This window comes from Spinacia oleracea, chromosome 2 (assembly GCF_020520425.1).
Source record: "Spinacia oleracea cultivar Varoflay chromosome 2, BTI_SOV_V1, whole genome shotgun sequence".
Lineage (NCBI taxonomy): Eukaryota > Viridiplantae > Streptophyta > Magnoliopsida > Caryophyllales > Amaranthaceae > Spinacia > Spinacia oleracea.
Genome location: NC_079488.1, coordinates 23671963 through 23744051, shown reverse-complemented (window position 1 = coordinate 23744051; position 72089 = coordinate 23671963). Strand labels below are relative to the sequence as shown.

General features: G+C 39.8%; 1 protein-coding gene and 1 long non-coding RNA gene across 4 annotated transcripts; both read right to left on the bottom strand.

Moving 5' to 3' along the window:
- Nucleotides 1-31634: 31634 nt before the first annotated feature.
- LOC130466828 (uncharacterized) lies at nt 31635-33612 on the bottom strand. 2 transcript variants are annotated; one of them, XM_056835405.1, is made up of 5 exons: nt 33218-33612; nt 32818-33147; nt 32578-32727; nt 32408-32506; nt 31635-32328 (listed from the first exon to the last, which is right to left on the bottom strand). In XM_056835405.1, exons 2-5 carry the CDS (start codon nt 33043-33045, stop codon nt 32263-32265), a joined length of 543 nt encoding a protein of 180 aa, XP_056691383.1. In that variant the 5' UTR covers nt 33046-33147; nt 33218-33612; the 3' UTR covers nt 31635-32262. The 2 variants fall into 2 exon arrangements, with proteins under 2 accessions (XP_056691383.1, XP_056691382.1); XM_056835404.1 differs by having other exon boundaries at nt 32818-33612.
- Nucleotides 33613-43537: 9925 nt separating this feature from the next.
- On the bottom strand, nt 43538-56848 carry LOC130467778 (uncharacterized). 2 transcript variants are annotated; one of them, XR_008927578.1, is made up of 3 exons: nt 56365-56843; nt 44222-55062; nt 43538-43951 (listed from the first exon to the last, which is right to left on the bottom strand). It is a non-coding gene; the product is annotated as an uncharacterized lncRNA (long non-coding RNA). The 2 variants fall into 2 exon arrangements; XR_008927577.1 differs by lacking the exon at nt 43538-43951 and having other exon boundaries at nt 52322-55062; nt 56365-56848.
- Between the last annotated feature and the right edge of the window lie 15241 nt (nt 56849-72089).

Below are 72089 nucleotides of genomic sequence, written 5' to 3'. Positions count from 1 at the left end.
TTCTTTTTTCTAACGCCTGTTTTATGCAGGTACCGGCGTAGAAAGAGTGGTCTCGATTGCAGAACATCTTGATCATTCTCCGTCCCTTTCGAAATACTTTGACTTGCGCTTTCCTAACCGAACGCTCAGTAAAAGTGGGGGCTTCTGTAGACACCTAATTTGTGTCTCCCCTCTGGGATGATGACGATACCATTATCCTTACTAGGCGGTTGGAATAACTCCAGGCGAAAATCCCAATTGCTAAGAACATTTCCAAAATTCAAGATCCAAAATCCAATCCCCGAGGCCAGTTCCCTCCCGGAACTCGGTACAAAACACAACTTTTAAAATCCAATTTCAAAATCCAAGTACAATCTCATCTAGTAGACCATCCCATTGGTTTTACTAGGCCTTTTCTACTCAAAATCATATAAGGCAAGTCAAGTTCGGGCGCCGACCCACAAAATCGAGCATGCCGGGCCCCGTCCCGTAAAACCGGAATTCAAAACCCGAGAAAGGCTTGTTTTTAGACGCAAAATAATGCCTTAACCTCCAAGCAAACACAAAACGCCAAGCCTAGTACTATTCGCACAAAGGTACAACACTACAAGACGAAACAAGGACGGAGCCCGCGTCCTTGCTTTGGCGGCATTCACGCCACGTCACCAGCGCCCAGCGCTGCCTCGGAGTGCTGCGCTGGCGTGTGTTGGCGTTTTGCACCCATTCCTCCTATAAATACCCCTCATTTTCAGAATCAAAAAAGAAAAAACACAATACAACATCGTAATAGTGACATTACTCCTCAAAATACAAATAAAAAACCCTTCAAAACACATACAAAATTTCTAATTCTAAGCAATTGGGAGCTCTTGCCTAAACCTAAATAGGTAAATCCGAATCCCACTCTAATCAATCATGTTGTTTTGATTTCAAAATGATTAGCAAGTTGGCATTTTTATTATTAAAAATGCCATTTGCAACAATCATACATGTTTTCAAAAATCAAAACTTTTCAAAATACAAAATACAAACTTTCAAGATTCAAGGATGTTCAAAGTTGCTTGCATTCATCTCTTTGAACTAGAATCACCTTCAAGCATGGAGTAATCAAAGATGACACCTTTTAGCATTTAAAGGTTTAATCTTTTGAGATTCAAAACTCCATTTTTCAATATACAAGTTCAAGTCTTCAAATTTCAACATACAAGTTCAAGTTTTCAAATTTCAATCATTTCAAGTTCAAAGTTTCAATCTTTTCAAACCTTTCAATATTCAAGCTTTCAATTTCAAGTTCAATATGCAAAATCTAGGACATTTGGGTTGAGCAACCTCTCCCAAGTTGAGATTTTTGGCTTTGAATTCGTGTCGGGCGCACTTATTTTTAAGGAGCCGCTTGGCGTTCGAATCTCATGTGCCCAAGTAAAAATTTCAATATCGCAATTTCAATATCGCACTTTCAATATCGCACTTTCAATATCGCAATTTCAATACCGCAATTTCAATACCGCAATTTCAATATCGCAATTTCAATTTCGCACTTTCAATTCCGCACCTTTACTTGCCTAGTCCATTTCTAGGCAATGTGGACCTACTCCCTAGTCCATCTCAAGGGGGTCTTGTATTTACTAATTCCGCACTTTATTTAGTATTGTGATGTTGCTTTATGTGCTTTATCGCTTTCATCACCAACATGCTAAATACAACAAAATACAAAGGTTACATCACGCTTAACAAAGATATTTTTGGACAAACCGGTCTTAGGTTCCTTAAATCAATCTTTAAAGCAAAATTGACCACCGTACAATTACAAATTCTATTTTGTTCTAATTTGCAAACCCACATAGTCTAATCTTAGGGTTTATTTTCGAAACAATGTTGTGCCAACGTACTTGAATATTTCTAAAGCTCGCCGAATAAGCATTTTCGTTCCCGAGCCCGGATCTCACCCATCCGTTTCAAGGATTCAGGGCCTTATCCAAAAATAGAGTCATTGTGCGGTCTTCCCAAACGAGACCTAAAATAAGTTTGGTGGCGACTCCTTCGAGGTGCAAAAACAATTCAACGGTTCTCTAAACGAACCGCCGCGTGCCAAACCCCCCACTTGTAGGGAACGGGATCAACAAAAAAAAACCCTACAGTAAATTGGCGACTCCACTGGGGAATCTTCTAATTTCAATTTCGAAAATGAGGGCAGATTTCGAGCAACCAACCACTGATCTGCCGAAGTACTGGATGCCAGCATTGGCGCCAGTCGCAGCCCCTGCGCCCAACGCCGCTGCCTACATCCAGGACAGTGGCTCACAGTGGCTTGTCGCCCACTTTTGCTCAACTTTTCGTGTTGGGAGTTAGTTTGTTTTTGCATCTGGAAGGACGCTCCCAAGCCTCGTGAACGAGTGCCGAAAAACGGGCTTTACAAATACAGATTCAAGTACGATTTCAATTTCAATTTCTAGGCATTTCTTGCATTTTTAGAAAACCATATTGTGCAAAATGAATTTCTACCTTTGCCCAAACAGATGTGTTCTACATTCGGGCTAGCCCCGGGGGCAACGAAATGGTGATTCTCCATACGGTTCCCGACCAAAGTGTGTAACCATTTCCGCGCCTACCGAAACTTGGCATTTGCTTTACATTCCCGATGTCAAGTATGGAGGCCGTCTTCCGACACACACTTCCCTTAGGCGGAACGTGAAAGCTTGTCGCCGGATCCGTCTCTTAGCCGAGTACCTTTTGACACCCAAAGCCGACCACTTGTATCATACAAAAACTTAGACCGGCCTTAGGTTGAGAACTTTGCATGTCGCATTCATATTCATGATTAGTGTGACAACGTGCTACTTGTGCATTGTGTGGGCGTCTTTGCACGCGTAAATGCCTAACCTCGAGTTCTAGCTTGCCAAAACCAATTAGCCTCCAACTAGGAAACCAAACCCCTAGGAGCATCATTCAAACCTCATGCATCTAAATCGCCGATTTTAGGGTCTTTAGGAGTGTCACTCCATTTGATTCAAAAGCCTTAAACTCGCCTCACGCACAAATGCCAAATTTAAATTCAATCCAACGACGTCATAATGCCGGATTTTCGAGTCCGAATTCCAAGCTACAAATTCAAAATCAATCCAACGGCGTCATAATGCCGGATTTTCGAGTCAAAATTCTAAGTTCCAAGTTCAAAAATGCAATCCAACGGCGTCATAATGCCGGATTTTCTATTTCCAAAACCTCAAATCTTCAAGTCAAGTCCAAATCCAACGGCGTCATAATGCCGGATTGTCTAGTCCAAATTCCAAGTTTCAAAGTTCAATTCAAATGTTCTAGTTCAAAACCTCAATTTTCAAGTCCAAATCCAAACGGCGTCATAATGCCGGATTTCCTAGTCTTCAAGCTTCAAGTTCAAATTCAAACTTTCTAGTCCAAAACGTCAAACACAACCCAACGACGCCATAATGCCGGATTTTCTAGTCCAAATTTCGAGTTTCAAGTTCCAAGTCAAGACTCAATCCAACGGCGCCTTAATGCCGGATTTTCTAGTCCAGATTTCAAACTTCAAACTTCAAAGTCAAAAACCACAAATCCAACGGCGTCATGCCGGGTTTTCTATTTCAAACATTCAAGTCTTCAAGCATCGAAGTCAAGTTGCCAATTCCAAACCTCAAAAGTTCAAATGCCAAAGTTCATGACCGGCGTAATGCCAACTTTTCAACTCCAATTTTCAAACCTCAAATTCCATGTCAATCTTTCGAATTTCAAGTCCTATGCTCAAAACTTCAAATTCCAAATACATGCCGTCGTAATGCCGATTTTCCATTCCGCATTTCTCAAGCTCGAAGTTCAAAAATTCCAAACCTTCAAATTTCAAATCCTACACTCCAAGTCCACGGCGACATAATGCCGGACTGTCAAGTGCCCAAATTCAATATCCACGGCAACATAATGCCGGATTTTCCTAATACGAAGCTTCATGTTCTACATACAAAATGCATCCCTTTCCATTTCAAAATTCAAACTTCGAGTCAAACTCAAAATTCAATCGGGTTGAAAATCCCCTGAAATAATACAAATTCCAATGGGTTGAAATTCCCTTCAAATACTCCAATTCCAATGGGTTGAGATCCCCCTAAAATATTGACGAGTTGAAAATCCCCTAAAATAATACAAACCCCATTCCAAATATTTCCAACGGGTTGATAATCCCCTGAAATAATACAAGTTCAAATCCACGGGTTGAAAATCCCCTGAAATAATACAAGTTCAAATCCATCGGGTTGAAAATCCCCTGAAATAATACAAATTCCAATGGGTTGAAATTCCCTTCAAATACTCCAATTCCAATGGGTTGAGATCCCCCAAAATATTGACGGGTTGAGATTCCTTTTAAATAATACAAAGTCAATCCCTTTCAATCGGGTTGAAATTCCCTTCAAATATTCCAAGTCCAATGGGTTGAAACTCCCCTAAAATAGTGACGGGTTGAAATTCCCTTTTAAACAATACAAAACCAGTTCTCTTTCAAGCGGGTTGAAATCCCCTTCAAATAAGTCCAATTTCCAATAGGTCGAAATATTCCTTTTCGATCTCCCAAGTTCTAGTACAAGAGCCAACTTTCACAAAAGAATGAACTCTCCTCTCAAACATTTCGAACGGGTTACAAATCCTAAATACAAGTACAAAATCCAAAATCCAAAATCCCGAATCTTCAGAGTGACACTTAAGTCAAGTCTAGGTCTCATTCATTGCATGCATATCATATCATGTGTCGGGAAGTCCAAGTTCTAAAATTATCTGGTGTGTCTTAACTAGGAGTCCAAATATCCTGTGGGTTCGCCGAAGAGGAGAAAGGCTGAAAAGAAATCCATCAGCCCTAGCTTCCCTCATAGCCGGCATCGAACGAGCAGTCAACTCACCTTCTACAAATCAAGCTTCAAGTCCCTTTCAAGAATCAATTCAAATGGCAAAATGTTCAAGATTACTGTGGGCGAAGGATCTATGATGAGCGAGTCCGAGTCTGAGGATGAGTCTGGATCTGAGTCTAGCAATGAGTCTAAGTGTCTAGAACTAGAGTCTTGCATCAATCAACAGCCTCCAAAGGCCGAGCTTCAAGTCAAAACAGTCGATGTAATGATTGCTCATTTCAATAACACTTCAATTTCTACTTACTCTTCGAGTCCTAATTCAAAATCAAATCCTAATCCACACAACTTTGCTTCACAAGAAACCGACTTTGAATTTCTAAAAGCTATCGAAAATCATGAAAACAGGACGCCCATAATTGAGGAAGTAGAAAAAATCAACCTTTCTAACAATAGTGATTCAAAACTAGTTCAGATTGGTTTAACTCTTTCTCAAGAAGAGCGGGACGATCTTATCAAGCTACTTTCAGAGTATGTGGACGTCTTCGCATGGTCCTATCATGATATGACAGGGGTTGATCCAAGCATCGGTCAGCATACAATTCCCCTTATTCCAGGGTCAAAGCCCATCAAGCAGAAGCTCCGTCGCATGAAACCGGATGTTTCCCTCAAAATTCAAGAAGAGGTCTCCAAGTAGTTAGAGGCCGGGTTTATTCGAGAAGCAAAATATCCAGAATGGATCGCAAATGTCGTCCCAGTTCCAAAGAAAGACGGCAAAGTACGAATGTGTGTGGACTACAGGGATCTTAACAGGGCCATCCCTAAAGACGGTTTTCCATTGCCTCACATCAATATCTTGGTCGACAACACCGCAAATCATGCCTTACTCTCTTTTATGGGCGGGTACGCTGGCTACAATCAGATTCCCATGGCAGAGGAAGACATGGAGAAAACAACCTTCATCACTCAGTGGGGTACATATTGCTATACAGTTATGCCGTTCGGACTAAAGAACGCAGGAGCAACTTATCAAAGAACAGCAACAACCATCATGAGCGATATGATTCACAGGGAAATTGAGGTATATGTCGACCACATGATTGTCAAATCCAAAGAACGGCACGAGCATACCTCAGTACTTCGAAAGTTTTTTAACAGGCTCAGACAATACAATATGAGGCTCAATCCTCAAAAGTGCGCATTCGGGGTAACGTCAGGCAAGCTGCTAGGATATGTCATCAGCTCTCGAGGCATAGAGGCTGACCCTTCAAAAATCAAAGCAATTCTCGACATGCAACCACCAACGAATGAAAAGGAAATTCGGAGTTTTCTCGGCAGACTACAATACATCAGCAGGTTCATTTCAAGACTCACAATGATCTGTGAACCAGTATTTCGAAAGCTCCGAAAAAGCGATCCCAAAGTGTGGGATGACGATTGTCAGCATGCATTCGAAACAATCAAAATCTACCTTTCCAACCCACCAGTACTAAAACCAGCAATGCCAGGGATTCCCCTCAGGCTTTACCTCACAACAACAGATTCAGCAGTGGGGGCTATGCTTGCTCAAGAAATTGAAGGCAAGGAGAACGCCGTATACTACATAAGCAAAAAGCTGATCGAGTACAAGACCAAATACACTCAGCTCGAGAAACTCAGCATCGCCTTGGTTTGGGCCACAAAGAAACTACGACACTACATGCTCTCCCATACAATTAATACATGTGATCAGCAAAGCCGATCCTCTCAAATATCTATTCGAGAAGCCAGCACTCAACGGACGTTTGTCCAGATGGTTGGTCATGCTAGCAGAATTCGACCTCAAATACATTCCACAGAAGTCTATCAAGGGTTCAGCAGTCTCATATTTCCTAGCCGACTGTCCTGTCGAGGCAGAAGAGGAAGATTACGACTTACCCGACGAGAAAATCTTAATGACCAGTGATGAAAGTTGGTCAATGCATTTTGATGGTGCCTCCAATCAGAACGGATGTGGTGTTGGAGTAATTCTCGTAGCCCCAGACGGCACCCACATTCCTATATCAGCAAAACTGCAATTCAACGTCACAAACAATGCGGCAGAATATGAAGCATGCATTATGGGCCTGGAAGCCACCTTAGCCCTAGGCGTCCAGAGACTTCGAGTGTACGGGGATTCCTCCCTAATCATCAATCAAATTTCCGGCAAATGGAAAGTAAGGAGCGAGAGCCTGGCTCCAAACCAGTCTTACCTTGAGCAGTTGTCTGAACAAATAGAAGAGCTTCGCTATACATACCTCCCGAGAGTGGAAAACCAATTTGCCGATGCACTCGCAAAACTGGCCTCAATGATCAACACTCCAAGCAGCATGGCTGAAATGCCACTTACAATTGAAACCCGTCAAGAAGCAGCATATGTCCATGCTATTGACCACGTCGAGCAAGACGAAGATGAATCTTGGTTTACAGACATCCAAAGGTATCTACAAAGTTCGGAGTATCCTCCACGCTTTTCAAGCAAGAATCGAAGTGCTCTACGACTACAATCAACAAATTTCGTCATAGAAGGTGGCATTCTATACAAAAGGTCCCTTAACGGTCCTAATCTCCGATGTGTTGACAAGCACGAAGCTCAAAAAGTCGTGGAAAACATACATGCAGGAGTCTGTGGCACCCACATGAATGGGAAAATGCTAGCTCTCAAGATCGTCAGGGCACGATACTATTGGACTGCCCTCGAACGGACTGCTACTTCTTTGTCAAGAAGTGTCCCACATGCCAAAAGTGTGCGAACCTGAAGCACATTCCTCCATCACTACTATACTCTCAATCATCACCGTGGCCATTCTCCACCTGGGGTATCGACGTCATCGGCAAAGTCACTCCAACAGGCATCGGGGGTCATGAGTTCATACTAGTCGCCATCGACTATTTCACCAAATGGGTCGAGGCCAGATCATTCAAAGTATTGGGTTCCAAGAAAGTGGCCCAAATCATACAAGAAAACATTATATGCAGATATGGCGTTCCTCACGAGTTCATCAGTGACCACGGAATCCATTTTCAAGGAGAGTGTGAAGATCTATTCACCGAGTACAAGATTCAACATCATCGCTCTTCACCTTATCGCCCACAAACCAATGGGGCAGTCGAAGCAGCCAACAAGAATGTCAAGACCATCATCATGAAAATGACTACCAATTACAAGGACTGGCCCCAAAAGCTGCATTTCGCATTGTGGGGACATCGAACTTGAAGGAAATAATGCCCTTGGTCCAAGTATGCATTCTATGTTAAGTCTAATAAATGCGGTTCAGTATTAATTAACAAGTTAATAATTCAGTGGGATCAAGTGAGCTGAATGCCTAGCTAGAGGCCGCTTCAGTTCAAGTGGAATTAATGATATTAATCCACAGCTTACTCTTGACTGAACCCGTAGGGTCACACAAATAGTACGTAAACGGATCAAGTATTTAATGGCATTAAATACTCCATCTATGAATATTCGGAACCGACGGATCTTGGTTTCAGTGGGAGCTAAGATCGTCACAGGCAAGAAATGAATACTCCGGAAACGATGATATTGCCGGAAACGGAAATATGGATCGTATCGGAAATATGAATATTATCCAAGTCGTAGATGTTGCCGGAAACGGAAACATGGTACGTATCGGAAAATATTATTGGAAATGGAAATATTACCAGAATCGGAAATATTACCGGAAACGGAAATATTGTCAGAATCGGAAATATTACCGGAATCGGAAAATAATTCCGGAAACGGAAATATTAAATATTTGTTCGAAACGGAAATTAATTCCGGAATCGGAAATATTAAATATTGTTCGTATCGGAAATAGATTCCGGAAATGGAAATTTAATCGGAAGCGTATCGTACGAATTAGCATCGGACGAGGCTTGCCGGACGAAGGCCCAGCACGAAGCCGGGGCCATCGCCCAGCAAGCATGCGCGCCACAAGCCCAGCCAAGGCAGCGCCCAGGCCTGCCGCAAGGCAGGCCCAGCGCGCGCCAGGGGCCACGGCTGCGTGGGCCGTGCTGCGCGGGCTGCTGCTCGCACGCGCATGGGCAGCCCTTGTGGCTGCCGTGTGTGTGTGAGTTTGTGCTCATGCGTGATTCCTGAATCTACAAGAGTCAGTGTATGATTAAGTTTCTATTCCTAATTGGATAAATTAATTAAATAGAATTCATGTAGGATTCTAATTCCAATTAATTCGCATCCTACTAGGATTACGATTCCTTTTCCATAACTCTATAAATAAAGGCCTAGGGGTCATAATTTATACACAAGTTTCAAAGTATTCAAAAGTGAGTTTTTTGAGAGAAAATCAAACACACATCTTGCTCAAAAGTGCCGAAATTTTCTAGTACCTTAAGGGCGATTCTAGTTGGTCAATCTTAAGGCGGATCCGGACGTGCTGTGGACTATCTACGGAGGGACGACACTTGGAGTCCTAAAAGACTTGTTCTTGTTCGGTTCGGGCGCAGCTAGGGAGGGCACGCAACAAAGAGTATGCATCTAAATTATGCTATATGATTATGTGTAAATAATATGTTGTCCTGGGTTAATGGTTGTTTCCGCATGATCTATGTAATGTCATATGTATCATAACCTAACAGTGGTATCACGAGCCCCTTATTATTTTCATAATCTAAATTGCATGAACATGGTTAAATATTACAAATTTGCAAGAATTAAAAGGGGTGATTAATTTTCGTAATTGTTAATTAATTGCAAATTGCGTTTATTTAATTATATGTACGCAGTTTTTCGGCAGTTTCTTCGTTACTCATCCGAATTGAGTGATTTTTGTGTCAATTCCGCATGTAAAAGGCATTCTAAAATTTTGACAAAAATAGTATTTTTCTGCCGAACCCAGAATTCTCAAGTTCGAAGCCTAACTATGACTTTTCGAAGGTTTTAGTTTTTCGAATGCAAAATTTCGTAAATTTAAGATGTTAAATTAAATATTTGCGATTCCTGTTGATAAATCTTGAATTTTTGATTGACCTACTGCATATGTTTAACAAGTTTGAATGCCTAGTCTTGTTAATTATGCAATCTAATTTGTAATTATGATTAATTTGTTGAAAATTAGAATAATTTAGAATTAATTTGATTTTCATAATTAATTGTAATTTAATTAGAAACCTATGATTAAAAACCACCATAAAAGTTGTAAATTTACGATAAATTTTAAATTTTTATGACCTAGACTTGAATCCATATCAATCGGAAATCAATTGGATAATAAATTTTCGATTTTTCGCCCTAAAATTATGAAATTAATAATATTTATTAATTTGTCATTAATTTTAAATATAAATTTTAAAATTTTATGCGATTCGTTCAATTAACTTGCACGCACGAAGCAATGGATGCTTCGTGTTACCCTTAAGGGGTGTTGTATAATGCGGGCATGCGACGACGAGCAAGGGAGCTCGTCGCCCGTGCGGCACGAATGCAATGAGCAAGGGCGTAGTGCACGAGCACAAGGCAGCAGCCCTGCCTTGTGTCGTGTGCCACGAGCAATGAACGAATGGGCATGGGCGAAGGGCGAGCCAAGGCAGTCGCGTGTGGGCAGCAAGCGAGCTGCGCCACAACGCGTGCTGCCTCGCACAAGTGCGCGCAGCCTCGCGCGCAGCGAGCGCAAGCTCGCGTGCCACGAGCGCTGCGCCCAGCACTGCTCGCGCGCGCAGCGCGCGATGTCGCTCGCCCAGCGAGCGATGTCGCGCACCAGCGAGCGATGGCTCGCGCCAGCGAGCGATGGCTCGCGCGCGCAGCGCGCGATGTCGCTCGCCCAGCGAGCGATGTCGCGCCCCAGCGAGCGATGGCTCGCGCGCACAGCGAGCGAGCCAGCGCGCCCAGCGAGCGATCTCGCGCGCGCACTGCGAGCGATAGCTCGCGTGCGATGGGGCGCTGTGCGGAGGCTTGCGATGAGACAGCAGCAGCTATGCGACGAGCGCATGGGCTGCGCGCACATGGCCAGCAATGGCTGTGTGCGTACGGCCCATGGGCGTGCAACGCGTAGGGTGTTTGCGTTACGATTAGATCGTTTTGAATGTTTAATTTGAAAATTTCAGTTCACGTAATTTTAATTAATTTTAAAATTAATAATTTGAATTAATTTCTTGGATTTTAATTTTGAATATTATAATTATAATAAATGGAATTTATTCTAATTATTTTACTAAAATTAAAATCATGAATTAATTTAAATGCGACTGAAATTAAATTAAATTTTTGGATTCAATTATAAATTTATATGAGCTTTAAATTTTAATTAAATTTGTATGTTTCCGGTTAGACTAGAAATACAATTTTATGTTTAAAATTAGTAAAGCATATGAATTTATTGGTTTGAGTGGGAGCGCTTTTTAGTCATAAACTCTTGATTAGGTCTACAAATCCTTAAGGTTAAAACAACTCGATTAGAATTAATAAGGACTGAATAATTGGTAGATTATTGGTGCCCTTGATTAATTGCTGCAAATGTTTACGTGATGCATAATGTGTTTTACTAACCAGCTATGTGGGCCATTCATGATAATGAATGGGTGAATGGTATATATTGTATATGTACTGTTTTGCAGGTTATGAAGTGACTAGTATGGCCCAAATAGGATAGAAAATATGGTCTGCGTACCATTAATTTGAATGTAATTGGTCTAAAGCACCAAAAGTTATTTTTCAATTCAAATATGGTCTGCGAACCATCAAATAGTTGTAATTAGTTATAGCTTATCCTATTTGAAGAAAATGGTGCCTCCCACGGAGATTTTCAAGACGGACTTTGAAGTCAAAGCTTCAAGATGAAGTCGGGCCATACTAGATCACAAATATCTTATGCATGTTTTAAGTTATTTATTGTTTTAAATATGTCTTAAAATGCATGAGATCATAAGCTTGATTATGTTGCATGATTAAGGATTTTAGTTCACTTAAAATCTAACCAACATAGTAAGAGCCTTAAGTTCCAAACTTAAAAATTGAGTTAAAAGGTGCCATGCCAAAATATACACTTGCTTGGATATCCTTTACATCAATCTAGTAATAGTTTTCGCTCAGCGAGGTGTTACTTATTGGTCCTAAAGGGGCAAGGTACACAAATAATTGTGAGTACATGTTAGTTTTGGTGAAACTCAACGATATAAGTAAGGAGTCCTTTTATGTCGTGGCAAATTCGATAGGTTTACCTAATAAGTTCTTAGACGTACCTATCAACCAAGAATAGTTTCTAGACTATTAGCAAAAGGCTTTTGCTTACCTAAGATGTTCTAGGATTAAGTCTGAAGGAAATAATGCCCTTGGTCCAAGTATGCATTCTATGTTAAGTCTAATAAATGCGGTTCAGTATTAATTAACAAGTTAATAATTCAGTGAGATCAAGTGAGCTGAATGCCTAGCTAGAGGCCGCTTCAGTTCAAGTGGAATTAATGATATTAATCCACAGCTTACTCTTGACTGAACCCGTAGGGTCACACAAATAGTACGTAAACGGATCAAGTATTTAATGGCATTAAATACTCCATCTATGAATATTCGGAACCGACGGATCTTGGTTTCAGTGGGAGCTAAGATCGTCACAGGCAAGAAATGAATACTCCGGAAACGATGATATTGCCGGAAACGGAAATATGGATCGTATCGGAAATATGAATATTATCCAAGTCGTAGATGTTGCCGGAAACGGAAACATGGTACGTATCGGAAAATATTATTGGAAATGGAAATATTACCAGAATCGAAAATATTGCCGGAAACGGAAATATTGTCAGAATCGGAAATATTGCCGGAATCGGAAAATAATTCCGAAAACGGAAATATTAAATATTTGTTCGAAACGGAAATTAATTCCGGAATCGGAAATATTAAATATTGTTCGTATCGGAAATAGATTCCGGAAATGGAAATTTAATCGGAAGCGTATCGTACGAATTAGCATCGGACGAGGCCTGCCGGACGAAGGCCCAGCACGAAGCCAGGCCATCGCCCAGCAAGCACGCACGCCACAGCCCAGCGCGCACAAGGCCGCGCATGCGTGGGCCGCGCTGCGTGGGCTGCTGCTCGCATGCGTGGGCAGCCCTTGTGGCTGCCGTGTGTGTGTGAGTTTGAGCTCATGCGAGATTCCTGAATCTGCAAGAGTCAGTGTATGATTAAATGTCTATTCCTATTGGATAAATTGATTAAGTAGAATTCATGTAGAATTCTAATTCCAATTAATTCGCATCCTACTAGGATTACGATTCCTTTTCCATAACTCTATAAATAAAGGCCTAGGGGTCATAATTTATACAGAAGTTTCAAAGTATTCAAAAGTGAGGTTTTTGAGAGAAAATTCAAACACCCATCTTGCCCCAAAAGTGCCGAATTTTCTGAGTACCTTAAGGGCGATTCTAGTTGGTCAATCTTAAGGCGGATCCGGACGTGCTGTGGACTATCTACGGAGGGACGACACTTGGAGTCCTAAAAGACTTGTTCTTGTTCGGTTCGGGCGCAGCTAGGGAAGGCACGCAACAAAGAGTATGCATCTAATTATGCTATATGATTATGTGTAAATAATATGTTTCCTGGGTTAATGGTTGTTTCCGCATGATCTATGTAAATGTCATATGTATCATAACCTAACAGTGGTATCACGAGCCCCTTATTATTTTCATAATCTAAATTGCATGAACATGGTTAAATATTACAAATTTGCAAGAATTAAAAGGGGTGATTAATTTTCGTAATTGTTAATTAATTGCAAATTGCGTTTATTTAAATATATGTACGCAGTTTTTCGGCAGTTTCTTCATTACTCATCCGAATTGAGTGATTTTTGTGTCAATTCCGCATGTAAAAGGCATTCTAAAATTTTGACAAAAATAGTATTTTTCTGCCGAACCCAGAATTCTCAAATTCGAAGCCTAACTATGACTTTTCGAAGGTTTTAGTTTTTCGGATGCAAAATTTCGTAAATTTAAGATGTTAAATTAAATATTTGCGATTCCTGTTGATAAATCTTGAATTTTTGATTGACCTACTGCATATGTTTAACAAGTTTGAATGCCTAGTCTTGTTAATTATGCAATCTAATTTGTAATTATGATTAATTTGTTGAAAATTAGAATAATTTAGAATTAATTTGATTTTCATAATTAATTGTAATTTAATTAGAAACCTATGATTAAAAACCACCATAAAAATTGTAAATTTACGATAAATTTTAAATTTTTATGACCTAGACTTGAATCCATATCAATCGGAAATCAATTGGATAATAAATTTTCGATTTTTTCGCCCTAAAATTATGAAATTAATAATATTTATTAATTTGTCATTAATTTTAAATATAAATTTTAAATTTTTATGCGATTCGTTCAAATAACTTGCACGCACGAAGCAATGGACGCTTCGTGTTACCCTTAAGGGGTGTTGTATAATGCGGGCATGCGACGACGAGCAAGGGAGCTCGTCGCCCGTGCGGCACGAATGCAATGAGCAAGGGCGTAGTGCACGAGCACAAGGCAGCAGCCCTGCCTTGTGACGTGTGCCACGAGCAATGAACGGATGGGCATGGGCGAGGGGCGAGCCAAGGCAGTCGCGTGTGGGCAGCAAGCGAGCTGCGCCACAGCGCGCGCTGCCTCGCACAACAGCGCGCAGCCTCGTGCGCAGCGAGCGCAAGCTCGCGTGCCACGAGCGCTGCGCACAGCATCACTCGCGCGCACAGCGCGCGACGTCGCCCGCCCAGCGAGCGATGGCTCGCGCGCACCAGCGAGCGATCTCGCGCGCCAGCGAGCGATGGCTCGCGCGCACCAGCGAGCGATCTCGCGCGCACCAGCGAGCGATCTCGCGCGCCAGCGAGCGATGCAGCGCACCAGCGAGCGATCTCGCGCGCCAGCGAGCGATGGCTCGCGCGCACCAGCGAGCGATCTCGCGCGCCAGCGAGCAATGCAGCGCCCCAGCGAGCGATGGCTCGCGCGCACCAGCGAGCGATCTCGCGCGCCAGCGAGCAATGCAGCGCCCCAGCGAGCGATGGCTCGCGCGCACCAGCGAGCGATCTCGCGCACCAGCGAGCGCGGTAACGCGCGCACGCTGCGAGCGATAGCTCGCGTGCGGTGGGCGCTGTGCGGAGGCTTGCGTATGGGACAGCAGCAGCTATGCAACGAGCGCATGGGCTGCGCGCACATGGCCAGCAATGGCTGTGTGCGTACAGCCCATGGGCGTGCAACGCGTAGGGTGTTTGCGTTTCGATTAGATCGTTTTGAATGTTTAATTTGAAAATTTCAGTTCACGTAATTTTAATTAATTTTAAAATTAATAATTTGAATTAATTTCTTGGATTTTAATTTTGAATATTATAATTATAATAAATGGAATTTATTCTAATTATTTTACTAAAATTAAAATCATGAATTAATTTAAATGCGACTGAAATTAAATTAAATTTTGGATTCAATTATAAATTTATATGAGCTTTAAATTTTAATTAAATTTGTATGTTTCCGGTTAGACTAGAAATACAATTTTATGTTTAAAATTAGTAAAGCATATGAATTTATTGGTTTGAGTGGGAGCACTTTTTAGTCATAAACTCTTGATTAGGTCTACAAATCCTTAAGGTTAAAACAACTCGATTAGAATTAATAAGGACTGAATAATTGGTAGATTATTGGTGCCCTTGATTAATTGCTGCAAATGTTTACGTGATGCATAATGTGTTTAACTAACCAGCTATGTGGGCCATTCATGATAATGAATGGGTGAATGGTATATATTGTATATGTACTGTTTTGCAGGTTATGAAGTGACTAGTATGGCCCAAATAGGATAGAAAATATGGTCTGCGTACCATTAATTTGAATGTAATTGGTCTAAAGTACCAAAGTTGTTTTTCAATTCAAATATGGTCTGCGTACCATCAAATAGTTGTAATTAGTTATAACTTATCCTATTTGAAGAAAATGGTGCCTCCCACGGAGATTTTCAAGACGGACTTTGAAGTCAAAGCTTCAAGATGAAGTCGGGCCATACTAGATCACAAATATCTTATGCATGTTTTAAGTTATTTATTGCTTTAAATATGTCTTAAAATGCATGAGATCAAAAGCTTGATTATGTTGCATGATTAAGGATTTTAGTTCACTTAAAATCTAACCAACATAGTAAGAGCCTTAAGTTCCAAACTTAAAAATTGAGTTAAAAGGTGCCATGCCAAAATATACACTTGCTTGGATATCCTTTACATCAATCTAGTAATAGTTTTCGCTCAGCGAGGTGTTACTTATTGGTCCTAAAGGGGCAAGGTACACAAATAATTGTGAGTACATGTTAGTTTTGGTGAAACTCAACGATATAAGTAAGGAGTCCTTTTATGTCGTGGCAAAATTCGATAGGTTTACCTAATAAGTTCTTAGACGTACCTATCAACCAAGAATAGTTTCTAGACTATTAGCAAAAGGCTTTTGCTTACCTAAGATGTTCTAGGATTAAGTCGACAAACTGTGCTTAGTTCTTCAATGATTTTAGGATCTTGGAATCATTTTATTCACACCTGCCGGAACACATAACTTGAATAAAATGCTTAATAAACATTGAATTATGCATGTATGCTAGAATTTAAGTTTATTAAGAGAAACTGTGAATGGTTATTTATTTGTTTATTCTTTTCAATTGTAGTTTTAATATGGCAAACAACAATCAAAACATCATCATGGGTTCTGAGCTTATGGTCAAGCTGAACCTGACAAATTTTCTTGAATGGGAAGCTAAGCTAGTTGAAATAGTCAAACTCAATGGACTTGAGTATGTACTATCACATCCCATGCCAAGCTACTATGCCAGAGACATGACCCCTGAGAGATTTTACGCCTGGGATGCGGATCTCAAAAAGGTTATGAGTCTCATGCTGAACAATATCCCTGATGATTGGGCTAGAAGGTTTGTAGCCTATGAACCTTTTACGCTCATCAAAAATCTGAGGGATATCTGTCGTGGAAGTACGGAGGACAGGGACCTGAACGTCCATGAGTTGATTGAATCAATGTCTGGGCTAAAGGTTAGTTCTCCCAACAGGTGTTATAGGATGGAGGTCCAAGAAACACATGTTCAGCTCCTTCGCACTAAACAGAGGGTAGGCGTCCCACTGAGGTTCCATGTGGATCTTATGTGTTCATATTTTGATCGCCTAAGTCTACTAGGAACACCAATAAGCGAAAGGATGGCAGTCTCTGTCTTGCTCAATTCACTACACAGTGGGTTTGGTCGCTTCAAGCAACAATACCTAAGTGAACCAAGAGAAGAAACAGTTGCAGAATTTATTCACCTTGTCAGAAAGGCTGAAATAGTACTGGACTGTGAAGCCAAAGATTTACTCAAGGCTAGAAAGAGACCATTCAAGAAAGGTGGAAAGTCCAAGGGCAATGCTAAATCAAAGCAGGACAAGTCCACATCAAGCTGTCTTTATTGTGATGGAATAGGCCATTACAAAAGAGAATGTCCAAAGCTAAAGGAAGATCAGAAGAACGGAACAGTCGTTCCATCTTCAGGTATTTTCGTTATAGACTGTATACTTGCTAATTCAACTTCTTGGGTATTAGATACAGGTTGTGGCTCACACTTATGTTCCAATCCACAGGGACTAAGAAGAAGTAGAAAGTTAAGCAAGGGTGAAGTCGACCTACGAGTGGGAAATGGAGCACGGATTGCTGCATTAGCTGTAGGAACATACTATTTGTCGTTGCCCTCCGGGCTAGTTTTGGAACTGGAAGAATGTTTCCATGTTCCAAGTCTTACTAAAAACATCATTTCAGTTTCTTGCTTAGATGCTAAGGGATTTTCCTTTATAATAAAAGACAATAGTTGTTCGTTTTATTTTAAAGAGATGTTTTATGGATCTGCTAGATTAGTCAATGGACTTTATTTATTAGATCACGACAAACAAGTATATAACATAAATACCAAAAAGGCCAAAAAGGATGATTCAGATCTCACCTATCTGTGGCATTGTCGATTAGGCCATATAAACTTGAAACGCTTAGAAAGACTTCAAAGGGAAGGAATTCTAGAACCATTTGACTTAGAGGATTATGGTAAATGCGAATCATGTTTACTTGGCAAAATGACAAAGCAACCTTTCTCTAAAGTTGGAGAAAGAGCAAATGAACTATTAGGTTTAATCCATACAGATGTATGTGGACCAATGAGTACAAATGCTAGAGGTGGTTTCAGCTACTTTATCACTTTCACTGATGACTTCAGTAGGTATGGTTATGTCTACCTAATGAAGCATAAGTCTGAATCCTTTCACAAATTCAAGGAATTTCAGAGTGAAGTAGAGAATCAATTAGGCAAGAAGATTAAGGCACTGCGGTCTGATAGAGGCGGTGAATATCTGAGCTATGAATTTGATGACCATCTGAAAGAATGTGGAATTCTATCAGAATTGACTCCTCCTGGAACACCACAATGGAACGGTGTGTCAGAACGGAGGAACAGAACCTTGCTAGACATGGTCAGGTCAATGATGGGTCAGGCCGAACTTCCATTAGAATTTTGGGGACATGCACTAAATACAGCTGCACTCACTATAAATAGAGCTCCGTCTAAAGCTGTCGAAAAGACTCCATACGAATTATGGTTTGGAAAGCCTCCAAATGTGTCTTTTCTTAAGATTTGGGGATGTGAAGTATACGTCAAACGATTAATTTCAGACAAACTTCATCCAAAATCTGACAAATGTATCCTTGTGGGCTATCCAAAGGAAACAAAGGGGTATTACTTCTACAATACATCTGAGAACAAAGTGTTTGTTGCTCGAGATGGTGTCTTTTTGGAGAAAGATCACATTTCCAAAATGACAAGTGGGAGAAAAGTAGACCTCGAAGAAATTCGAGTCGAACAACAAACTCTAGAGAATGCTCAAGATGACATTCAGGATGAAACTCAGAGATCTTTAGAAGAATCTGGTGAGAATCATGGTCAATCTAGAAATGTTACCCCGCGTAGATCGCAAAGATATAGATCTCAACCGGAAAAGTACTTAGGTATTTTGACGAACGAGAGCTATGACGTTCTATTACTTGAAAGTGATGAACCTGCGACTTACAAGCAAGCTATGACGAGCCCTAGCTCCAAGCAATGGCAAGAAGCCATGCAATCTGAATTAGACTCCATGTCTGAAAACCAAGTATGGGATTTGGTCGATTTGCCAGATGGCTACCAAGCCATTGGAAGCAAATGGGTTTTCAAACTGAAAAAGGAGAAGGATGGGAAACTTGAAGTTTTCAAAGCTAGATTGGTTGCGAAAGGTTACAGGCAAGTCCACGGTGTGGATTACGATGAAACCTTTTCACCAGTTGCAATGCTAAAGTCTATTCGAATAATGTTAGCAATCGCTGCATATTACGATTACGAAATATGGCAGATGGATGTCAAAACTGCTTTCTTAAACGGCGTTTTAACAGAAACTGTGTTTATGACACAGCCTGAAGGTTTTGAGGATCCAAAGAATGCTAAAAAGGTATGCAAGCTAAAGAAGTCAATCTACGGATTGAAGCAGGCATCCAGGAGCTGGAATATACGTTTTGATGAAGCAGTCAGTGACTTTGGTTTCATCAAGAACGCGGACGAATCTTGTGTATACAAGAAGGTCAGTGGGAGCAAAATTGCTTTCCTAGTATTATATGTCGACGACATATTGCTTATCGGAAATGACATTCCTATGTTGAACTCTGTCAAGATTTGGCTTGGGAAATGTTTTTCGATGAAGGATCTAGGGGAAGCACAGTACATATTGGGCATCAAGATTTACAGAGATAGATCTAAAAAGGTGATTGGACTTAGTCAAAGCACTTATATCAATAAGGTGCTTGATAGGTTCAAGATGGCGGACTCCAAGCGAGGCTACCTACCCATGTCTCATGGAATGACTCTAAGCAAGACTCAGTGCCCAAAAACACTTGATGAGCGTAGACGAATGAATGGGATTCCATATGCATCATTGATTGGTTCAATAATGTATGCTATGATATGTACACGCCCGGATGTCGCGTACGCACTCAGTGCTACGAGCAGATACCAGTCAGACCCAGGAGAGGCGCATTGGACTGCTGCCAAGAACATTCTGAAGTACCTGAAAAGGCACAAAGATGACTTCCTGGTCTATGGTGGAGATGATGAATTAATTGTTAAAGGCTATACGGACGCAAGTTTCCAAACCGACAAAGATGATTTCAGATCACAGTCTGGGTTTGTCTTCTGCCTCAACGGAGGAGCAGTAAGCTGGAAAAGTGCTAAGCAAAGCACCATTGCGGATTCTACAACTGAAGCGGAGTACATTGCTGCACATGAAGCAGCAAAGGAAGCTATATGGCTAAGGAAGTTCATAGGAGAACTTGGTGTAGTCCCCTCCATTAAAGGACCAATAGCCCTGTATTGTGATAATAACGGAGCTATTGCACAGGCAAAAGAGCCTAGACACCACCAGAGAGTCAAGCATGTACTTCGTAGATTTCACCTTCTACGAGAGTTCGTTGAAAGAAAAGAAGTCGAGATAAGCAAAATTGGAACTGATGACAACATATCAGATCCATTAACTAAACCTCTGCCGCAAGCGAAGCACAACTCGCACACTGCAGCTATGGGAATCAAGCATATTGGAGAATGGCTTTGATGTCTCTGTTTAATGTTTTAAAGTTTTAGAGTTTAAATCTTTGTAAAACATTATTGGTTAATCATTCACAATAAATGAAAGGAATTCATTTTTCCATTTAATTTGTGGTTTATTAAATGATGAGTCCCTTCAACTTGACGATATATTCAAGATAGACTGTCAGGACCAGTCCTGTGACTAAGAAATGTCTATCAAGTGAACTTGAATGTCAAAGGTTGAAAATGGTCCCTAGTCGGAGTTTTCTATAAAATTGGACGCATAGAAAACGTTAGACGATTAGAATGCAAGATGACTAGTAGTTCTGTTTCTTGAACTATGTGGACATGGCAATGTCATAATCATTTGCATAGATACTTACTTTGGGAAGACTAGTATCGGACAAGACCTATGAAACTTTACTGTAAGAGATGAAAGTCTGTCATAAGTAAATTTCATTAAGTTATTAGACACTAAATCCTCAATACCTGAGTGATTTGAGATTACTTGTTTGAGAACTGGTTGCTTTGACGTTGACCAACCGTCGCACCGTAAAAGGAGGCTATAAAGGCAACGCTCAGGTAATCACCTATCAAACGAAGTCTAATCTCAAGATCGCAAGATTGGGATTGTCCTCCCATAAATCGGGATGAGATGCTTAAAAGTTGTACAAGGCCACTCGGAGAGCTAGAAACTGTGAAATGCATGGCCGTGCTCGGATGAATCATAGGCTATGATTATCTGTTTATTTGATCAGTTGAACTCTGAAACCGAGGAACACCTCTGGACATAATAAGGATGACAACTCTTACCTTATGTTCAAGAGCAAGCATCGAGCGACAAAGGAATTAGGAAATGCACACTTGTCCCTAAGGACAAGTGGGAGACTGAAGGAAATAATGCCCTTGGTCCAAGTATGCATTCTATGTTAAGTCTAATAAATGCGGTTCAGTATTAATTAACAAGTTAATAATTCAGTGAGATCAAGTGAGCTGAATGCCTAGCTAGAGGCCGCTTCAGTTCAAGTGGAATTAATGATATTAATCCACAGCTTACTCTTGACTGAACCCGTAGGGTCACACAAATAGTACGTAAACGGATCAAGTATTTAATGGCATTAAATACTCCATCTATGAATATTCGGAACCGACGGATCTTGGTTTCAGTGGGAGCTAAGATCGTCACAGGCAAGAAATGAATACTCCGGAAACGATGATATTGCCGGAAACGGAAATATGGATCGTATCGGAAATATGAATATTATCCAAGTCGTAGATGTTGCCGGAAACGGAAACATGGTACGTATCGGAAAATATTATTGGAAATGGAAATATTACCAGAATCGGAAATATTGCCGGAAACGGAAATATTGTCAGAATCGGAAATATTGCCGGAATCGGAAAATAATTCCGAAAACGGAAATATTAAATATTTGTTCGAAACGGAAATTAATTCCGGAATCGGAAATATTAAATATTGTTCGTATCGGAAATAGATTCCGGAAATGGAAATTTAATCGGAAGCGTATCGTACGAATTAGCATCGGACGAGGCCTGCCGGACGAAGGCCCAGCACGAAGCCAGGCCATCGCCCAGCAAGCACGCACGCCACAGCCCAGCGCGCACAAGGCCGCGCATGCGTGGGCCGCGCTGCGTGGGCTGCTGCTCGCATGCGTGGGCAGCCCTTGTGGCTGCCGTGTGTGTGTGAGTTTGAGCTCATGCGAGATTCCTGAATCTGCAAGAGTCAGTGTATGATTAAATGTCTATTCCTATTGGATAAATTGATTAAGTAGAATTCATGTAGAATTCTAATTCCAATTAATTCGCATCCTACTAGGATTACGATTCCTTTTCCATAACTCTATAAATAAAGGCCTAGGGGTCATAATTTATACAGAAGTTTCAAAGTATTCAAAAGTGAGGTTTTTGAGAGAAAATTCAAACACCCATCTTGCCCCAAAAGTGCCGAATTTTCTGAGTACCTTAAGGGCGATTCTAGTTGGTCAATCTTAAGGCGGATCCGGACGTGCTGTGGACTATCTACGGAGGGACGACACTTGGAGTCCTAAAAGACTTGTTCTTGTTCGGTTCGGGCGCAGCTAGGGAAGGCACGCAACAAAGAGTATGCATCTAATTATGCTATATGATTATGTGTAAATAATATGTTTCCTGGGTTAATGGTTGTTTCCGCATGATCTATGTAAATGTCATATGTATCATAACCTAACAAAGTCGACAAACTGTGCTTAGTTCTTCAATGATTTTAGGATCTTGGAATCATTTTATTCACACCTGCCGGAACACATAACTTGAATAAAATGCTTAATAAACATTGAATTATGCATGTATGCTAGAATTTAAGTTTATTAAGAGAAACTGTGAATGGTTATTTATTTGTTTATTCTTTTCAATTGTAGTTTTTAATATGGCAAACAACAATCAAAACATCATCATGGGTTCTGAGCTTATGGTCAAGCTGAACCTGACAAATTTTCTTGAATGGGAAGCTAAGCTAGTTGAAATAGTCAAACTCAATGGACTTGAGTATGTACTATCACATCCCATGCCAAGCTACTATGCCAGAGACATGACCCCTGAGAGATTTTACGCCTGGGATGCGGATCTCAAAAAGGTTATGAGTCTCATGCTGAACAATATCCCTGATGATTGGGCTAGAAGGTTTGTAGCCTATGAACCTTTTACGCTCATCAAGAATCTGAGGGATATCTGTCGTGGAAGTACGGAGGACAGGGACCTGAACGTCCATGAGTTGATTGAATCAATGTCTGGGCTAAAGGTTAGTTCTCCCAACAGGTGTTATAGGATGGAGGTCCAAGAAACACATGTTCAGCTCCTTCGCACTAAACAGAGGGTAGGCGTCCCACTGAGGTTCCATGTGGATCTTATGTGTTCATATTTTGATCGCCTAAGTCTACTAGGAACACCAATAAGCGAAAGGATGGCAGTCTCTGTCTTGCTCAATTCACTACACAGTGGGTTTGGTCGCTTCAAGCAACAATACCTAAGTGAACCAAGAGAAGAAACAGTTGCAGAATTTATTCACCTTGTCAGAAAGGCTGAAATAGTACTGGACTGTGAAGCCAAAGATTTACTCAAGGCTAGAAAGAGACCATTCAAGAAAGGTGGAAAGTCCAAGGGCAATGCTAAATCAAAGCAGGACAAGTCCACATCAAGCTGTCTTTATTGTGATGGAATAGGCCATTACAAAAGAGAATGTCCAAAGCTAAAGGAAGATCAGAAGAACGGAACAGTCGTTCCATCTTCAGGTATTTTCGTTATAGACTGTATACTTGCTAATTCAACTTCTTGGGTATTAGATACAGGTTGTGGCTCACACTTATGTTCCAATCCACAGGGACTAAGAAGAAGTAGAAAGTTAAGCAAGGGTAAAGTCGACCTACGAGTGGGAAATGGAGCACGGATTGCTGCATTAGCCGTAGGAACTTACTATTTGTCGTTGCCCTCCGGGCTAGTTTTGGAACTGGAAGAATGTTTCCATGTTCCAAGTCTTACTAAAAACATCATTTCAGTTTCTTGCTTAGATGCTAAGGGATTTTCCTTTATAATAAAAGACAATAGTTGTTCGTTTTATTTTAAAGAGATGTTTTATGGATCTGCTAGATTAGTCAATGGACTTTATTTATTAGATCACGACAAACAAGTATATAACATAAATACCAAAAAGGCCAAAAAGGATGATTCAGATCTCACCTATCTGTGGCATTGTCGATTAGGCCATATAAACTTGAAACGCTTAGAAAGACTTCAAAGGGAAGGAATTCTAGAACCATTTGACTTAGAGGATTATGGTAAATGCGAATCATGTTTACTTGGCAAAATGACAAAGCAACCTTTCTCTAAAGTCGGAGAAAGAGCAAATGAACTATTGGGTTTAATCCATACAGATGTATGTGGACCAATGAGTACAAATGCTAGAGGTGGTTTCAGCTACTTTATCACTTTCACTGATGACTTCAGTAGGTATGGTTATGTCTACCTAATGAAGCATAAGTCTGAATCCTTTGACAAATTCAAGGAATTTCAGAGTGAAGTAGAGAATCAATTAGGCAAGAAGATTAAGGCACTGCGGTCTGATAGAGGCGGTGAATATCTGAGCTATGAATTTGATGACCATCTGAAAGAATGTGGAATTCTATCAGAATTGACTCCTCCTGGAACACCACAATGGAACGGTGTGTCAGAACGGAGGAACAGAACCTTGCTAGACATGGTCAGGTCAATGATGGGTCAGGCCGAACTTCCATTAGAATTTTGGGGACATGCACTAAATACAGCTGCACTCACTATAAATAGAGCTCCGTCTAAAGCTGTCGAAAAGACTCCATACGAATTATGGTTTGGAAAACCTCCAAATGTGTCTTTTCTTAAGATTTGGGGATGTGAAGTATACGTCAAACGATTAATTTCAGACAAACTTCATCCAAAATCTGACAAATGTATCCTTGTGGGCTATCCAAAGGAAACAAAGGGGTATTACTTCTACAATACATCTGAGAACAAAGTGTTTGTTGCTCGAGATGGTGTCTTTTTGGAGAAGGATCACATTTCCAAAATGACAAGTGGGAGAAAAATAGACCTCGAAGAAATTCGAGTCGAACAACAAACTCTAGAGAATGCTCAAGAAGACATTCAGGATAAAACTCAGAGATCTTTAGAAGAATCTGGTGAGAATCATGGTCAATCTAGAAATGTTACCCCGCGTAGATCGCAAAGATATAGATCTCAACCGGAAAGGTACTTAGGTATTTTGACGAACGAGAGCTATGACGTTCTATTACTTGAAAGTGATGAACCTGCGACTTACAAGCAAGCTATGACGAGCCCTAGCTCCAAGCAGTGGCAAGAAGCCATGCAATCTGAATTAGACTCCATGTCTGAAAACCAAGTATGGGATTTGGTCGATTTGCCAGATGGCTACCAAGCCATTGGAAGCAAATGGGTTTTTCAAACTGAAAAAGGACAAGGATGGGAAACTTGAAGTTTTCAAAGCTAGATTGGTTGCAAAAGGTTACAGGCAAGTCCACGGTGTGGATTACGATGAAACCTTTTCACCTGTTGCAATGCTAAAGTCTATTCGAATAATGTTAGCAATCGCTGCATATTACGATTACGAAATATGGCAGATGGATGTCAAAACTGCTTTCTTAAACGGCGTTTTAACAGAAACTGTGTTTATGACACAGCCTGAAGGTTTTGAGGATCCAAAGAATGCTAAAAAGGTATGCAAGCTAAAGAAGTCAATCTACGGATTAAAGCAGGCATCCAGGAGCTGGAATATACGTTTTGATGAAGCAGTCAGTGACTTTGGTTTCATCAAGAACGCGGACGAATCTTGTGTATACAAGAAGGTCAGTGGGAGCAAAATTGCTTTCCTAGCATTATATGTCGACGACATATTGCTTATCGGAAATGACATTCCTATGTTGAACTCTGTCAAGATTTGGCTTGGGAAATGTTTTTCGATGAAGGATCTAGGAGAAGCACAGTACATATTGGGCATCAAGATTTACAGAGATAGATCTAAAAAGATGATTGGACTTAGTCAAAGCACTTATATCAATAAGGTGCTTGATAGGTTCAAGATGGCGGACTCCAAGCGAGGCTACCTACCCATGTCTCATGGAATGACTCTAAGCAAGACTCAGTGCCCAAAAACACTTGATGAGCGTAGACGAATGAGTGGGATTCCATATGCATCATTGATTGGTTCAATAATGTATGCTATGATATGTACACGCCCGGATGTTGCGTACGCACTCAGTGCTACGAGCAGATACCAGTCAGACCCAGGAGAGGCGCATTGGACTGCTGCCAAGAACATTCTGAAGTACCTGAAAAGGCACAAAGATGACTTCCTGGTCTATGGTGGAGATGATGAATTAATTGTTAAAGGCTATACGGACGCAAGTTTCCAAACCGACAAAGATGATTTCAGATCACAGTCTGGGTTTGTCTTCTGCCTCAACGGAGGAGCAGTAAGCTGGAAAAGTGCTAAGCAAAGCACCATTGCGGATTCTACAACTGAAGCGGAGTACATTGCTGCACATGAAGCAGCAAAGGAAGCTATATGGCTAAGGAAGTTCATAGGAGAACTTGGTGTAGTCCCCTCCATTAAAGGACCAATAGCCCTGTATTGTGATAATAACGGAGCTATTGCACAGGCAAAAGAGCCTAGACACCACCAGAGAGTCAAGCATGTACTTCGTAGATTTCACCTTCTACGAGAGTTCGTTGAAAGAAAAGAAGTCGAGATAAGCAAAATTGGAACTGATGACAACATATCAGATCCATTAACTAAACCTCTGCCGCAAGCGAAGCACAACTCGCACACTGCAGCTATGGGAATCAAGCATATTGGAGAATGGCTTTGATGTCTCTGTTTAATGTTTTAAAGTTTTAGAGTTTAAATCTTTGTAAAACATTATTGGTTAATCATTCACAATAAATGAAAGAAATTCATTTTTCCATTTAATTTGTGGTTTATTAAATGATGAGTCCCTTCAATTTGACGATATATTCAAGATAGACTGTCAGGACCAGTCCTGTGACTAAGAAATGTCTATCAAGTGAACTTGAATGTCAAAGGTTGAAAATGGTCCCTAATCGGAGTTTTCTATAAAATTGGACGCATAGAAAACGTTAGACGATTAGAATGCAAGATGACTAGTAGTTCTGTTTCTTGAACTATGTGGACATGGCAATGTCATAATCATTTGCATAGATACTTACTTTGGGAAGACTAGTATCGGACAAGACCTATGAAACTTTACTGTAAGAGATGAAAGTCTGTCATAAGTAAATTTCATTAAATTATTAGACACTAAATCCTCAATACCTGAGTGATTTGAGATTACTTGTTTGAGAACTGGTTGCTTTGACGTTGACCAACCGTCGCACCGTAAAAGGAGGCTATAAAGGCAACGCTCAGGTAATCACCTATCAAACGAAGTCTAATCTCAAGATCACAAGATTGGGATTGTCCTCCCATAAATCGGGATGAGATGCTTAAAAGTTGTACAAGGCCACTCGGAGAGCTAGAAACTGTGAAATGCATGGCCGTGCTCGGATGAATCATAGGCTATGATTATCTGTTTATTTGATCAGTTGAACTCTGAAACCGAGGAACACCTCTGGACATAATAAGGATGACAACTCTTACCTTATGTTCAAGAGCAAGCATCGAGCGACAAAGGAATTAGGAAATGCACACTTGTCCCTAAGGACAAGTGGGAGACTGAAGGAAATAATGCCCTTGGTCCAAGTATGCATTCTATGTTAAGTCTAATAAATGCGGTTCAGTATTAATTAACAAGTTAATAATTCAGTGGGATCAAGTGAGCTGAATGCCTAGCTAGAGGCCGCTTCAGTTCAAGTGGAATTAATGATATTAATCCACAGCTTACTCTTGACTGAACCCGTAGGGTCACACAAATAGTACGTAAACGGATCAAGTATTTAATGGCATTAAATACTCCATCTATGAATATTCGGAACCGACGGATCTTGGTTTCAGTGGGAGCTAAGATCGTCACAGGCAAGAAATGAATACTCCGGAAACGATGATATTGCCGGAAACGGAAATATGGATCGTATCGGAAATATGAATATTATCCAAGTCGTAGATGTTGCCGGAAACGGAAACATGGTACGTATCGGAAAATATTATTGGAAATGGAAATATTACCAGAATCGGAAATATTACCGGAAACGGAAATATTGTCAGAATCGGAAATATTACCGGAATCGGAAAATAATTCCGGAAACGGAAATATTAAATATTTGTTCGAAACGGAAATTAATTCCGGAATCGGAAATATTAAATATTGTTCGTATCGGAAATAGATTCCGGAAATGGAAATTTAATCGGAAGCGTATCGTACGAATTAGCATCGGACGAGGCTTGCCGGACGAAGGCCCAGCACGAAGCCGGGGCCATCGCCCAGCAAGCATGCGCGCCACAAGCCCAGCCAAGGCAGCGCCCAGGCCTGCCGCAAGGCAGGCCCAGCGCGCGCCAGGGGCCACGGCTGCGTGGGCCGTGCTGCGCGGGCTGCTGCTCGCACGCGCATGGGCAGCCCTTGTGGCTGCCGTGTGTGTGTGAGTTTGTGCTCATGCGTGATTCCTGAATCTACAAGAGTCAGTGTATGATTAAGTTTCTATTCCTAATTGGATAAATTAATTAAATAGAATTCATGTAGGATTCTAATTCCAATTAATTCGCATCCTACTAGGATTACGATTCCTTTTCCATAACTCTATAAATAAAGGCCTAGGGGTCATAATTTATACACAAGTTTCAAAGTATTCAAAAGTGAGTTTTTTGAGAGAAAATCAAACACACATCTTGCTCAAAAGTGCCGAAATTTTCTAGTACCTTAAGGGCGATTCTAGTTGGTCAATCTTAAGGCGGATCCGGACGTGCTGTGGACTATCTACGGAGGGACGACACTTGGAGTCCTAAAAGACTTGTTCTTGTTCGGTTCGGGCGCAGCTAGGGAGGGCACGCAACAAAGAGTATGCATCTAAATTATGCTATATGATTATGTGTAAATAATATGTTGTCCTGGGTTAATGGTTGTTTCCGCATGATCTATGTAATGTCATATGTATCATAACCTAACAGAACTTCAATTCGCACTTCAACTGGTGCAACTCCGTTCTCATTGGTCTATGGAATGGAAGCAGTACAACCTATCGAACTGGAGATACCTTCTCTAAGGATAGTCCTAGAAAGCAAAATCCCACAAGCTGCATGGGTACAAGCAAGATATGACGAGCTAGTCATGCTCGATGAGCGACGGCTTCAAGCCGCTCACCATGTACAAGTCTATCAGCGCCGAGTGGCCAGACATTTCAACAAAAGGGTCAGAACCCGAAATATCAAGGAAGGCGAGCTTGTCCTGAAAGCCCTTCGCAAAAGCACCATGGACCTAAGGGGAAATTTCAAACCCAACTGGGCAGGCCCATACATCGTGAAGAAGATCCTCTCCGGGGGAGCAGTTGAACTAACAGACATCGACGGAACAGAATTCAGATCTCTTACCAACCTCGATCAACTCAAGAAGTTCTATGTCTAAGTTCCATGTTCAAATTCAAGAATCCAAATTCAGGTCTTGTAAGGTAGTCAGAACTACGTCCGGCCTGATTCCCTAACGGGACACGTAGGCAACCTCATTTCGAGGCCCGGCCACTTTAATACAAAAAAATTCAAAATTTCCTCAATTAAGGGCATCCTAAAAATCAAATCAAATTTCAAAACTCAAATTGTTGTTGTTGTCATTCCAAATGTGCCAATTCAAAGCAAAGCATGTTCAAGCGGAATTTAACACAATAACACTCTATTTGGCCCTAAGGCCTTCAAAGCTAATTCAAATACAAAGTCAGGATCAAGTGAAGCAAAGTTCAAAAGCCTTTGTACTTCCTAAACACATTTTTAAACACATCTTTCTAAACACATTTTCCAAACACATTCTAAACACAATTCCTTCAAATACAATTTCAAACACATTTAGCCTACAAAGATCTAGGGTCGGGCGACTATGCTCTTGAGTCTTGGCACCTTGAGTACTATCCCTGGCTCCTCCCGCAATCAATCATCAATCTTCCCCTTGCCCAAGCGGCGGGAGAAGGAACTTGCAAGCCTTCCAAGACGGGAGGACGACGAACCTCCTTTGGATTCCGAACGGTCAAGCACCGGATGGGCCACACTCCCGTCACCTTCCTCATAGTCAGTTGATGCAGGACGTCTAGCTCTAGAACCTCGGACTCTAGCTGGTCCGGAAAGAGAAATGTCCCTCTGGCTTAGTCCTCTCATCCATACAATGTACCCCGCAGACATAGCAACTGGCTCAGGTGGGAACTGGATACTCAAGAATGGTTTGGCGATCCAATACCGCCTCCAAACTTCAAGTCGATTTGCATTCAGCGCAACAGGTTTCGGGTTCTCTTCAGTACATTCCGGGATCTCCTGTTTCAAGCCATATTGTCTCATCACTTGAGCAGGAGAGTAGAAGACTTGGAGTAATACCGGACTTCCCGACGGCAATGAACAAGGGTCCGACTTCAGCATGTCAAGGCCCATCAATGTTTCGCCAATCACGAGCGGCATTGGGTCCCGACCATTAGCAAACTGCTCTACAATCTCAATTAGGGAGGCATCACCATTGCCAAACCCCTGCTTCGAAAAGAGAAAGCGAGTAAATATACAAAAACTCAAGGCTCTCAAGCGAAAAACTTTGGGAACATCAGGCCCAGCAAAGTAGGTGACAAAGAGGGACAAATCCACCCCTCTGCCATATACAACAGCACTCAAAAGTGGGGGCTTCAGGCCTAAATACCTTTCAAAGTTCAAGAAAAAGTGTTCTTCAACACTAGGCATGCATGGCTCCAGCATCAAGGGCCACCCCAATATGGCACTAAATTCCTCAGGGAGGGGACATACCTCATTATTTCCAAAGCGGAAGACATGACGATTCGGGTCCCAAGCGTCCAGAGCAGAAAGAATGAAGTGCAAATCCAATTTTACAAACCGGAAAGAGACGGGCACCCCAAGATGCATGCCATCAAGCTCCCTTTTCTCCATCTTGCCTAGCGAACCGAGCCAAGAGTTCAAGGCACTTTCAAAAGACACAGCCATATCTTCTTTTCTTTTCGAGAGGAAGCAGTATGCAGTGATAGCAGGGAAGGATTGATGCCAGAAATGATCCAACAAGCTCCCTATTTATACAAAAATCGGCTTGCACGACAGCTTACAGGCGCCAGGCGCCGAGCCTGCGCCAGCCGCAGGGGCCTGCATCTAAGGACGAGGCCACCGTCCTATCTTATGACTCCGAGTACACACTCTTTAGTGTTTCGGACAGCAGAGTACAACCTCCATTATTCAAGATTCCAAAGCCGCAAGCCGCGCAATTTCAAGCATTCTAGTCCTAGATCGGCGTCTAAGTCGAGTCTGCATATGCATAGCAAGAGTTGAATATACTTTGACTTGCGCTTTTTCTAACCAAAAAACCTCAGCCAAAGTGGGGGTTTATAGTAGGTATATACACCCGAAAAAATGGGCAAATTTTTTCAAATTTTTCGCAAAATTGTCATGCATGCATATAGCTACAAAATTTCAAGGCACACACAACGCATACAATTTCAAGCATTCAAACATACAAAAGCCAATCTTCAAAATTTTACAAACCAATTCAAGTTCAAAACCATACAAACCATACAAAAATTCAAGTTTCAATCTATAGAAATACAATAACCCAGCCTATACAAAATCAACCCAGGCAAGCTGGAACTCGCTACCATGCAGGGTCAGTCTGAGTCATCATCAGTAGTGACGTCAACCACAGGTGCCTTGTCCCTATTACTCCTCCTAAGGCGCTCCAACTCCTGATCCATCTCCGTCCCAGGGGTACTAGGATCCTGCTCCGAAATACGAAGTGTGCCAGTGGAGGGATGAACTCCCTGCTGAGGGGAGGAATACTGATACGGCGGCGGCATCGGCATATACGGATACGACCCATACATCTGAGCCTGGCGCATCCTATCCATTTCCGCGTAGCAAGCCCATGAACCTGCACCCCAAGGCTGAGGACCACTTCCTCTGAAGTAGTAGCCGGAAGGAGGAACAAAGGGTCTTGAACCGCTAGCACTTCTGAATGAATGTCTGGTGGGGTCAACATGTACGAAAGGGAAAGCTCCCCACTCTACATTAGAGTGCCTCTGATGAGCACCCTCACCGGATCCCTGTCCCAGCTCCAAGCTCGGTCCCTCCTATCTCGAGGACGTCTCCGCCTGAGGCTCCCTGTCAATAGAGTCTCTACGATCTCGGCAGCGCTCCTATACAAGATATAATTTCAAGAATCAATTTCTCAAGTTGGAATTTCCAGTGTACAAGTTTCAAAATCAAGTGAGGTACCTCTCTGTTCCGGCCAGAAAGCTTCCGGGTCAGCTTCGTGCACTGCCTCTTCCAAGAATCAAGCAAGAGCATCCAGCGACGCACTCTCGCCCGAGGCGCCTGCATATAAAATTCAAGATCAATTTCCAAATACAAGTTACAAACAGTTTCAAAAATGCAACAGTACTTACAGGGGCGTAATGCTCGGGTACAGCATCATATGATTTCCGGTGCGGAGGAGAAGCCCAAGGAATGGTCTCCACCACCTCTTCCCCGTCCGAGTTCTCATAGCGGAAGATCCTATCAGCACGAGGAATATCCTCAGGATCAACCTCCTCCTCCTACATACAATCATACAATCATGCAATCAATACATGAATACAAGAATACAAGAATACAAGAATACAAGAATACAAGGTTCAAAAGCTCACCGGCAGTACAAAGCGTACTGGTGGAGCCAGCCTCCTCAGGAAGTCGTCATAGCTCCCCTTCCTGTGTACAAACTCCCTCCAAGAGCGGCAAACAACCTCGCCCCTAGCCTCCGCATAGAGCCGGGCCAACTCTTCATCCGACGCCAGCATGGATTCCGGCGGATCCTTGGGGACAAGTCTATCCCCTGAACTGTGTTGAAGGGACACTCGCTCCCCCAGATACCACATATGGCGGTACAGCCCTGGAAGCAAAACCCGCCGCCCAGACAGGAATTGGGCACGAGCAGCTGAGGCAGGTGCAACTGCATTGGCAAAAGGATGCCATACCACCTACAAAGCAGACAACTCTGGCAACAGTACAAATACAAATACGTGAAAGCAAAACAGTACAAAAGATTACCCTATCAGCAGGCAAAACTCTCCAAGCTCTGCGAGAAGCTGCCAAGGACGCACCGACGCGCACCGCTCCTATCCAAGAGGCAACATACGGGTAAGCCGCATCTCTAGTACGCTCTGGCGCCAATGTCGGGAAGTGCTCATTGTGAGGGGGTCGAAAAAGCACGAGGATAATGCGTGACCTCGTCCCTCGTGGGCGTGACGTTGTCAGATCAAGTGTAATTGGATTTCCTGTGAGTTTACACCCAATCGACTATTAATATAGGAGTCGCCATTCAGTTTTTAACGACAATGAGAAAAAATGACAAAACCCGGTTATCGTGACATAAAGGGAGTGCAATTATGTTCGACCACGACGGCCATAGGTTCCCTTGTGATCCCTGGTGTGGGGACCGCTCAACGTACACCCGCAGGGCAGAGATTGAGAGTTCAGGGGACTGTAACTACCGAGAGGAGTGCTCATTGATAACTCCAGAGACAGGTTATCCTTACTAGCTCGACATAAATAATTGAAGGGACATGCGTTAAACTATTAAACTATTCTGAATTGATTTTAGCAATATGCAACACATAACACTAAATCGATCGTGATTATCTTATTTAGATTGATTTAAGGTACCTAGCATGATAATTCAATTGTCCAAGGTATTATCTTATTAGGCGTGATAGATCAATCAAGTTAATAGTTCGACAATTTTATAAAAGGGTGATGAAAGCGATTAAATCATATGAGGGACACATTACAACGCACCCTTGAGAGGTGCGTTACGGTTCTCAGAAAACTAACCACTTGGCTTTGCTATTTCTCCTTTTGTTCGGGTTTCCAAGCAATGTTCTAGTATTTAGGCTTAATTCATCAAGCTACAAGGGGCAGGATGCGTTCTGTTCGACTTTTGAGTCGATTGCGACAGAACGCCGGATCAATTTCGCAGCGTGAGGCTTAGGCTTAAGGCTAGAGTCAATGCTCAGGTTATGCAATTGTGTCCTCTTCACGTAGGTTTTGAGGCTGTATTTATAGGAAAAAGGTGTGTGGAAAGATAGATTGTAAGATACGAATCCAAAAAGAATCCGGAAATAAAACGGCCCCAGGCATTTTCAGCGCCCAGGGCTAGGCGTCAAAGATTTTGGCGCCTAGGGCTGGGCGTTGAAAATGTGATCTGGGCCGAGTTTTTTGTCAGATTTGGACTCTTAGAACACGGAGCTTTCGAGACTTATCCGAGTCTTTTAGTGCGTATTAACTTATGACGGAATGCGTCTGGGCCCGTTACGAACTCTAGGTTCGTTAGGAATTTAATTAATACGTAACTATTATTTTCGAATTATACCAAGAATGCAAATTCTATCTCTTTTAGGATTTATGTTGGAGTGCAACACCTAACTCTGACAGGTTTCTATCTTTTATGACTTTGCCACTTTTAACAACTACCTTTTACGGCAGTTACTATTCTTAGCAGGTTTCTATAAATAGCAATTTTGGCTGAAATGAAAGGATGACTGAGATTCGTTATTTTATAGGAGACGCGTTGCCAAGTGGAGATTTATGTTCTCATCATCGAACCTTCCCTTTCGGGAATGGGGACAAAAGTAGGTGTCTACACTCATAGATCGAAATCTTTCAAGTAACAAATAAAACATCAGTCAAGTTCAAGATACAAGCATACAAATACAAAGTACAAGGAGTCTCGAATACCTCCAGCACGCTCCACAGAGCAGCCATGCTCGGGTCACTCCCCAGTGCAGTCCAGGAGGCCCGCCCCATTTCATACAAGAGGTGGCTATAGGCCAAGCCACCCCAGTTGTAACTCGGAACAGCTCTCAAGTCCCTCAGAGCGGACAAGAAGCTAATATGCACCTGACTGTTCCTACTCGAGGCAATCACTCTGCTAACCAAAACAAGGAGGAAGAGCCTAACCCTCTGCTCCGAGGACACACCCTCACCACAGATAGCATCCACAAGCACCGTCACAGAAGCGTGAGAGTCGTCCTCTGACAAATCAACAACAGGGCCGAGCAAGTCCCTGGCAGCGGCCGAGCGCCACGTCAGCTCAGAGTCAAAGGTCACATTCCTCTCAGAAAAAGGAAGACCTGTAATCATAGCAAACTCAAGAGGGGTAATAGTAATCTCCCCCCATGCCATGTGGAAAGTGTTGGTGGTATCCCACCACAGCTCTAACAAAGCCCACAAACGGTTTTTAATCCCCGTTCTCCTCGAGGAACCTCCCATGGTGCGCCAGAAATCGGCCAGGCCCATCTGCGACCAAATCCCCATAGCCTCCTCATCAGCACGGAGAGCCTTAAAGGCCCTCTGAACCTCCACCAAGGACCAGTAAGTACGGAACGGCTTCCCGTCGGCCTACAGGTGAACGAGCTAGCTCAAGACCTATACAAGTACAAAGTACAAATCCAAAACACAGTACAAGACTCACCATGCCAGCGCGAGGCCGGCTAGAGAAGTGCCAATCCGGCCGAAACACCAGGTCGGAAGGGGTCCAACCCGCACCAGGGAAAGCAGGCGCATCACGGGGAACCATACCCCCACCTGGCGCATTTATTGCAGCCGCTTCATCATCCGAAGCATCTTCCTCAGCAGCTCGAACCACAGACGACTAAGTGAGCTTTCTCCGAGTGTGACGAGGCATACTAAATTGAGCAGCATACAAAGAGTCGAAATTCTAAACTGGGGGCTATCCTATACTAGCCTAAAAAAAGTCAAAAAATTTAATTCAAAACAAAATCCCCAGTGGATCTCTAATTCAAGGTACAAGTTCTACACCAACGCCTAGGCTACCCGCGCCGAAGCAGGTATACAATTCCTACACCAACGCCTAGGCTATCCACGCCGAAGTAGGTATTCAAGTTCTACAGCAACGCCTAGGCTATCCATGCCGAAGCAGATACGAGTTCAAAAAAATTTCAAAAGTACAAGTTCCAACAGTTCAAGTTCAAGTGGCTATCAAACAGTTTTCTACAAGATTCAAGAAGCTTAAGCATACAAGCATCATTTCAAAGTACGAGAAAATCAAAACTACATGCAATCCTAGAGTTATTTCATAAGCAAAAACATGAAAAACTTACATGGACAAGGCCAGAACAAGACCAAGGGGAGAAGCTAATCGACCTTTGAGAGAAAAGAAGCAAGAATCTCAAGTGAATGTGCCTAACAATGGCACGGCAAGGGGCACTTATATAGTGCTGCCCAGCGCTAGGTACGCCCCAGCGTCGTGCGCTGGCCTGCTGCATGCGCAGGTCTGCAGCGCGCGCGGTCTCCCGTGCTGATTGCACGCCCTTTGCTGCTACAGTCTTCCGCACCAAGCATCAAACGTCGCATCGAACCATCCATCGAAAATACGGGTATACACCCGTAACTCCAAGTGCAAACAGATGAATATTTCAAGAATACAAAGTCCAAAAAATACAACGACTCAGGCGCCCAACTCCCAACGGACCCAAGCTCCGGGAAAGTCAGTCGAAATTCAAAATTTTAAGGGCCAGTAAAAAGCTCTTATCCCCAGCAAAGCACATCCCAACGGATTAACTCCGGGTGTCAAAGTTCAAAATTCAAGATTCAAAAATTCAAATTTTCGATGCCAAGCTCCGTCCTGAACTGAAGGCGGAAAAATACAAGTACAAGTCAGAGTCATCACCAACCGCACCGAGGTAGACTCTATCCTTTTTTCTAATGCCTGTTTTATGCAGGTACCGGCGTACAAAGAGTGGTCTCGATTGCAGAACATCTTGACCATTATCCGTCCCTTTCGAAATACTTTGACTTGCGCTTTCCTAACCGAACGCTCAGTCAAAGTGGGGGCTTCTGTAGACACCTAATTGTGTCTCCCCTTTGGGATGATGACGAAACCATTATCCTTGTTAGGCGATTGGAGTAACTCCAGGCGGAAATCCCAATTGCTAAGAATACCTCCTAAATCCAAAGTCCAAAATCCAATCCCCGAGGTCGTTCCCCTCCCGGAACTCGGTACAAAATATAACTTCCAAAATCCAATTTCAAAATTCAAGTTCAATCTCAACTAGTGGACCATCCCATTGGTCTTACTAGGACTTTTCCACTCAAAATCATATAAGGCAAGTCAAATTCGGGCGCCGACCCACAAAATCGAGCATGCCGGGACCCGTCCCGTAAAACCAGAATTCAAAAACCCGAGAAAGGTTTGTTTTTAGACGCAAATTCAAGCCTTAACCTCCAAGAAAACACTACAAGCCAAACATTATACTATTCGTACGAAGGTACACCCATACAAGACAAATCAAGGACGACATCTTTCCATCCTTTTTGGCGGCATTCAGCCCACGTCAGCAGCGCCCAGCGCTGGCCTGGCGCCAGGCGCTGGCGTGTGCTGGCGTTTTGCACCATTTTCCTCCTATAAATACCCCTCATTTCCTTCGAAAGGGGAGAGCACAACACACATAACGTCGTAATTTCGACATTACTCCTCACAATACAAACTTCAAAACTCTTCAAAACACATACAAAAAGTCCAAAATTCAAGAGCAATTGGGAGCTCGAGCCTAAGCTTAACTAGGTAAATCCGAATCCCATTTCAATTAATCATGCTCTTTTGATTTCAAATGATTAGCAAGTTGGTGTTCTTTTTGTCATAAAAAACACCACTTGCAACAATCACACATGCTTTTTCAAAAATACAAACTTTTTCAATATACAAAATACAAACTTTCAAGATTCAAGGATGTTCAAAGTTGCTTGCATTCATCTCTTTGAACTAGAATCACCTTCAAGCATGGAGTAATCAAAGATGACACCTTTTAGCATTTAAAGGTTTAATCTTTTGAGATTCAAAACTCCATTTTTCAATATACAAGTTCAAGTCTTCAAATTTCAACATACAAGTTTAAGTTTTCAAATTTCAATCATTTCAAGTTCAAAGTTTCAATCTTTTCAAACCTTTCAATATTCAAGCTTTCAATTTCAAGTTCAATATGCAAAATCTAGGACATTTGGGTTGAGCAACCTCTCCCAAGTTGAGATTTTTGGCTTTGAATTCGTGTCGGGCGCACTTATTTTTAAGGAGCCGCTTGGCGTTCGAATCTCATGTGCCCAAGTACAAATTTCAATATCGCAATATCAATATCGCACTTTCAATATCGCAATTTCAATATCGCAATTTCAATTTCGCACTTTCAATTATGCACCTTTACTTGCCTAGTCCGTTTCTAGGCAATGTGGACCTACTCCCTAGTCCTTTTCTAGGGGGTCTTGTATTTACTAATTCCGCACTTTATTTAGTATTGTGATGTTGCTTTATGTGCTTTATCGCTTTCATCACCAACATGCTAAATACAAAGGTTACATCATGCTTGACGAAGATATTTTTGGACAAACCGGTCTTAGGTTCCTTAAATCAATCTTTAAAGCAAAGTGACCACCGTACAATTAGAAATTCTATTTTGTTCTAATTTGCAAACCCACATAGTCTAATCTTAGGGTTTATTTTCGAAACAATGTTGTGCCAACGTACTTGAATATTTCTAAAGCTCGCCGAATAAGCATTTTCGTTCCCGAGCCCGGATCTCACCCATCCGTTTCAAGGATTCAAGGCCTTATCCAAAAATAGAGTCATTATGCGGTCTTCCCAAACGAGACCTAAAATAAGTTTGGTGGCGACTCCTTCGAGGTGCAAAAACAATTCAACGGTTCTCTAAACGAACCGCCGCGTGCCAAACCCCCCACTTGTAGGGAACGGGATCAACAAAAAAAAAACCCCTACACCACCATGTTTAGGGTTGTTCATGACTACTTCTCTAAACTAGGATCCTTTCAAGTTCAAGCATGTTCAAGTTCAATATTTCAATATTCAAGTTTTCAAGTTCAAGTTCAATATGCAAGTCTAGGATATTTGGGTTGAGCAACCTCTCCCAAGTTGAGATTTTTGGCTTTGAATTCGTGTCGGGCGCACTTATTTTTAAGGAGCCTCTTGGCGTTCGAATCTCATGTGCCCAAGTACAAGTTTAAATTATGCACCTTTCAATATTGCAATTTCAATATCGCACCTTTCAATACCGCAATTTCAATACCGCACTTTCAATATCGCACTTTCAATTCCGCAATTTCAATTCCGCACTTTCAATTCTGCACCTTTACTTGCCTAGTCCATTTCTAGGCAATGTAGACCTACTCCCTAGTCCATCTCTAGGGGGTCTTGTATTTACTAATTCCGCACTTTATTTAGTATTGTGATGTTGCTTTATTTGCTTTATTGCTTTCGTCACCGCACATGCTAAATACAACAAAATACAAGGTTACATCACGCTTAACAAAGATAATTTCTTGGACAAACCGGCCTTAGGTTCCTTTAAATAAATCTATAAAGCAAAGTGACCACCATACAATTAGAGATTTTATTTGCTCTAAATTCAAACCCACAATAGTCTAATCTAGGGTATATTTTCGAAAAAATGTTGTGCCAACGTACTTGAATATTTCTAAAGCTCGCGGAATAAGCATTTCGTTCTCGTGCCCGGATCTCACCCATCCGTTTCGAGGATTCAAAGCCTTATCCAAAATAGAGTCAATTGCGGTCTTTCCAAACGAGACTTTAAACAATGTTTGGTGGCGACTCCTTCAGGTACAAAAATACAATGGTTTTCTAAAGAACCGCCCCTCTTGTAGAACGGGAAACAATTGCAGTTGCAAAAAAAAAAAAAAACCCTACAACTATCTCTTGAGGGGTTATTCCATAAATTGTTGAGGCGGTATCATCCTTGCCAGCGGATGGTGCTCTAATGTTTAACATTGGCTGTAATAAGAATGCGGGAAGGAGGTTGCGCAAGGTCAACCTAATCGCCAAGTTTGGGAAGGTTAGCCGTGAAGTAGATCGTGGTAAGGTGGAGATGAAAAGCAGGAAAAGGAAGGATTTGATGGACATTGATGTGGAGACTTTTGATATGCAGAGTGACTTGCAGAAAAAGTCAAAATCGGGAATGGTAGGTGTGAATATGTGTGATACAAATGGTCATAATGAAGTAGCGGTGGTTGGCGATGTCCAACACCGCGAACAACAATAATAAATCTAAGTTGGAACTGTAGGGATGTCGGCAATCCCAGGATAATTCGGTCCCTCTCAACATGATGTTTGAGGGAAAAGTAGGCGTTAGTCTTCCTGATGGAGACTATGGTGAGTTCTAGTAAATTGGAGAAGGTGTGTGGGAGATGTGATTTTACTCAAGGAGTGTGCTTAGATAGTGATGGGAATTCGGGTGGATTAGGTCTATGGTGGAAGGACCTGAATGTGCTTATAATATATTTTTCTCGACATCACATTGCTACTGAAATACGAAATTAATCAAATGAGGTTTTGTGGGTGGTTGTTGGGATATATGAGTGGCTCGCGGGTGAGCATAAACATCGTACTTGGGAGCTAATGAGATCGTTGAGAAACATATGGGAAGCTCCAATGGTTTTCTTTGGAGATTTTAATGAAATAGCAAGTATGACAGAGAAGGATGGGGGTGTAGTGAGAAGTGAGAGAAAAATTGATGCATTTAGAGGGGTGATAGATGACTGTGGGCTACGTGATTTAGGGTATAGAGGGTCCATTTTTACGTGGCAATGGGGCGTAAATCCTGGTGATATTGTCCGTGAACGACTTGACCGTTTTCTAGATAGTACGGACTAGGAGAACATGTTCCCTCAGACTATGGTACGACACCTTCCTATATATACGTCGGACCATGAACCTATACTCATGGATATGAATGCTAGACCAAAACAGTCTAATAAGGAAAAAGAGGTTCCACTTTGAGGCGTTGTGGTTAGCAAGCGACGAATGCCAAGGGTGATTAAAACCTCTTGGGAAGGTGGGGGGAGTGCATCCCTCACAATAAGAATCGCCCAGTGTACAGAGAAGTTGAGTAGTTGGGATGCATCTAGATTTGGTGGGGTGAAGAAGAGAATACAGGAGGCGGAAAAGGAACTCTCAGAGTGGCAGAGAGGTAGACCAGATGCTTTGATGCTACATAAAGGTAGCGAACTGACAAACGAGTTAGATGAATTACATAGGAGAGAAAAAAAATACTGGCATGGGAGGGTTCGTGCTAATGAGATTCGTGAAGTGGATAAGAACACTGATTATTTCCATCACAAAGAAAGTTTGAGAAGGAAGCGAAATCAAATTGTAAAGCTCAAAGATAAAGATGATGAGTTGAAGAGTAGTGAGGAGGATTTACAAAAGATAATTGCGGAATATTTCTCTGACTTATTTCCCTCTTGTGAATCTACTGATTTTGATGAAGCTACTGCCGGTTTATCAGTTAGGGTCAATGAGGAAATGAACCATGCCTTGAATGTGCTCCCTACTACGGTATAAATACATAGTGCTCTCACTCAAATGCATCCAAACAAATCCCCAAAAATTGATGGTATGCATGCTCTTTTCTTCTAAAAATGCTGGAATATTGTAGGAACAACGGTCGTAGATTTTGTTCAAAATTGGTGGGAGGTAATATAGATATTTCTGAGATTAACAAAACTTGCATAGTGCTCATTCCTAAGTGCAGGGAACCGATCCAAATGGGTGGTTTCCGACCCATTAGCTTGTGCAACGTTGTCTATAAAATCATTTCGAAGGTAATGGCAAACAGACTTAAAGTAATATATATTGTCGGAGCTTAGTTACCATCAAAGTACTTTTGTCCCCGGAAGGAAAATCATGGATAATGCTTTAGTTGCATTTGAGATCTTTCATGCAATGAAAAGAAAGGGTGAAGGTAAGAGCTAGATGTAATATGGATTTAAAGTTGTACATGAGTAAAGCCTATGATCGTGTGGAATGGGATTTTTTTGGAACGTATGATGTTTAAAATGGGGGTTCGGAGGTGAATGGGTTCGTTGAGTAATGCCTTGCTTAAGCAGCGGGTCGTTTGATTTCAAGGTGAATGGAAATATTTGTGGTTCAGTAATACCGTCCCGTGGATTAAGACAAGGTGACCCGATATCTCCGTATTTTTTTCTTTTGTGTGTAGAGGCCTTTTCTTCTATGTTAAGTCGTGTGGCGGAGAATATGGAAGTGCATGGGGCAAGAATTTGCAGGGGAGCTCCTAGAGTTTCCCACCTGTTTTTTTTTTTTTGCCGATGATAGCATTTTATTTGCTAGAGCTACTCTTCATAAATTCTCAAAGATTGTCGATATAATTGGCACATATGAACGAGCATCTGGTCAAAATATTAACTTTGATAAATCCAAAGTGTGTTTTTAGTAAGAACGTTATGGGGTCAAGGAGAGGTGACATATTGCGGGTTTTACACATGAGAGGGATGGATAGGCATAACAAGTACCTAGGGCTCCCTACGATCATCGTAAAAGGTCAAAGAAAGCGGTGTTTGTGTGCCTTAAGGATCGGATTTGGATAAAGTTATGAGGATGGAAGGAGAAGTTGTTGTCTCGCCCAGGGAAGAAGGTGCTTATTAAGGCAGTAGCTCAAGCGATTCCCACATATATGATGAGCATTTTCCGTATTCCAGACGGACTGCTTGATGAAATGAACTCATTGTTTGCGAAATTGTGTTGGGGGTTCGAGTGACACGAAGAGGAAGATACATTGGTTAATGATAGTTCAGTAGGAACACTTGACAAGAGGGGGGGTGAATTTATTCTTGGGAACTTGGGTAAGTTTCTTACGGAATTTAAACAATAAAGAAATTGTGATCAATAAGCGAAGAAAGATATGAAACTGATGAACCTTCTTGACACCAATCAAGAAGAACCTCACAACTCTTTTATATTAATGTACCTCTATTATAAATACACTCTTTAGCTCGAGTTCCTCTCAAACACGAGTTCCCCGCAGCAATCCCTGTTGATTACTGTGCTCCTCTTTCTCACTCTTTCTCTCTCTGACTTAACTCTAAGTCACTCAAGGATCATTCAACCCTTTAACCCAAAATAAAATTTGATCACAAACTCTAGTACATAATAAAGCTTATAGCAATTAGGAACTCAAGGAACACTCTTTTGTAAACTGATTCTCTTTAAAACGTTTAAGCTCTCTTAAGATATATTTTTCAAAGATCAATTGTGTTTTTAAATAGTGAAAACTTTTTTCCTTTAATAGAGGAGTTTTACCTAAGGTTGGATACCCATGTTTCACTCAACTTCCCACTAACTGTTACTGCTCAGTAGCATGGGCATAGTTGGAGAGGAACAGGGGAGACCAATTCCAACACTACTTGCACGTTTAATTGAAGAATATTGAGAGAGTTTTAAGGATCATGGAAAATCTTTTGTTTGGAAAACAAGGAGAATATAATTTAGAATCCTATGTTTATATTTATTAAATTCATTTTATTTATTAACAAAGATTTTCTTATTAAAACTCTTTTATAATTACAGTTAATATTTCAATTAAAAACGTACCAAAATATTTATTTTCCTTTCGTTTGAAACTATGTATAAACAATATTAAATACTTACATAAATCCTAAACATAATCTCATATGTTATAGTCTTCATGCTTGCACCTTTAGGAAGCTTCACTCGAAGTCTTCACAATTTGTTCCTTCTCTGGAATATCGAGGATCCACATAATATATGAGGATCTCGCCTTAGGAACTCGCCTAAGGATCTCGCCTTTGTAAACTTGCCAAATGATTAATTCTTCAACGTAGTGTCCGACATGGATCAAGTGACTTGCATATATTCCACTTTGCTTAGTTTATCCAACTCGGGATCTCCCTAACTTAGCATTATCCTTTAAAGGAACTCGGAACCTAGTTTTCAACATAACTAAACCAATAGTCAGGAGTTCGCTTTATCATCATCAAAACTTTAGGGTCAACAATATCCCCCCTTTTTGGTGATGACAACAAAAGCAAACTTTCACTAAATATAATTATAATCAATTAGCATAATTGAAAACTTAGAAAATAAAATAAAACAAGTTTAGAAAAAAATTAAGGAAAAACAAATTTAATTTTAATGACGAAATAAAATTAAAAACAAAACAAAAACAAAATTAACAAAAATTTATTTTAACTTACATAGAGAAGTGAGTAGTGAGACATGGACTCAAGTGATCAATTTGAGAGTGTTTGCATTCATTTCCCTCTGTTGGCATTAACAAAAAGTAGAAAAACACAAGACTAATATACACCGTTTGTAGCGCCCTCTGATCAACAGTTAGCAAACTAAGTTAGCCTCAAAGGTAAATTTCAACGTACTGAATTTGAATATAAAACATAATTAACAATCCAAGTTTTAGAGATACGATCTTTTAGGAGTTCCACTAAAATAAAAGAAATAATAGTCGTAATGTTTCCCAATAGAGGGTTACATACCAAAAAGAATAAAAAAGCAAAAGAAAAAGTTCTGATAAATCAAAAGCATAATCACTACTACAAAAATTGGCAAAGAGACCCATTCAAAATGGCCAAAGAGACCCCTTTAAAGAGGGTCTCTATCTCACATGTCTCTTTGATAAAGAGACCCCCTCATCTAGAGGGGGTCTGTTTGGTAAAATGTAGAGACCCGTTATGTAACAAAAAGGGTCTCGTATGTAAATTGTTACGAAAAGAATATAGAAGGAAAAGAGACCTGTTATTAGAGATATGGGGTCTTTTGTTAAAAAAAATTCAGACCCCTTATTTAAGATACAAGGTCTCTTTGAATTTTTTATATTTTTTTATTCAAAAAATCCAGACCCCATATATAAGATATGGGGTCTCTTTGGCCATTTTTTTATATATAATAAAAGACCCCATATAACATATGGGATCTTTTTGCCATTTTTATATAAAACTAAAAAAAATATTAGTCCGACAAGAATCACAATTTTTGTTTAAACTTTAATGAAAGAATGATGCACTAATAAATGTTTTTCATCCGAAATCTTCTACAAACAGATCATTCATGAAAATAAATCCAACAATTTGCATACTTCGTATATATCTAAAAACTGTACAAGAAATATTTAACTCAATATAGCCTACAGTTGAGAGAAATAAACCGTGAAGAATGAGTACCACCAATACGAGATCTGAAGGAAATAATGCCCTTGGTCCAAGTATGCATTTAATGTTAAGTCTAATAAAAGCGGTTCAGTATTAATTGACAAGTTAATAAATTCAGTGAGATCAAGTGAGCTGAATGCCTAGCTAGAGGCCGCTTCAGTTCAAGTGGAATTAATTATATTAATCCACAGCTTACTCTTGACTGAACCCGTAGGGTCACACAAATAGTACGTAAACGGATCAAGTATTTAATGACATTAAATACTCCATCTATGGATATTCGGAATCGACGGATCTTGGTTTCAGTGGGAGCTGAGATCGTCACAAGCAAGAAATCAATACTCCGGAAACGATGATATTGCCGGAAACGGAAATATGGATCGTATCGGAAATATAAATATTATCCAAGTCGTAGATGTTGCCGGAAACGGAAACATGGTACGTATCGGAAAATATTATTGGAAATGGAAATATTACCGGAATCGGAAATATTGCCGGAAACGGAAATATTGTTAGAATCAGAAATATTATCGGAATCGGAGAAAACGGAAAAATATTAAATATTTGTTCGAAACGGAAATTAATTCCGGAATCGGAAATATTAAATATTGTTCGTATCGGAAATGAATTCCGAAACCGGGAATTTAATCGGAAGCGCATCGTACGAATTAGCATTGGACGAGGCTTGCTAGACGAAGGCCCAGCACGAAGCCAGGCCCGCGCCCAGCAAGCCAAGCGCCCAACACGAAAGGCCACAGCCTCGCCAGGCCCAGCGCAAGGCCATGCCCAACAAGGTTGCAGGCGCGCGCGGGCTGTATGCTCGTGGGCTGCGAGGCAGCGCGGGCTGCATGCTCGTGGGCTGCGAGGCAGCGCTCACGCGTGTGGGCCGCAAGGCCTGCGCGGTGCGTGCTTCCCTCGTAGTCGTGCAACGCTCGTGCTCGTAATGAATCCTAAGCCTATTGGAATTCGTGCATTGATTAAATCCTAATCCTAAAAGATTAAATTTATTATTTAGAGTTCTAATAGGATTCTAATTAATAAATCCATATCCTAGTAGGATTATAATTTCTTTCCATAAACTCTATAAATATAGGCCTAGGGTCACATATTTAACAGGAGAAATTGAAGTATTCTAAAGGTAAGATTTTGAAGCAAAAATCAGCCAAACACTTGCAACCTATTAGCCGAAAATCCTAGCAACCTTAAGGGCGATTCTAGTTGGTCAAGTTTAAGGCGGATCCGGACGTGCTGTGGATTATCTACGGAGGGACGACACTTGGAGTCCTAAAGACTTGTTCTTGTTCGGTTCAGGCGCAGCTAGGGAGGGCACGCAACAAAGTGTATGCATCTGAATTATGCTAAATGATTATGTGTGAATAATATGTTTCCTGGCTTTATGGTTTTTTCGCATGATTTATGTTTTGTCATATGTATCATAACCTAACAGTGGTATCACGAGCCTCTTATTATTTTCATAATCTAAATTGCATGAACATGGTTAAATTTTCCAAATTTGCAAAGAATTAAAGGGGTGATTAAATTTCGTAATTAATTGCAAATTGCATTTATTTAATTATATGTACGTAGTTTTTCGGCAGTTTCTTCGTTACTCATCCAAATCGAGTGATTTTTGTGTCAATTCCGCATGTAAAAGGCATTCTAAAATTTTGACAAAAGTACTATTTTTCGGCCGAACCCAGAATCCCTAAATTCGAAGCCTAACTATGACTTTTCGGAGGTTTTAGTTTTTCAGCAAAAATTTGTAAATTTAAGATGTTAAATTAAGTATTTGCGATTCTTGTTGATAAATCTTGATTTTTTGATTGACCTACTGTATATGTTTAACAATTATGAATGCCTAGACTTGTTAATTATACAACCTAATTTGTAATTATGATTAATTTGTTGAAATTCGAATAATTTAGAATTGATTTGTTTTTCATAATTAATTAATAATTTAATTAGGTATCCATGATTAAAATCCACCATAAAAATTGTTAATTTATGTTAAATTTTAATTTTTATGACCTAGTTTTGAATCCATGTTAATTGGAAATTAATTGATTAATAAATTTTCGATTTTTCCGCCCTAAAATTATGAAATTAATATGTTTTATTAATTTGTCATTAATTTTAAATTAAAAAATTTTAAATTTTTATGAAAACGCCCATAAATGTTGCACGCACAAAGCAATGGAAGCTACGTGTTACCCTTAAGGGGTGTTGTATAGTGCGGGCATGCGACGACGAGCAAGGGAGCTCGTCGTCCATGCGGTACGAATGCAGCGAGCAACGAGCGTGGCATGCACAAAGCAATGGCTGCCTAGGGGCTGTGTGCTACGCGCATGGGGCGATGGGGCGATGGGCAAGCAAGTGCAGCGAGCGAGGCAAGCACGCGCGGGCAACGATGGATGCTGCGCCACAACGTGCGTTGCCTTGCGCAGCAGCACGACAAGGCAGTAGCCAAGGCAGCGACAAGCGTAGCACAACGTGCACGCGGGCAACGTTGGCTGGCTGGCCTGTCCAGCAAGCGTTGCCCAGCAGCGCGCCAAGGCGATGGGCGAGTGGGCTGCGCGCAAGCGTGGCTCGCTGGGCCTGATGCATTGGTGCGTTGTTGCTTGGGCTTTGCGGTACGATCAATCGAGTGACAAGGGGTTTGTTGCTTGTTGGACTTGACGAGGTATGGGCGCAAGCCCATGGCCTTGTCTTGACCCGATTGGTTCGTTTTAATTTTAATTTCAATTTTTCAGTTCGGAAATAATTTTAATTAACGTTAAAATTAATAATTTAAATTGTTTTCTCGGGATTTAATTTTGATTATTATAATTATTATAAATTTTAATTTATACTAATTATTTTACTAAAATTAAACCTAGAATTAATTTAAATTCGTTTAATTCAACTGAAATAAATTAAATTAATGGATTCGATTATAATTTTATATGAGCTTTAAATTTTAATTAAACTTGTATGTTTCCGGTTAGACTAGGAATACATTTTTATGTTTAAAATTAGTAAAGCATATAAAGTTATTGGTTTAAGTGGGAGCCTTTAGTCATAAACTCTTGATTAGGTCTACAAATCCTTTAAGGTTAAACAACTTGATTAGAATTAATAAGGACTGAATAATTGGTAGATTATTGGTGCCCTTAATTAATTGCTGCAAATATTTATGTGATGCATACAATGTGTTTTAACTAACCAATTATGTGGGCCATTCATGATAATGAATGGATGAATGGTATATATTGTATATGTACTGTTTTGCAGGTTATGAATTGACTAGTATGGCCCAAATAGGATAGAAAATATGGTCTGCGTACCATTAATTTGAATGTAATTGGTCTAAAGCACCAAATTTGTTTTTCAATTCAAATATGGTTTGCGTACCATCAAATAGTTGTAATTAGTTTAATTATAGCTTATCCTATTTGAAGAAAAATGGCGCCTCCCACAGTGAAATTCAAGATGAAGTTTCCAATCCATTTTCAAGACGGACTTTGAAGTTGAAGTTTCAAGATGAAGTCGGGCCATACTAGATCACAATTATCTTATGCATTCTTTAAGTTATTTATTGCTTTTAAATATGTCTTAAATATGCATGAGATTGTGGCTTGATTATGTTGCATGATTAAGGATGTTAGTTCACTTAAAATCTAACCAACATAATAAGAACCTTAAGTTCCAAACTTAAAAATTGAGTTAAAAGGTGCCATGCCAAAATAACACTTACTTGGATATCCTTTACATCGATCTTAGTAATAGTTTTCGCTCAGCGAGGTGTTACTTATTGGTCCTAAAGGGGTAAGGTACATAAATAATTGTGAGTACATGTTAGTTTTGGTGAAACTCAACGATATAAGTAAGGAGTCCTTTTATGTCGTGGCAAAATCGATAGGTTTACCTAATAAGTTCTTAGACGTACCTATCAACCAAGAGTAGTTTATAGACTATTAGCAAAAGGCTTTTGCTTACCTAAAATGTTTTAGAATTGAGTCAAAATACATAAATGTGCTTAATTCTTCAATGGTTTTAGGGTCTTGGAATCATTTTATTCACACCTGCCGGAACAATAAAATCGAATAAAATGCTAATAACTTGTTTGAATTGCATGATTGCTTTAATTTTCAAGTTATTACTCATGATAAATGTTTAGACTTTGCATGCTTCAATGTATGTTTTAATTATTGTTTATAATTAAATATCTTGCACTGCAGTAAACCCTTTTAGAAAGGTAACAGTAAATTTCCTCGATTGGTAGTGAATCCAAGAACGATTCACGGAAATGAGAGAAAATGAGCAATTTAAAATGTACGTTTCTTTTAGCGACTTTTATGGTTGTTTTCGAGTATCAAAGTCGAATGGCGAACCAATTGGTGCTTGTGAAATCAAAATACAATGTATTTTTGAGATCATAAAGCATTGAGTTTAAACGCTCAGCTTTACCAATGGTTAACAACCTAATATCTTTTTCCATTTAATTCTCGAATGAGTCTAGTCCCTAGACATTCGAATAGATCGATGCTTAGAGAACTTTAGAATCTTCTATTAAGATCATCTAGTTGAAACAGAATATTCAAATTAAATGGTAAGAACTTTGTTGGAGTGACATTGGACATGTCTAAACAATATATGTATAAAAGTCAACACTAAAGAATTCAATTCTTAAGACTATGAGAAAGGATACAAGAAATAGGAAAATAAGGAACAAATGAAAGAAACTTTACGATTTCGTTTCTACCTATAAGTTTATGTTTAAAGAGAAGTGACCTAGCAATCAAACTTCCTTGGTATCATATACCGCTTGAGGTTCTTAATTCGGTAATAACTCAAACAATGGAAGTTAGGATACACTAATGACCTACAAGTGGGAAATGAAGCATGGCAATGCTACATTAGTTGTAGGGTCATCTAAGTTTGTTTTAAGTTCTTTCAAAGGCTGGAACTTAATGGTTATTTTGTTCCATAATCAGCATACCTAAATTTCTGCTTCAAACACAGAAAGACTCACATTCAGAAGAACGAAAACAATGCTTGTTTGTTTGTTTATTTGAATGAAATGGTCATTTACGGGTTGAGTCAATATGCTTGATTAAAACAAACAACTTTTTAAATAAAAACTTTACTAGGTTCAAATCAACCCCTTGATTTGAGTTCCACTAATCTTTGGCATTGTTGCTTAGACCATATCAACAAGTCAACATTCAAAAGCTCTATTTTGATGGACTTTTGAAAGTTCATTGATTTCTAGATCAATTTAAGACAACTAGTCTTATTTGTTGAAAGTAACAAAAGATATGAACTATTGTTAGAACGCCTAGACAATAGAGTTCAAAGCTAAAGAAAGGTTTTATGACTTTATTATTTTACACAGATTTGAGTGAATATAGGTTTATTTACTCAATGTGATATAAGTTTGAATCTGTTTGGCTAGTTCAAAGATTCAAAAGTATAAATCCCACTTGGCAAGAAATCACAAAGATCTAGGTTAGATCATGTTGATGATTACTTGAAAACCAAAAATGATAATCAATGATTGTGTGTAGTAAATTCACAATCTAGCTCCATAAGATATGGCAGATCGAAGTTGGAATGATCGAAGTCAATTAGTACTTGATTCGATCAATGATGAATCATAAAGAATTTTCCTATAATTTCTAAACAAAATGCTCAACTACCACCAAACTAAATCAAATTCGTCAAAGCTATTGAAAGGTAATTTCAGGATATCTTTTCAATTATATATATCTAAAGAGTTGCTAAATTCAGTGGGAGCTTAGTGTTTGTTATTCAACAAACTAAGGCCCAAGTCTAGATATATGTTTCATTATGATTTATTCAAATGAGACACAAGGGTATTGCATATTGGTACATATGGCAATTGGATGACAAAACTTATTCCTCAATCAAATGTTGGAATAACTATGTACATGGTATGTCATAGGATTTGTGGATCCAAATAAATGCTTGAAAAGGAATGCTAGCTTATGAAATCTAAGTACAGATTTAAGCAAGCAATTGGGAATTGGAATTGTATTTTAGTGAAGCTAATAAGTATTTTAGTTTCATAAAATGTACATGATTCTTATAGATATATAAGAAGTTTAGTGGGAGTACGTAAAACTTAATTGGTCCTATGTGTATCACATACATATCTCTCTATTGTGAAATAACATTCAAATGCTAATGACTTAGATTTGAAATTAGTCATCAATGATGGACCATGGCGAAACTTAGTACATACTGGTTATTAAGATCTATTTACAAAGATCTTATAATATTGTTTTAGATTAAGTAATAGCATTTACTAAATCAAACACGAAAGACTCCATTGGAGATATTCGATCCATATGAATAAATCTAAGTAAAGGATTTTTGAACTATGTATAAGCATTTACTAAGTTAAACATCAAAGATCTAAATGAGATTCTTAAACCTATATTATATGTCATAGAATTTAGCTGGATTCAGTATCTGCTGAAATTGAATGAGCTAAAGTTACATGAATAGAATTGAATTGAGAATAATTCTGCAAAAGAATTTATCATGTATGATATAATATGAGGATCGCCAAAAACGTATCGTATGACTTTAGGCATAACGAACATATACCAATCTCTATTGATCTAAGTAAAGATCTACTAGATTGAGATCAAGAAAAACTTATGGTACTTGAAAAGGTACATAGGAATAGTTCTTGATTCAAGGAAATAAAGATATGCTAAATATTGATGCTACACGTATAAACACTTGCAAAGGATCAAGCAAGATTCCTTTGGAGTTAACCATTGACAAAGACGAGCTAAAGAGCATCGTGTTTTGAAATGGCAACATGGATCGGAGACCATGAGTTGTTGCGTGGGAAATTAAATATTAATGTTCTAAGATACAGCTGGAAAGCCTTCCACATATCTGTGAACTGCTTGGATAAGTAAATCCAAACAAAACATCACTAGCAACCTAAACAGTTGAAGTAAAAGTACTTATTGCCTAAGAAGCAATAAAACAGAATTGTTTATATTAATGAGTTCTTCATTGAACTTGGGAAGATCACATGTCTGTTGACTTAATGGTTCTTCATTGCAAAATGCGTAGAACCACTAATGTAGCAAGAAAAACTAGATCACAAAATAAACAAACTCAAAAGATCTTATCATCATATCTCGAAGAACATTCGATGAAAAGGATATTAAGATTGGAAAAGCATGATAACTAAACCTATGCAAGAAATGAGAAGCAACACTCACGTTGTAGCACTGGAAATCAAGCATAGCTTTGAATTCCATGAACTGTTTTAAAAATGGGTTTGAGGCCCATGGTTGTAAAACATAAAGGTTGAACATTTATCATATATGAAATGGATTTTCATATTCCATTTAATCTTGGTTTTAGTATTAAATGATGAGTCCCTTCAATTTGACGATATATTCAAGATAGACTGTCAGGACCAGTCCTGTGACTAAGAAATGTCTATCAAGTGAACTTGAATGTCAAAAGTTGAAAGTGGTCACTGGTCGGAGTTTTCTATAAAATTGGACGCATAGAAAACGTTAGACGACTAGAATGCAAGATGACTAGTAGTTCTGTTTCTTGAACTATGTGGACATGCAATGTCGCAATCATTTGCATAGATATTTACTTTGGGAAGACTAGTATCGGACAGACCTATGAAACTTTACTGTAAGAGATGAAAATCTGTCATAAGTAAATTTCATTAAAATTATTATACATTAAATCCTCAATACCTGAGTGATTTGAGATTACTTGTTTGAGAACTGGTTACTTTGACGTTGACCAACCGTCGCACCGTAAAAGGAGGCTATAAAGGCAACGCTCAGATAATCACCTATCAAACGAAGTATAATCTCAAGATGGCAAGATTGGGATTGTCCTCCCATAAATCGGGATGAGATGCTTAAAAGTTGTACAAGGCCACTCGGGGAGCTAGAAACTGTAAAATGCATGGCCGTGCTCGGATGAATCATGAATCATAGGCTATGATTATCTGTTTTATTTGATCAGTTGCACTCTGAAACCGAGAAACACCTCTGGACATAATAAGAATGACAAATCTTACCTTATGTTCAAAAGCAAGCATCGAGCAACAAAGGAATTAGGTAATGCACACTTGTCCCTAAGGACAAGTGGGAGACTGAAAGAAATAATGCCCTTGGTCCAAGTATGCATTTAATGTTAAGTCTAATAAAAGCGGTTCAGTATTAATTGACAAGTTAATAAATTCAGTGAGATCAAGTGAGTTGAATGCCTAGCTAGAGGCCGCTTCAGTTCAAGTGGAATTAATTATATTAACCCACAGCTTACTCTTGACTGAACCCGTAGGGTCACACAAATAGTACGTAAACGGATTAAGTATTTAATGGCATTAAATACTCCATCTATGGATATTCGGAATCGACGGATCTTGGTTTCAGTGGGAGCTGAGATCGTCACAAGCAAGAAATCAATACTCCGGAAACGATGATATTGCCGAAAACGGAAATATGGATCGTATCGGAAATATAAATATTATCCAAGTCGTAGATGTTGCCGGAAACGGGAACATGGTACGTATCGAAAAATATTATTGGAAATGGAAATATTACCGGAATCAGAAATATTGCCGGAAACGGAAATATTGTCAGAATCGGAAATATTATCGGAATCGGAAAATAATTCCGAAAACGGAAATATTAAATATTTGTTCGAAACGAAAATTAATTCCGGAATCGGAAATATTAAATATTGTTCGTATCGGAAATGAATTTCGGAACCGAGAATTTAATCAGAAGCGCATCGTACGAATTAGCATCGGACGAGGCTTGCTAGACGAAGGCCCAGCACGAAGCCAGCCCCGCGCCCAACACGAAAGGCCACAGCCTCGCCAGGCCCAGCGCAAGGCCATGCCCAACAAGGTTGCAGGCGCGCGCGGGCTGTATGCTCGTGGGCAGCGAGGCAGCGCGGGCTGCATGCTCGTGGGCTGCGAGGCAGCGCTCACGCGTGTGGGCCGCAAGGCCTGCGCGGTGCGTGCTTCCCTCGTAGTCGTGCAACGCTCGTGCTCGTAATGAATCCTAAGCCTATTGGAATTCGTGCATTGATTAAATCCTAATCCTAAAAGATTAAATTTATTATTTAGAGTTCTAATAGGATTCTAATTAATAAATCCATATCCTAGTAGGATTATAATTTCTTTCCATAAACTCTATAAATATAGGCCTAGGGTCACATATTTAACAGGAGAAATTGAAGTATTCTAAAGGTAAGATTTTGAAGCAAAAATCAGCCAAACACTTGCAACCTATTAGCCGAAAATCCTAGCAACCTTAAGGGCGATTCTAGTTGGTCAATCTTAAGGCGGATCCGGACGTGCTGTGGATTATCTACGGAGGGACGACACTTGGAGTCCTAAAGACTTGTTCTTGTTCGGTTCGGGCGCAGCTAGGGAGGGCACGCAACAAAGTGTATGCATTTGAATTATGCTAAATGATTATGTGTGAATAATATGTTTCCTGGCTTTATGGTTTTTCCGCATGATTTATGTTTTGTCATATGTATCATAACCTAACAAGATCTACCAAGCTTCACATACTAGCTTGTATGAAATGGAGAAATCATTTCAGTGTGAAGCAACCTGGTTGAAGGTCTACCCACCATAGACACCAATGATGTTGCCTACCATCTCTCAGGAGCGATGATCATGTTCCGAAGGAGTGTCATCAACTCCTCACTGGCCCGGGGCCTTTTCACCAGGTGGAGCCTCACGTCTTTGTTTCAAAATACTAGAGAGCATGAATCAGATAGCTTGTTTTGAGCCCCCTTTCAGTCTCTTGAACCGCTCTCTACAAATCATGCTTTATATTCTATACCTCATATAACTGAAATACCAAAAAGACATTCAATTAGCCACTTTGGTCAACAAAGTGGAAAAAAAATGTGCAATAACAGTGGGAAGCTAAAATAAAAGTGTATTAACCAAGGGAGTATCAGTTGCAGTAGGCAAGTATCGCCAAATATTTTTGTTAGGCAGGTTTCTAGCAGGACAAGGAATGGTAACTTGAGACGTACTCCCATCTTGAACTATTTTATAATTGGGATCATATGTAAAAGATGTCACGACAAATACCATACCGCACAAAAGGAACAAAATTATGTGAACATTTTTTATATATAGGATTGAACAACCAGCTGAATCAATAAGCACTAACCACTAACTTTTTGATTAACTTAGAATAGCCTCAGAACTCTAACACGCGCAGGGGCAGTCCTACATAGTCTGTGTTTCGTGTAATAAGCAACCACATCCCATTGTTCCCCTTAAGAGTCGAATAACTTCAGAAGTCAGGAAAATATTTGACTTCTATTATTTTTCATCCCAATTTTAAAACCTCTCAATATATTTTCTAACTAAACATACATACTAGATGACTGTATTAGAGTCTGTTTATACTAAGATGTTAGTGACATGCTTTTTCGATGAAATTTGTTATTATAATTAAGGTGATCATTGAATGGATAAAGTGTGTGAGTATTCTAGAATTGAGCTGATATAACATTATAAAACTAGTCAAGTTCTTACAAATTTTCCAGTTATTAATAATTCTGACCAATTATCAATCAACCTAACTAAATTATGCTCATCCATTATCTTGATTAGCTAATTTAAATGGGATAATTCGATTAATCTCACAATTCATCTTCCCACAAACTGAAACATCTAAGATCTGATGATATATTCCCAAAAAAAAGTCAAATAATTACTATGAAACTGGAATTGGAACAAACCCCCAACAAAAGTAGAAGGAAATTGAAACCAAAAAGAGATTGCAAGAGAAAATTACCTGAACATTGCGTAAGATGAAATAAGTAAAACTAAATTCAAAAGAAAGATCTTCAAACAAAATACACAAATTAATAAATAAATAAATAAAGTGTTAACTTACGGAGATTTTGAATGGATGTTAAAATACGAAGCAAGATTACAATCAAGGAAGAAATGAAGCAATATTCCTCAAATTTGCAAGAAATTAAAAGAAATTCAGAAAAATCGACCACAAAATTAAATCCTAGAAAAGGGGTAAAAGTCGATAAAAACAAAATCAACAATGCTAAGATGTGCGAAACACATATTGACATAAAAACATTCGAAAGGGTGAAAATCAATTCGATGAAAATGTTACCTGAACGGGTAGAAATTAAGGAAATCGATTAGGGTTTAGAGGTTTGGCACTTAATCTCTACTACTCTGGTAATTTCTTCTCGGCAATGAAAACCATCACGCCTTTCCCGGTGAGAAGCTGCTTCACAACAATGGAGGCCAGACGACCCAGCTTGTGGTGGCATGTGTTGTCAACATCCTGTCCGACATAAATCCTGAACCAGACACCAGTTTGCATTTTAAATCCTAAAATCTAAATTACTTGATCTTCGCATCTCATAGAAAAAAACTATTCGGAAAAACAACAGATCTACAAATCTATTGCTAAACCACCATTGCCGACGCTTGAGAAGGGTAGATTTATGAAAAAGAAGGAAGAGAGAATGGAAAGGTTGAACAACTAGAACTCGAGGATTGTAAATTATGCATTTATTTTATTCTAGTTTTCTGTGGGGGGAATGTAGAGACCCGTGGGGTCACATGACGGGTCTATTCCCCTTTGTATGTAGTTTAGTATATGGGGCCCAGTTTATAATTTGAGACCCGTCGGTTCACTTAAGGGGTTTCTTCCCATTGTACATTGAAATACATTAGAGACCTGTTATCTCTAATATTAGCTCTCTAATATTAAAGAGACCTGTTATCCCTACCAAAATGTCTTTTTTTAAGGATCTCTTTGCCCATTTTTGTAGTAGTGAATGTAACAAAAATAAATAGGATCAGGAAAGATAGATTGGGTAGGAGGCAAGTTTAGGTTTGGCTGCAAGATCCTCAATCATGTGAAGGAATTGAATCCATATTCTGAACCCCAGACTGTAAAGCATTCACTTGTTCCTGCAGTTGAAGCACCCTAGCATTTGTAGAACCACCATTTGATCCATATCCTTTCTCAACTATATCACTTGTTCCTTGAGATCCCCCTTGGTGTGATCGTGTGATACTAAGGAACTCGAGGAACCAAAAGGTGCAAATCCACCAAAGCCAGTAAAGCTTGAAGGAATAGTTAGAGCGGGAGGAACTGAGATAAACATTGGTGGAGGAACAAGGATATCCACCTTCGATATTTTTTCAAGTATAGCATGTTCCATTTCCTCCTTCTCAATTTCTACAGCTTCCTCTAATTCTTCCACTTTCTCATCATCATCCACATTATCACAGGATATATCAAAAAACAACAGAAGACTGTTCACCTTAGGATCCCTAGTAGCAATCCTAATTCTCCTACATTTCCCTTTAGGAATACCCTTAGAAGACACCTTAGGAACCACCTTTTTAACCTTTTCATACCTTTTTTTTAAAACAACTCCTTCCCCTTAACATACAAATTATAACCCATTCTTGATGTTTTATTATTTCCATGAGTTCGTCAATATTTGTTTCATACCAAGTCTAATTAATTTCAAACCCCTTCACCAAATTTGCATTCCGTACCGAAGGTAAAGGAAATAATTGAAAGAAATAATGCCCTTGGTCCAAGTATGCATTTAATGGTAAGTCTAACAAATGCGGTTCAGTATTAATTATACAAGTTAATAATTCAGTGAGATCAAGTGAACTGTATGCCTAGCTAGAGGTCGCTTCAGTTCAAGTGGATTAATGATATTAATCCACAACTTACTCTTGACTGAACCCGTGGTCACACAAATAAAACGTAAACGGGTCAAGTATTTAATGGCATTAAATACTCCATCTATGCATATTCAGAATCGACGGATCTTGGTTTCAGTGGGAGCTGAGATCGTCAAAGGCAAATAATGAATACTCCGGAAACGATGATATTGCCGGAAACGGAAATATGGATCGTATTAGAAATATAAATATTATCCAAGTCGTAGATGTTGCCGGAAACGGAAACATGGTACGTATCGGAAAATATTATCGGAAATGGAAATATTGCCGGAATATGAAATATTTCCGGAAACGGAAATATTGTCTGAATCGGAAATATTATCGGAATCGGAAAATAATTCCGGAAACGGAAATATTAAATATTCGTTCGAAACGGAACTTAATTCCGGAATCGGAAATGTTAAATATTGTTCGTATCGGAAATGAATTCTGGAATCGGGAAATTAATCACAAGCGCGTCATACGAATTAGCATCGGACGAGCTTGTTAGACGAAGGCCCAGCACGAAGCTAGGCCCGCGTCCAGCAAGCCTGCGCACCACACAAACAGCCAAGGCCACGCCAGGCCCAGCAGGCCGTGGCTGCGAGCAGGCTGCGAGCAGTGGGCTACGTAGCTCGCGTGGGCTTCGTAGCTCGCGTGGGCTGAGCGGCTGCGTGGGCTTGCGCAGGCCATGCCTGCGCGCATGCGGGTCATGCTCGTGTGAGTGTTTGTGCTTCCGTACGAAACCTAAATCGTGTAGGATTCGTTTAATGATTAAATTCCTATTCCTAATGGATAAATTAATTAATAGAGTTTTAATTAGATTCTAGTTAATTAATTTGTTTCCTAGTAGGATTCGATTACTTTTTCCATAGCCTATAAATATGAGGTTAATGCTCACAATTAATAACGAGTTTTAAGTATTCAAAAAGAGAGAATTTTTGAGCAAAAATTCAGTCATCTATTTGCCCCATATTGTCGAAAATTTGTAGTACCTTAAGAGCGATTCTAGTTAGTCAAGCTTAAGGCGCATGCGGACGTGATGTTGATTTTCTACGGAGGAACGACACTTGGAGTCCTAAAGACTTGTTCTTGTTCGGTTCGGGCACAGCAAGGGAGGGCACGCTACAAAGTGCATGCATCCTAATTATGCTAATTGTTATGTGGCAATTAATTTGGATTCCTGGCTTTAATGGTTTTTCCGCATGATTTATATTCAGTTATATGTATCATATCCTAACAGTGGTATCGTGAGCCTCTAATTAATTCCATAATAATTGCTTAACATGGTTAAATTTTATAAATTTGCAAGGTATTAAAGGGGTGATTAATTTTCGTAATTGTAATTAATTGCAAATTTGTGTTTATTTAATTATATGTACGCAGTTTTTCGGAAGTTTCTTCGTTACTCAACTAAATCGAGTGATTTTTGTGTCAATTCCGCATGTAAAAGGCATTCTAAAATTTTGACAAAATTACTATTTTTCGGCCGAACCCAGAATTCCCAAATTCGAAGCCTAACTATGACTTTTCGTAGGTTTTAGTTTCTCGAATGCAAAGTTTGTAATTTTAAGATGTTAAATTTAAATATTTGCAATTCTTGTTGTTAAATCTTGAATTTTTTATTGACCTACTGTATATGTTTAACAAATTTGAATGCCTAAGCTTGTTAATTATACAACCTAATTTGTAATCATAATTAATTTGTTGAAATTCGAATAATTTAGAATTGATTTGATTTTCATAATTAATTAACGATTTAATTAGGTATCCATGATTAAAAACCACCATAAAAATTGTTAATTTATTATAAATTTTAAATTTTTATGACCTAGACTTGAATCCATGATAATCGGAAATTAATTGATTAATAAATTTTCGATTTTTCGCCCTAAAATTATGAAATTAATATGATTTATTAATTTGTCATTAATTTTGAATTAAAAAGTTTTAATTTTTATGAAATTCGCTCATAAATGTTGCACGCACAAAGAAATGGACGCTACGTGTTACCCTTAAGGGGTGTTGTATAGTGCGGGCACGTGACGATGAGCAAGGGAGCTCGTCGCCCGTGCGGTACGAATGCAGCGAGCAACAAGCAGTGGCGCGCGCGCGAGGCAAAGGTGCTGGCCGTGTGTGCTATGCGATGGGCGATGGGCGATGAGCAATACGGGTGTCAGGCGAGCAGCCGCGTATGGGCAGCAAGCGAGCTGCGCCACAACGCGCTGCCTCGCCTAGCGAGCAGACCAGTAGCGCAAGGCAATGCGGGCTGCGCGCAGCGTGGCCTGGCATGGCTGCATTGCGTGTGGCCTGCTCGTGCACGTCATGCGATTAGTCGATGGGGCGCTGATGCCTCATGACTCGATGGGGCTTGGGCGCAAGCCCAAGTGCCTCGTCGTGTTACGATTGATGCGTTTTGAATTTAATTTTGAACTTTCAATTCGGAAACGATTTTAATTAACTTTAAAATTCGTAATTTAAATTGTTTTCTCGGAATTTAATTTTGAATAATCTAATTATTATAAATTCTAATTTATACTAATTTTTTTACTAAAATTAAAACCTTGAATTAATTTAAATTCATTTAATAATTCAATTGAAAATAAATTAAAGGATTCAATTATAAATTTATATGAGCTTTAAATTTTAATTAAATTTGTATGTTTCCGGTTAGACTAGGAAATGCATTTTTATGTTTAAAATTAGTAAAGCATGTAAATTTATTGGTTTAAGTGGGAGCCTTTTTAGTCATAAACTCTTGATTAGGTCTACATTCCTTTAAGGTTAAAACAACTTGATTAGAATTAATAAGGATTGAATAATTGGTAGATTATTGGAACCCTTGATTAATTGCTGCAAATGTTTATGTGATGCATAATATGTTCTACTAACCAGCTATGTGGGCCATTCATGATAATGAATGGGTGAATGGGTTATATTGTATATGTGCTGTTTTGCAGGTTATTGAAAAGTGACTAGTTTGGCCCAAATAGGATAGTAAATATGGTATGCGTACCATTAATTTGAATGTAAAATTGGTCTAATGCACCAAAGTTTTTATTTTAAATATGGTCTGCGTACCATCACGTAGTTGTAATTAGTTTAATTATAGCTTATCCTATTTGAAGAAAATGGCGCCTCCCATGGAGAATTCAAGACGAAGTTTCCAATCCATTTTCAAGACGGACTTTGAAGTTGAAGCTTCAAGATGAAGTCGGGCCATACTAGATCACATTTATATCTTATGCATGTTTTAATTATTTATTTGCTTTAAATATGTCTTAATTATGCATTAGATTATGGCTTGATTATGTTGCATGATTAAGGATTTTAGTTCACTTAAAATCTAACCAACATAGTAAGAGCCTTAAGTTCCAAACTTTAAAATTGAGTTAAAAGGTGCCATGCCAAAATAACACTTACTTGGATAACCTTTACATCAATCTTAGTAATAGTTTTCCGCCATAGCGAGGTGTTACTTATTGATTCTAAAGGGGTAAGGTACACAAATAATTGTGAGTACATGTTAGTTTTGGTGAAACTCAACGATATAAGTAAGGAGTCCTTTTATGTCGTGGAAAATGCGATAGGTTTACCTAATAAGTTCTTAGACGTACCTATCAACCAAGAGTAGTTTCTAGACTATTAGCAAAGGCTTTGCTTACCTAAAATATTTTAGAATTTAGTCTAAATACATAATGTGCTTAATTCTTCAATGATTTAAGGATCTTGGAATCATTTTATTCACACCTGCCGGAACACATAACTTGAATAAAATGCTTAATAAATAATAAATTATGCATGTATGCTAGAATTTAAAGTTTATTAAGAGAAACTGTGAATGGTTATTTATTTATTTGTTTATTATTTTTCAATTGTAGTTTTAACTATGGCAAACAACAATTCATTCAACATCCGATCAATTCTCGAAAAGGAGAAGTTGAACGGGAAAAACTTCCTTGATTGGCAAAGGAACTTGCAAATAGTTCTTATGCAGGAAGAAAAGGAGTATGTCCTGGAAGAGGCGATGCCCGAAGCCGCGGGCGAAGGGGTCACTCAGGCAGCCCTCAATCGTTGGATTGATGCCAACAAGGATGTGAAATGTCAAATGCTTGCAACCATGAGTGCAGATCTACAGAAAACGTTCATCAACTCAGATGCTTTCACGATCATCAGTGAGTTAAAGAACATGTTCCAAGATCTGGCTCGAGTCGAAAGATTCTAGACTCATAGGCAAATTCTTGAGACCAAGCTTAAGAAAGGCGAGCCCGTAAGTCCACATGTTCTCAAAATGATTGGACTCATTGAGAATATGAGTCGGCTGGATCAGCAATTCTCTCAGGAAATGGCTCTAGACACCATCCTCTATTCTCTTCATAGCGGGTATGATCAGTTCAAGCTGAACTACAGTATGAATAGTCTGGACAAAACGCTCACTGAGCTTCACGGTATGTTGAAGACCGCTGAAAAGACGCTCAAAAGTGATAAGCAAGATATGCTTATGGTGCGTGGGGGCAAGTTCAAGAAATCTGGCAAGAAGAGGAATGCTAAGAAAGGTGGCAACAAGGCCAGCCAGACTAAGCAACCAGGCGACACCAAATCTGAAAAGAAGAAGGTGAGCCTACCCACTTCTGAATCTGAATGCTTCTACTGCAAGAAGAAGGGGCATTGGAAGAGAGATTGCTTGAAGCTTAAGGAAGATCAGAAGAACTGAACAGTCGTTCCATCTTCAGGTATTTTCGTTATAGACTGTATACTTGCTATTTCAACTTCTTGGGTATTAGATACAGGTTGTGGCTCACACTTATGTTCCAATTCGCAGGGACTAAGAAGAAGTAGAAGGTTAAGCAAGGGTGAAGTCGACCTACGAGTGGGAAATGGAGCACGGATTGCTGCATTAGCTGTAGGAACTTATTATTTGTCGTTGCCCTCTAGGCTAGTTTTGGAACTGGAAGACTGTTTCCATTTTCCAAGTCTTACTAAAAACATCATTTCTGTTTCTTGCTTAGATGCTAAGGGATTTACATTTTTAATAAAAGACAATAGTTGTTCGTTTTATTTTAAAGAGATGTTTTATGGATCTGCTAGATTAGTCAATGGACTTTATTTATTAGATCACGACAAACAAGTTTATAACATAAATACCAAAAAGGCCATTCAGATCTCACCTATCTGTGGCATTGTCGATTAGGCCATATTAACATGAAGCGCATAGAAAGACTTCAAAAGGAAGGAATTTTAGAACCATTTGACTTAGAGGATTATGGTAAATGCGGATCATGCTTACTTGGCAAAATGAAAAAGCAACCTTTCTCTAAAGTTGGAGAAAGAGCAACTGATCTATTGGGTTTAATCCATACAGATGTATGTGGACCAATGAGTTCAAATGCTAGAGGTGGTTTCAACTACTTTATCACTTTCACTGATGACTTCAGTAGATATGGTTATGTCTACCTAATGAAGCATAAGTCTGAATCCTTTGACAAATTCAAAGAATTTCAGAGTGAAGTAGAGAATCAGTTAGGCAAGAAGATTAAGGCACTGCGGTATGATAGAGGCGGTGAATATCTGAGCTATGAATTTGATGACCATCTAAAAGAGTGTGGAATTATGTCAGAATTGACTCCTCCCGGAACGCCTCAATGGAACAATGTGTCAGAACGGAGGAACAGGACCTTGCTAGACATGGTTCGATCAATGATGGGTCAGGCCGAACTTCCAATAGAATTTAGGGGACATGCACTAAACACAGCTGCACTCACACTAAATAGAACTCCGTCTAAAGCTGTCGAAAAGACTCCATATGAGTTATGGTTTGGAAAGCCTCCAAATGTGTCTTTTCTTAATATTTGGGGTTGTGAAGTATACGTCAAAAGATTAATTTCAGACAAACTTCAACCAAAATCTGACAAATGTATCCTTGTGGGCTACCAAAGGAAACAAAGGGGTATTACTTCTACAATACATCTGAGAACAAGGTGTTTGTTGTCGAGATGGTATCTTTTTGGAAAGAGATCACATTTCCAAAATGACAAGTGGGAGAAAAGTAGACCTCGAAGAAATTCGAGTCGAACAACAAACTCTAGAGAATGCTCAAGATGACATTCAGGTTGAAACTCAGAGATCTTTACAAGTATCTGGTGAGAATCAAGAACCATCTAGAAATGTAACCCCGCGTAGATCGCAGAGATATAGGTCTCAACCGAAAAGATACTTAGGTATTTTGACGAACGAGAGCCATGAAGTTCTATTACTGGAAAGCGATGAACCTGCGACTTACAAACAAGCTATAACGAGCCCTAGCTCCAAGCAATGGCAAGAAGCCATGCAATCTGAATTAGACTCCATGTCTGAAACCCAAGTTTGGGATTTGGTCGATTTGCCAGATGGCTACCAAGCCATAGGAAGCAAATGGGTTTTCAAACTGAAAAAGGACAAGGATGGGAAACTAGAAGTTTTCAAAGCTAGATTGGTTGAAAAAGGTTACAGGCAAGTCCACGGTGTGGATTACGATGAAACCTTTCCACCAGTTGCAATGCTAAAGTCTATTCGGATAATGTTAGCAATCGCTGCATATTACGATTACAAAATATGGCAGATGGATGTCAAAACCGCTTTCTTAAACGGCGTTTTAACAGAAACTGTGTTTATGACACAGTCTGAGGGTTTTGAGGATCCAAAGAATTCTAAAAAGGTATGCAAGCTTATGAAATCCATTTATGGATTGAACTAAGCATCAAGGAGCTGGAATATACATTTTGATGAAGCAGTCAGTGACTTTGGCTTCGTCAAGTACGCAGAAGAATCTTGTTTATACAAGAAGGTCAGTGGGAGCAAAACTGCTTTTCTAGTATTATATGTCAACGACATATTACTTATCGGAAATGACATTCCTATGTTGAACTCTGTCAAGATTTGGCTTGGGAAATGTTTTTCGTTGAAGGATCTAGGAGAAGCACAGTACATACTGGGCATCAAGATCTACAGAGATAGATCTAAAAAGATGATTGGACTCAGTCAAAGCACTTATATCAATAAGGTGCTTGAAAGGTTCAATATGGCAGACTCCAAGCGAGGCTACCTACCCATGTCTCATGGAATGACTCTAAGCAAGACTCAGTGCCCAAAAACACTTGATGAGCGTAGACGAATGAGTGGGATTCCATATGCATCATTGATTGGTTCAATAATGTATGCTATGATATGTACATGCCCGGATGTTGCGTATGCACTCAATGCTACGAGCAGATACCAGTCAGACCCAGGAGAGGCACATTGGACTGCTGTCAAGAACATTCTGAAGTACCTGAAAAGGCACAAAGATGATTTCCTGGTCTATGGTGGAGATGATGAATTAATTGTTAAAGGCTATACGGACGCAAGTTTTCAAATAGACAAAGATGATTTCAGATCACAGTCTAGGTTTGTCTTCTGCCTCAACGGAGGTGCAATAAGCTGGAAAAGTGCTAAGCAAAGCACCATTGCGGATTCTACAACTGAAGCGGAGTACATTGCTGCACATGAAGCAGCAAAGGAAACTATATGGCTAAGGAAGTTCATAGGCGAACTTGGTGTAGTCCCCTCCATTAAAGGACCAATAGCTCTATATTGTGATAATAACGGAGCTATTGCACAGGCAAAGGAGCCTAGACACCACCAGAGAGTCAAGCATGTACTTCGTAGATTTCACCTTCTACGAGAGTTCGTTGAAAGAAAAGAAGTCGAGATAAGCAAGATTGGAACTAACGATAATATCTCAGATCCATTAACTAAACCTCTGCCGCAAGCGAAGCACAACTCGCACACTGCAGCTATGGGAATCAAGCATGTTGGAGAATGGCTTTGATGTCCTTAATAAATGTTTTAAAGTTTTAGAGTTTAATACTTTGTAAAACAATATTGGTTAATCATTCACATTAATGAATAGAATTCATTTTTCCATTTAATTTTTGGTTTATTAAATGATGAGTCCCTTCAATTTGACAATATATTCAAGATAGACTGTCAGGACCAGTCCTGTGACTAAGAAATGTCTATCAGGTGAACTTGAATGTCAAAAGTTGAAAATGTTCCCTGGTCGGAGTTTTCTATAAAGATGGACGCATAGAAAACGTTAGACGACTAGAATGCAAGATGACTAGTAGTTCTGTTTCTTGAACTATGTGGACATGGCAATGTCGCAATCATTTGCATAGATACTTACTTTGGGAAGACTAGTATCGGACAGACCTATGAAACTTTACTGTAAGAGATGAAAATCTGTCATAAGTAAATTTCATTAAAATTATTAGACACTAATCCTCAATACCTGAGTGATTTGAGATTACTTGTTTGAGAACTGGTTACTTTGACGTTGTCAACCGTCACACCGTAAAAGGAGGCTATAAAGGCAACGCTCGGGTAATCACCTATCAAACGAAGTCTAATCTCAAGATCGCAAGATTGGGATTGTCCTCCCATAAATCGGGATGAGATGATGAAAGTTGTACAAGGCCACTGCAAGAGCTAGAAACTGTAAAATGCATGGCCGTGCTCAGATGAATCATAGGCTATGATTATCTGTTTATTTGATCAGTTGAACTCTGAAACCGAGAAACACCTATGGACATAATAAGGATGACAACTCTTACCTTATGTTCAAGAGCAAGCATCGAGTGACAAAGGAATTAGGAAATGCACACTTGTCCCTAAGGACAAGTGGGAGACTAAAGGAAATAATGCCCTTGGTCCAAGTATGCATTTAATGGTAAGTCTAATAAATGTTGTTCAATATTAATTATACAAGTTAATAATTCAGTGAGATCAAGTGAACTGTATGCCTAGCTAGAGGTCGCTTCAGTTCAAGTGGATTAATGATATTAATCCACAACTTACTCTTGACTGAACCCGTAGGGTCACACAAATAGTACGTAAACGGATCAAGTATTTATTGGCATTAAATACTCCATCTATGGATATTCGGAATTGACAGATCTTGGTTTCAGTGGGAGCTGAGATCGTCAAAGGCAAATAATGAATTCTCCGGAAACGATGATATTGCCGGAAACGGAAACATGGATCGTATCGGAAATATAAATATTATCCAAGTCGTAGATGTTGCCGGAAACGGAAACATGGTACATATCGGAAAATATTATCGGAAATGGAAATATTGCCGGAATCTGAAATATTTCCGGAAACGGAAATATTGTCGGAATCGGAAATATTACCGGAATCGGAAAATAATTCCGGAAACGGAAATATTAAATATTCGTTCGAAACGGAAATTAATTCCGGAATCGGAAATATTAAATATTGTTCGTATCGGAAATGAATTCCGGAATCGGGAAATTAATCGGAAGCGCGTCGTACGAATTAGCATCGGACGAGCTTGCTAGACAAAGGCCCAACACAAAGCCAGCCCGCGTCCAGCAAGCCCGCGCACCACACAAACAGCCAAGGCTACGCCAGGCCTAGCGCAAGGCCAGGCCCAGCAGGCCGTGGCTGCGAGCAGGCTACGAGCAGTGGGCTGCGTAACTCGCGTGGGCTTCGTAGCTCGCGTGGGCTGAGCGGCTGCGTGTGCTTGCACGGGCATGGCCTGCGCGCATGCGGGTCATGCTCGTGTGAGTGTTTGTGCTTCCGTACGAAACCTAAATCGTGTAGGATTCGTTTAATGATTAAATTCTTATTCCTAATGGATAAATTAATTAATAGAGTTTTAATTAGATTCTAGTTAATTAATTTGTTTCCTAGTAGGATTCGATTATTTTTTCATAGCCTATAAATATGAGGTTAATGCTCACAATTAATAACGAGTTTTAAGTATTCAAAAAGAGAGAATTTTTGAGCAAAAATTCAGTCATCTATTTGCCCCATATTGCCGAAAATTTGTAGTACCTTAAGGGCGATTCTAGTTAGTCAAGCTTAAGGCGGATCCGGACATGCTGTGGACTTTCTACGGAGGGACGAAACTTGGAGTCCTAAAGACTTGTTCTTGTTCGGTTCGGGCGCAGCAAGGGAGGGCACGCTACAAAGTGTATGCATCCTAATTATGCTAATTGTTATGTGGCAATTTATTTGGATTCCTGGCTTTAATGGTTTTTCCACATGATTTATATTCAGTTATATGTATCATATCCTAACAATAATGCCCTTGGTCCAAGTATGCATTCAATGCTAAATTCTAATAAATGAGGTTCAGTATTAATTGATTAAAACAAGTTAATAATTCAGTGAGATCAAGTGAGCTGAATGTCTAGCTAGAGGTCGCTTCAGTTCAAGTGGAATTAATAAAATTAATCCACAGCTTACTCTTGACTGGACCCGTAGGGTGACACAAATAGTACGTGAACGGATCAAATATTTAAGTGAATATATTATTCATTAAATACTCTATTTATGAACATTCGGAAACGACGGATCTCGGTTCCAGTGGGAGCTGAAATCGTCAAAAGGCAAAATATAGAATGCTCCGGAAATTATGATATTGCCGGAAACGGATACATGGATCATGACGGAAATATAAATATTATCCAAGTCGTAGATGTTGCCGGAAACAGAAAACGTGGTACGCATCGAAAAATATTATCGGGAATAGATGTATTGCCGGAATCGGAAATATTGCCGGAAACAGATATATTACCGGAATCGGAAATATTGTCGAAAAAGGAAATTATTTCCAGAATCGGAAATATCAACGGAAACGTAAATATTTGTTCGAATCGGAAATGAATTCCGGAATCGGAAATGAATTTCGGAATCGGAAAAGGAATCGGAAGCGCGACGTACGAACGATCGACGAACGAGCTTGCAAGACATAAGGCCCAGCGCAAAGCCAGGCCCAGCTCCCGGCAAGCCCGCACGCGTAGAGCAGGCCGAACAAGGGAGGCCGAGCAGCAGCAGCGCCCAAACGAGATGGGCCGCGTGCTTGCTGCCAGCGCCCAACGCTCTTGGGCCAAGCGAGCAGCAGCGCCCACTCGTGGGCTTGCGTGCTGCGAGGCTATGGGCTGCGTAGCAGCGTCGGCTCAAGGTCAAGCATACAATCCCTTGGCCGGTTGGGATTACGCGTTAGCAAGTAATCGCGTTTTCCTAATTCTACTCAAATTGGATATTTAAGTTAAATCTGAAATACTTAGGTATTTGATTAAACGTAAAATTCTAATGATATTATTTAACTAGAATTTTAATGGATTTAGTTATTCGATTCCTAGTAGAATTCAAACTCCGTTAGTTCCACCCTATAAATATGTGGTTCATGATCACAATTTATAATGCAATTCATAAGTATTCCAATACATTAAGTTCAAGAGAGAATTTAATATTTGCCTAACTTTATTGTGAGTTTCCCGAGTGCACATAATACCTTAGAGAATATTCTAGTTGGTTGAATCTAAGGCGGATCCGAACGTGTTTTGGACTATCTACGGAGGGACGACATTTGGAGTCCTAAACTTGTTCTTGTTCGGTTCGGGATCAGCTAGGGAAGGCACGCATCACATTGTATGTATCCTAATTATGCTAATTGAATGTGTGGCAATTAATTTGGATTTCTGGCTTTATGGTTTTTCCGCATGAATTATATTGTTTATATTATTCATAACCTTACAGTGGTATCACGAGCCTCTAATTAATTCCATAATCAATTATAGTTAACATGGATTAAATTTTATAAATTTGCAATGAATTAAAGGGGTGATTAATTTCGTGTATGTACTTAATTGCAAATTCGTGCAATTATATAATTATATGTTCGCAGGATTTTTCGACAGTTTTGTCAATAATGGTCGGAATCTTATAGTTTTATAGTGAATTTCGCATTTAAAAGACGTTTTAAAATTTTGACAAAAAACATAGGTTTGATGCCGAATCCAGAATTCCCAAATTCGAAGCCTAACTATGACTTTTTTGAGGTTTTAGTTTTTCGAATGCAAAATTTGTAATTTTTATGATGTAAAATTAAATATTTGTGAATCTTGTATGTAAATCTTGAATCTATGATTGACCTAGTGTATATGTTTAACAATTTTAAAGCCTAATCTTGTTAATTATACAACCTAATTTGTAATTGTAATTAATTTGTTGAATTTCGAATAATTTAGAATTTGTTTGGATTTTCATAATTAATTGGCAATTTAATTAGGATCCTATGATTAAAAACCACCATAAAATTTGTTAAAATTGAAAAGTTTTAAAATTTTATGACCTAGATTTTAATCCCTAAAAATAAATGTAATCGGAAATTAATTTGAATAAAAAAATTTTGATTTTTGCCCAAATTTATTGAAATTAATATGATTTATTAATTTGTCGATTAAATTTATAGTGTAAAAATTATTAATTTTTATAAAACCGATCACCAATCTTTCACGCACGAAGCAATGGAAGCTAAGTGTTACCCTTAAGGGGTGTTGCATAGTGCAGGCATGCGACGACGATCAAGGGAGCTCGTCGCCCATGCGGTACGAGGCACTGAGAAAGCAAGGCATGCGCGACAGGCAATGGCATGTGCCGTGTGTGCCGTGTGGATGGTCGAGCAAAATTGGGCAGCGATGCATCATAGTGCAAGGCACGAGGCAAGGCAACAGTATACGAGCAAGGGAGCTCGCATGCAGTTGCGCATGCCACGGCCCAGCGCGCAGCCAGCGAGAGCAGGTAGTAGGCACAACACGAAGTGAAGGAAATGTGTCCTTCACCCAAGGTGCTTTAAGTCTAATACCAAGGTTCATATTATTTGCAAACAATTAATTTAGTAAGATCAAGTGATCGGAACAGCTAGCTGGAGCAATGCTTCCGATCAGTGAGTTCTAATCTATATTAGGCTCACAGCTTACTCTTGACTGAACCTATAAGGTCACACCAATGACATGTAACATATCACCAGATTAAATGAATCGGAAATTCATTTAATAGCTTTTCTGGAATTAGTTCGGAAAAAAGTATTATACGATACAACCTTGTATCGGAATCGTATATCGTATCGCGAATATTCGTAAGCTGGGCGAAACGAATAATCGTATCGTACGACGGTGATTCGTCGTGTACGATACGATAAATAATAGTCGTAAGGCGTTCGTCGCGAATAAGAGCCAGCGAGCTTGCAACGCAGTAAGCAAGACAGCCCGCGTGGCCAGAAGAGCGCGCACGAGCACAGCAGCAAGCAGCGAGCAAGCAACGAGGCCCACGGCCCATCGCTGCTCGGCTGCGTTGTGGGCTTCGGCCTGCAGTGTGCTGTGCGTGCGGTGTGTGTTGTGTGGTCGGTCAAGACCTTGTGTCTTGGCCGGTTACACTAAATATAACATTAGGTTATATTTTTCCACACATACACACAATTCAGTTTTTCCCCTAACCTAAACCTAATTCTGAAAATTACGTACGTTTAGTTTTTCTCTCTACTCAAAACTGTTCTTCCCGAAAAAGCAAACACTCTTTAACATTCCTTTAAGGTTAAAACAACTCGATTAGAACTAATAAGGTTGAATAATTTATAGATTATTGGAACCCTTGATTAGTTGTTGCAAATGTTTAAGTGATGCATGATTTCTCTACTAACTTGCTATGTGGGCCATTCATTGATAAATGAATGGATGAATGGTATATTGTAAATGTACTGTTTTGCAGGTTATGGAAAGTGACTAGTATGGCCCAAATAGGATAGAAAATATAGTCTGCGTACCATTAATTTGAATGTAAAATTGGTCTAATGCACCAAAGTTTTTATTTTAAATATGGTTTGCATACCATCAAATAGTTGTAATTAGTTTTAAATTATAGCATATCCTATTTGAAGATGGAGTTTCCAATCCATTTTCAAAGGCGGAGTTTGAAGTTGAAGCTTCAAGATGAAGTCGGGCCATTTTAGATCACATTTATATCTTATGCATGCTTTAAGTTATTTATTGCTTTAAATATATCTTAATTATGCATGAGACTATGGCTTGATTATGTTGCATGATTAAGGATTTTAGTTCACTTGAAATCTAACCAACATAGTAAGAGCCTTAAGTTCCAAACTTTAAAAATTGAGTTAAAAGGTGTCATGCCAAAATAACACTTACTTGGATAACCTTTACATCAATCTTAGTAATAGTTTTCCGCCATAGCGAGGTGTTACTTGTTGATCCTAAAGGGGTAAGATACACAAATAATTGTGAGTACATGTTA

Excerpts from the sequence above, each read along its gene's own strand:
- LOC130466828 (XM_056835404.1), bottom strand. The coding sequence starts at position 33,045 with ATGTGGTATCTGGGGGAGCGAGTGTCCCTTCAACACAGTTCAGGGGAT. Across the intron at positions 32,507-32,577 it reads TACCCGAGCATTACGCCCCT|GCGCCTCGGGCGAGAGTGCG; the intron begins GTAAGTACTGTT and ends TTTTATATGCAG. Across the intron at positions 32,329-32,407 it reads TTTCTGGCCGGAACAGAGAG|GAGCGCTGCCGAGATCGTAG; the intron begins GTACCTCACTTG and ends TATCTTGTATAG.